This window comes from Periplaneta americana, chromosome 3 (assembly GCF_040183065.1).
Source record: "Periplaneta americana isolate PAMFEO1 chromosome 3, P.americana_PAMFEO1_priV1, whole genome shotgun sequence".
Classification (NCBI taxonomy): Eukaryota; Metazoa; Arthropoda; class Insecta; order Blattodea; family Blattidae; genus Periplaneta; species Periplaneta americana.
In genome coordinates, this window is record NC_091119.1 from 109,859,219 (window position 1) to 109,931,307 (window position 72,089).

At 35.9% G+C, this 72,089-nt stretch overlaps 1 protein-coding gene across 1 annotated transcript; it reads left to right on the forward strand.

Moving 5' to 3' along the window:
* The first annotated feature begins 29,707 nt into the window (after positions 1–29,707).
* Positions 29,708–44,334, forward strand: LOC138696376 (uncharacterized). Its single transcript, XM_069821262.1, has 2 exons — positions 29,708–30,885; positions 44,104–44,334. Exons 1-2 carry the CDS (start codon positions 29,737–29,739, stop codon positions 44,191–44,193), a joined length of 1,239 nt encoding a protein of 412 aa, XP_069677363.1. The 5' UTR covers positions 29,708–29,736; the 3' UTR covers positions 44,194–44,334.
* Positions 44,335–72,089: the final 27,755 nt, after the last annotated feature.

Sequence of the window (72,089 nt, forward strand, 5' to 3'; positions counted from 1 at the left end):
ACACACAATCTTCATATACAAACTCAGTACAGAAGCTGCATCTGCAACTGCAGAAGTACAGCGGTCGAAACAGAAGACTGGCCTCTATCAGATTTTAGAAAGAGAAGAAGGTAGTTTCGCTCTCACTTGCACACAGTGTAGACATGGCTATTTTAATGGATGAGGGGGACGAATCTCAGAAAAGTATGTATTTCATATGCTAGGAAGATAAGCTGACAACAAGGTGGAAGTTTTCTTGGAAAACTATAAAACTTAATAAGGGTTTCGCATTGTGTTTCAACTCTCAATAGAGTTAGACTAGGTCACTGTCCTCATATCTCCATCTCTTTCTGAAGTGTTTGTGCAAAGATTTTCCCTACGCTACCTGGTTTACAGTTAGAAAATAACAGTACTATTGTGCTTTTAAGTAAGCTATTTTCCAGAGAGAAATATTGTCGGAATTTTTAGTATGAGTTTTTATTAACGAAATAATAATTAATATCAACTACAAACGATTAATTTTAATCGACTCGATTATTCGATTAAATATTTTTGATCGATTAATCTTACAACAGAAATTGATCGATTAATCGATTAAATACCACAACACTAATTATTTTACTTTTTATTTTCTAATCCTCATTGTTATTTACTTGTATTTCACTTGCTTACATTATATTTATTCTATCACTCTTTCGTATGCCTTATCCTATCCCTTCTATTTCTCCTCTCCTTCCTAAGTTTCTTTCATTCATTCTTCACTTCCGTCCTCGCCTTCTCCCCCCCCAGGTGCGGTTACGTCTTGCTGGTGCAACTTCCCAAGTTCCCGCTCTGTGGTGGTCTCCGCCCGCTGTTTGCCTCCGAGTTTCTGTGACGTTTCCCTAGGGCTCCCGCACTTTTGTCTTCATATCAAGTCAATATTTGCAGCAACACAAATGCAGTCAATCAAACGGCAAGCTGAGCAAATTCCTTCTGCGCATAGAATTTGTTTCGAACGCTCCATCACCAAGATTACATCACAACGCAATCACCTACGTCACTCAGCTCACAGTAAGACAGCATGTTCATAGTTGTCAGCACTTCACTTTTATGCAATTTGATAATTACAATTAAACCAAGAGCTGCTTCTCTTTTGTCGCTCTAGTGCTGAAGTGTGTTTCTCGCTCTCCTAGGATACTATTGAGAAATGTAAGTGGGCTGTGTCTCATTCAGTAACACGGCGGATAATACACTTAGTCTATTTTTCCCAGCAATTTAATCGTCTGTTACAAATCACTGTTATGCGACTTTATTATTTCATTAAGCCCAAGAGTCCAATTTCTTGTTTAGTTTTCTACGAATGTATAGCCTAGGCTTTATGCCTTTGGTTGCTATGATACTGGGGAAAAAAAAAAAAAAAAAAAAAAGTTGGGATTACTTAAATTACTTGAGGCATGCAGTTCCAGAACCTTCTAAATCGATTCGAGCAAATTTTTCAGGAAGCGAAAAAAACTTGTGCTTTTGTTTTTATTTTGAAATGACTATTTTTTTCTGATGAACTTGACTTGAAAGTAGAAAACATCAATATAATTTTTCATATGAATATTATAAACCATATTGCCAAAAATTAATGTTGTTTTTTGTATTTAGTGGGTTTTGGAACTCCATTTTTACTTAGAGAATACTGGAAAGGAGCAAAATGTATCTAGCGGATATTGGAAAGGAACTTTAAATATGTCAGGTTTTAGACACGAGATGAAGCCTATGAAAACAAAGATTTCAACTAACATATTTAATTATAGAAGAGTTACAGGGATAATATTGATTATTATATTGTTCACGTAAATAAGAATGCAGACTGAAGATGAAGAATTACTCAAGAAACAATCCATTATCATGCTAAATATATGGAAATGGTGGGCTACGGGCTCAAATACATACGAAAGTAATCATTAATTAATTGTTAATGGAACACTGTTGAGGTGAATTCCAAGAGAAAAAATCTTCAAATGTACCGGTATACAACAATCACAAATACCACAATGGAATCCCAGCAATAAAGAACATAGAATTCAGTTCAGGGTTTACTTTGAACAATCTATATATATGTTCGCGTAGGCTTCCGCGGTTGGTGAACATGGTGTGTGGATAAGCTTCAGGGCTTCTACCGCGTTGTCTTGGTGTTATTGGCTGACGTTTCGACCGCTGAAGATGGCCACAACACAGCGGTCGAAACGTCAGCCAATAACACCAACACAACGCGGTAGAAGCCCTGAAGCTTATCCACACACCAATCTATATATATAATTTGAACTGGTAATGAAAATTACGGGAAAACGGCTGAACAAATTTTAATAAATGACCCCTCATTTTGAAGCTTGGAACCCAAAGTTTTTCAGAAAATTAGTAGATTTCAGTGAAATGTCAATTTTCCTACATCATTTTCCTATTTTCCAAAATCCATCTGTCGTCAGTTTTGAGAAATAATGGCTTTTCAGAATAAAACAAAACACAAACACACTGCAATAAACAATATCACACGAAGGCTACGACCTGCAGGATTGCTGACATATTTAGAGTTCAGATGGCTCAGATTCTCTGACATCGTAATGCCAATATGTCGGTCAGAACGTTTCTGTAATATTGGTTATTAAAAACTTCAAGACTTACTAAAAAGAATTTACAGGTGTTACGGTGTTAATTACGCCAGTGATTTTTATAAATTTAGATATTTTGTTTGACATATCTTCATCAGTGATGTAAGAGAGATTATAATCTAAATAGTTAAATGAATTAACACGTTCAATTAAAGTATTATTTATCATGATCTTACTTGGAATTGGATTCTCTCCCGAAAATGCCATGACTTTCGTTTTCTCTTTTGAGATTTCCACATTGAAATCTGAGGCGATTATTTGCAAATTATAAATGGCTCTCTGTAAAGCATCCTCTGTTTGAGCGATAATAACCTGATCGTCGGCAAACATTAGTGTATCGAGAACTGTGTTTCGATTAATTTGAATTCCAGCATGATGACTTTGCCTCCAAATGTATAAAATATGGTTCATATATATAATAAACAACAGAGGGGAAAGACCGCACCCTTGTCTAACACTTTGGTTGATGGAAGTCCAGCTAGTAGTTCCGCGTTCAGTTCTTATGGCAATTTCATTTTGTTGATATAAATTATAAATGGAGAGAATGATTTGGTTTGGTTTTCTATCAACTCTATCAAAAGCTTTTATGAAATCAATAAAAGCTAAGTGGGTTTGAATATTCTCTGTGCTTTTCAATTAAAATCTTCATGGTGAAATAGCTGTCACAACATGATCTTCCTTTTCGGAATCCATTCTGTTCTTCAGTGATTTTGTCTTCGTAAAGATGTGATAGTTTATTTTTGATTATGGCTGTATAGATCTTATATCCAGAATTGAGTAGACTTATACTCCTGTAATTTTCACTACTACTACAATGGCTTTTTGCCAACTTTCTGGGGGTTTTGATCCTGCCCATATATTGTTTAAGAAATATAAAAATCTATAGGTAAATTCTTCTCTAGCGTATTTAAAAAGTTCGAAATTTAAATTATCTTCGCCTGGGGCTTTCCCGTTTTTTAAACGTATATATACTACAATGAGTTCATCATAAATAATAATATCTGTTGTGTTGTTGTTGGAAGTCTTTAATGTAAGAGAGATGTTTTTGTGAAACCATATATTTTTTTTGAGTAATCAAGTAGATATTCGTTAGGAATAGGGTTTATAACAACATTTTCTTTTATCTCCGAATTTATTTTCTTTAATATTTTGAAAGTTTTGGGTCTTGGTAATGTTAAATCTCTTTCTAATCTTGAGACGAAATCATTCCATTTCTCTCTGTGTCGCTTTCTTGTTTCCCGTTTTGCAATTGCTCTCTTTCTTTTATAATCAATTTCATCTTCAAGTTTTTTGTTTGTAAAAATCGGAGATATGCTTCTCGCTTATCATTTATCACCTTCTTAATACCCTCATCCCATTTCAGTATGCCTCTTTTTCTCTTCTGCTTAATATTTGTTTTAAGCCAACACTTTCAAATGCAGCCTTTTTTAAAATATCTGTTAAGTTGTTCCATTCTTCCTCTATATTATCCGAGACTTTGATTTTTTGAAGATATTCCTTTATGCGACATTCATAAACCCATTTAATACTATCATCTCTCAATAAGTCTACTTTAAAATTAAGCCTATTACTTTCTTGCTTGGAATTTTTTATATTTCTTTTATGCCATGGTGCTGGTATTCTAATAGGGGATACAATTAAATAATGATCTGTCTCTAATTCAGGACCTCTACAAGCTTTGGCATCTAAAACGAAGCTAAACACTTTTCGATTACAAATGACATAGTCAATAATAGATTGTGATCCTCTTGCTTGCCATGTATATGTGTGTACATTTTTGTGTTTAAAGAAAGAATTCATTACTTTTAGATCATTGTAAATCACAAAATCTCGTAGTTTTTGGCCATTATTATTACAAGGTGCTTCGCCGTGTTTTCCAATGTGCCCTCTAACTTCATTATTACCAATTCTTGCATTGAAATCCCCTAATAAAAGCAACATGTCTGAAGATATATAGGTTCTATAAAAAGTATTTAGCATAAAGAAAACCATTCAGAGGAGTGTGTTTCATTATTATGGAAGCAAATAACTTCCAAAATGTCTGGTATTCTTCATCTATAGTAATAATAAATCTGTAGCCGAAATTTTTCTGGTAATTTTCGATTTTCCAAAAATAACTGGTCCTAACATATATAATTAACCACCCTGAAACCGAAAATCGCTTTTTTAAATGTTTGTTTGTATGTCTGTCTGTCTGTCTGTCTGTATGTATGTATGAATAATTTCGAGGGAAAAATTGTTCCGGAGCCGGGTATCGAACCCGGGACCTTTTGGTTTAACGTACCAACGCTCTACCACTGAGCTACCCGGGAACTCTAACCGACACCGATCCAATTTTTCCCTCTATATCCACAGACCTCAAAGTGGGCTGACAACCGTCAAGCAACCAACTTCGAGTGCACACTAACTCCGTGTGACTTAAATTGTGGTTTTCTGTTAACGAACAGTGACGTGTATTATGCAAATCAAGATTTCAGGTATAACTCCCTGTAAAGTTGATTTGAATAATTTCGAGGGAAAAATTGTTCCGGAGCCGGGAATCGAACCCGGGACCTTTTGGTTTAACGTACCAACGCTCTACCACTGAGCTACCCGGGAACTCTAACCGACACCGATCCAATTTTTCCCTCTATATCCACAGACCTCAAAGTGGGCTGACAACCGTCAAGCAACCAACTTCGAGTGCACACTAACTCCGTGTGACTTAAATTGTGGTTTTCTGTTAACGAACAGTGACGTGTATTATGCAAATCAAGATTTCAGGTATAACTCCCTGTAAAGTTGATTTGAATAATTTCGAGGGAAAAATTGTTCCGGAGCCGGGTATCGAACCCGGGACCTTTTGGTTTAACGTACCAACGCTCTACCACTGAGCTACCCGGGAACTCTAACCGACACCGATCCAATTTTTCCCTCTATATCCACAGACCTCAAAGTGGGCTGACAACCGTCAAGCAACCAACTTCGAGTGCACACTAACTCCGTGTGACTTAAATTGTGGTTTTCTGTTAACGAACAGTGACGTGTATTATGCAAATCAAGATTTCAGGTATAACTCCCTGTAAAGTTGATTTGAATAATTTCGAGGGAAAAATTGTTCCGGAGCCGGGTATCGAACCCGGGACCTTTTGGTTTAACGTACCAACGCTCTACCACTGAGCTACCCGGGAACTCTAACCGACACCGATCCAATTTTTCCCTCTATATCCACAGACCTCAAAGTGGGCTGACAACCGTCAAGCAACCAACTTCGAGTGCACACTAACTCCGTGTGACTTAAATTGTGGTTTTCTGTTAACGAACAGTGACGTGTATTATGCAAATCAAGATTTCAGGTATAACTCCCTGTAAAGTTGATTTGAATAATTTCGAGGGAAAAATTGTTCCGGAGCCGGGTATCGAACCCGGGACCTTTTGGTTTAACGTACCAACGCTCTACCACTGAGCTACCCGGGAACTCTAACCGACACCGATCCAATTTTTCCCTCTATATCCACAGACCTCAAAGTGGGCTGACAACCGTCAAGCAACCAACTTCGAGTGCACACTAACTCCGTGTGACTTAAATTGTGGTTTTCTGTTAACGAACAGTGACGTGTATTATGCAAATCAAGATTTCAGGTATAACTCCCTGTAAAGTTGATTTGAATAATTTCGAGGGAAAAATTGTTCCGGAGCCGGGTATCGAACCCGGGACCTTTTGGTTTAACGTACCAACGCTCTACCACTGAGCTACCCGGGAACTCTAACCGACACCGATCCAATTTTTCCCTCTATATCCACAGACCTCAAAGTGGGCTGACAACCGTCAAGCAACCAACTTCGAGTGCACACTAACTCCGTGTGACTTAAATTGTGGTTTTCTGTTAACGAACAGTGACGTGTATTATGCAAATCAAGATTTCAGGTATAACTCCCTGTAAAGTTGATTTGAATAATTTCGAGGGAAAAATTGTTCCGGAGCCGGGTATCGAACCAGGGACCTTTGGTTTAACGTACCAACGCTCTACCACTGAGCTACTCGGGAACTCTAACCGACACCGATCCAATTTTTCCCTCTATATCCACAGACCTCAAAGTGGGCTGACAACCGTCAAGCAACCAATTTGGAGTGCACACTAACCCCGTGTGACTTAAATTATGGTTTTCTGTTAACGAACAGTGACGTGTATTATGCAAATCAAGATTTCAGGTATAACTCCCTGTAAAGTTGATTTGAATAATTTCGAGGGAAAAATTGTTCCGGAGCCGGGTATCGAACCAGTGACCGATACCCGGCTCCGGAACACTTTGAGGTCTGTGGATATAGAGGGAAAAATTGGATCGGTGTCGGTTAGAGTTCCCGGGTAGCTCAGTGGTAGAGCGTTGGTACGTTAAACCAAAAGGTCCCGGGTTCGATTCCCGGCTCCGGAACAATTTTTCCCTCGAAATTATTCAAATCAACTTTACAGGGAGTTATACCTGAAATCTTGATTTGCATAATACACGTCACTGTTCGTTAACAGAAAACCACAATTTAAGTCACACGGAGTTAGTGTGCACTCGAAGTTGGTTGCTTGACGGTTGTCAGCCCACTTTGAGGTCTGTGGATATAGAGGGAAAAATTGGATCGGTGTCGGTTAGAGTTCCCGGGTAGCTCAGTGGTAGAGCGTTGGTACGTTAAACCAAAAGGTCCCGGGTTCGATACCCGGCTCCGGAACAATTTTTCCCTCGAAATTATTCAAATCAACTTTACAGGGAGTTATACCTGAAATCTTGATTTGCATAATACACGTCACTGTTCGTTAACAGAAAACCACAATTTAAGTCACACGGAGTTAGTGTGCACTCGAAGTTGGTTGCCTGACGGTTGTCAGCCCACTTTGAGGTCTGTGGATATAGAGGGAAAAATTGGATCGGTGTCGGTTAGAGTTCTCGGGTAGCTCAGTGGTAGAGCGTTAGTACGTTAAATCAAAAGGTCCCGGGTTCGATACCCGGCTCCGGAACAATTTTTCCCTCGAAATTATTCAAATCAACTTTACAGGGAGTTATACCTGAAATCTTGATTTGTATGTATGTATGTTTGCTACCTTTTCACGCGATAATGGATGAACGGATTTCGATGAAAATTGGAATATAAATTAAGTTCGTTGTAACTTAGATTTTAGGCTATATGGCATTCAAAATACATTATTTAAAAGGGGGGTTATAAGGAGGCCTGAATTAAATAAATCGAAATATCTCGCTTATTATTGGTTTTTGTGAAAAATGTTACATAACAAAAGTTTCTTTAAAAATAATTTGCGATAAGTTGTATTCCTTGAAAATTTTTGATAGGACTGATATTTAATGAGATAAATGAGTTTTAAAATTAAAATAACTGCCATCTAAGGCCGTGTAATGAATTAAAAAACAAATGACTTCGTCTAGAAGGGGCCTTGAACAGCAACAATCGAAAGCTATGAAAGATAGCCTACAGAGAATGTTTCTGTTTTTGTATGAAGTAATATCGGAAGCTAAATTAACCGATTTGTATAATTAATTATTATTTCACCATTGGAAAGTGTAGTTTCTCTAGATGGACATAATGCTATAATGTTATTACAGTAACTTCTGATATAATATTATATTATATTATATTATATTATATTATATTATATTATATTATATTATATTATATTATATTATATTATATTATATTATATAATTTAAGTTATTTGAAGGGTTCAGAACCATAGTGGGCCAAGCTCCATTTACTGAATACGTAGAAAACAAGGGTTAAAATTAAGTTATTACCATAATTCAATGGAAACCTATAACAAGTAAAATAAAATATACACATTAAATCTAAATGATGTCAATCTTCATTAAACTATGGTTGCATGTAATAAAAATTAAGAAACATGTTAAAGGAATTGTCATTGCACCAAATGAGTGTCTCTGGACCAAAATGATCGTATTTTAATTATTTGGATGCAATTTAAATTAAGTAGCATATTAAACGATTTATCCTTCTATCGAACACGAATGTTCCCTGGATAAAATTCCTATTTTAATTATGTAATTACTTTATATTTATTTCTAACGGGTGCAGCAGAGCGCACGGGTCCGGCCAGTTGGAAATAAATTTGAAAAATTTTAATTTGAACTTTTAATGAACTTCTTTTGCAGCATTTGCTGCACAAGCTACTAGTAATATTCTTTGTATATCCGTTGATTGAGGAATGCACACTGTTTAAGACTGTGTGAAATCATTGTGTGTAGTGTTTCCTTGACAGTCCGGGACAAGTACTTAAATACCTGATAATGATAATGAACGGCCGGTACCAACTCCTCGAGGATCTATCTCAGGATAGATACTCGAGGAGCTGGTACCGGCGGCCGTTCACTGTCCTCAGTATACAGTACATGACGCCTCGTTTCAGTGTTGTCACTAACTGCCGCATCAGCGTGCTGTCAGGAAGCATGCCGAGATGTAGGGCTTACTCTGCTATTTTGCGAAGGATAGAACCGCCGGCTGCTGTAGGTTCTTTATTGCATCTATCATGATTTGGGCTAACTTCCTTGCCTTCATCTCCGTTGACTGTTGAATTTTCTTTTTTTTTTTTTTTTTTTTTTTTAGCAAAGATTTGTTCTGGACCGAAGCTAGATAGGACCTTAAATATGCAGAGTTAACTGACTGTAGACGACTGGAGCACGTGAATGATGCACATCTACATCACATGAGAAATCTAGAAGAGGAGAAGAAAACATCTCTCACGCGCCTGAAGATTGCTCCAAACAGCGTCACTCCTCAAACTACAGGTAAACATCTCAGAGAAGTTCTCAGAAAACAATCATTCCAGTCATGGTGCCACCTCCCACATAAAGGCAAAGGGGTTTGTACATTTGAAGAATGCTCCAAAGCCAACTCCTGGATCTCCTCTAAAAAGTGTCTTGTGTCCTCGGAATACATCAATGCCATCAAGATGTCCTGCAACGTCACCGCAGTGAAATCTGTCCCTGGCAGAACCTTCAGTATTACCCGTTGTCGCCATCCCGGCTACAGCGAGACTGAAACACTTGGCCACGTACTGGGGTTCTGTAAGAAGGGAGAGCTACTGCGTAACAGACACCATCGTGCCAGTACAGCAATTTCCAACCTGCCAAGAAACAGAGGATGGGAAGTACATGAGAAGATTCATTGTGTGTCTGAAAATGATTCTCATAGAAGAGTCGATATAATTGCCATCAAAAGAAGAACCCAGAAAGCGATGGTCTTAGACCCTACGATTTGCTTTGAACGAGACACGAATCAAGCACTGCAGATAAATGATGACAAGCGAGCTAAATATGTACCTTGTGTTCCATACCTCAGTGAAAAATATGGCATTTCGCTTTACAATTGGGATGTTACAGGCTTACTATTTGGAGCGAGGCGTTGTTTACCAAAAATTTACATGTAATATCCTTAAATCCTTCAAAATTCCCTTTTATGAGGTTCAGAACCCATTATACAGTTCATCAGCAAATATCAACTTCAGTGGAAGGGTCATCTCGAACGAATGAATCGATGCAGAATTCCAAAAGCACTGTTTCATTACCATCCATATGGCAAAAGATCTCTAGGCCGTCCAAAGAAGAGATGGACTGAAAATTCTAGTTTGAGACCGTAACAGGCCACTTGGCCTAATACTTGTTAGGAAGATGATGATGATGAGGTTCAGAAGATTGTAATGGAAATTCTGAAGGCCTCTCTTCAAATTCTACATTATCATCTATATGTTAACATGTAAATTTTTGTTTTAATGTACAAATCGAATCATTATTTTGTTCGTTTCATTTCCCTTTATCTTTTATGTTTGTTAATTCCGGATCCCAGTGGTCAACCTCACTTGAGGACGGATGATTTGAAATAAATCTTAGTAGCGTTCAAAAGTATGAAAAATAGTAATATACGTTACAAGAGCGGTATGTTGACGTTTTCATGTTCGAGGAAAAGATTGAAAAAGCGAAACGTAGTTGAGCTTTTTTAATTTCCGAGAACATGAAAACAAACATACCGCTCGTGTATCGTACATTATTTTGTGCGAAGATCGTTTATTACATACCTGAAAGACGAATTTCTAATTAGTTGCAATGAAATCTCCATCTTGGTTTCTGTTTAATGACGGCAACTTCGGAAAGCCAAAATATCTTTCTTCAACATTGTTGCTGTAAAATGTTTTCTGTGTTTACTATACTAGGCCGTGATATACGTCTGTCTTTTTTTCCCCCCAGTCTATAAATGCGAACTTAAAACAAACGGTAAGGTTATGTAATGATTTATTTTTCATTTTAATATTTTAACAATATTATTTATATAACATATTACAGTAATAACATCGGCATCTGGAATCTTGTTGATTTTTTCACGGCTTCCGTAATGTTACTTGTATCAGGAATGCAATAAGTTTCGTGGAGTAGTAGACTTTACTTAATTTTTGCAAATATTTAAAAACAATAATTAACATTGCAATTTAGATGAAATTGCAGTGGTAAGTTTCCAATTTATAATTATTACTATATTGAACGTCTCTAAAAATAACATGTTAAAAGCCTAAAGCAGTAAAATAAATGTCGCGCTTAAGCGGTAAGAAGAGGGAAATTGTAATGTGTGTTACGTTGGGAATACTGAATGTGGTATTTCACACTTACCGCGTATTGGTTCTGTGCGGAAAACAAGCAAATGCGCACGATCTCGCACAAAAGTATCATATTTAAGTACTTGCCCCGGGCTGTCAAGGAAACACTACATACAATGATTTTACATACGTATTTCGTATCGAGGACGATGGAGGGGTCGACCTGGTTGGCGAGTTGGTATAGTGCTGGCCTTCTATGCACAAAGTTGCGGGTTCGATCTCGGGCCAGGTCGATGGCATTTAAGTGTGCTTAAATGCGACAGGCTCAAGTCAATAGATTTACTGGCATGTAAAAGAACTGCGGGACAAAATTCAGGCACATCCGCCGATGCTGATATAACCTCTGCAGTTGCGAGCGTCGTTAAATAAAACAAAACATTAACGATGGAGGGATGAATGTGCTGAGCAAGGATTGAACAATGGTGGCGGTGGGTCATACGTGACAAGGCTCACGAATAACTTCGTTATATAAAGAATCTCAATAAATAAACAAATTGAGTCCCATATGATTTATTTGCAGTATCGTAGTAGTAGAAATAAACCTGTCTGTACGTGTACAAGAAATTTATTCGTAGGAATTTATATTTTATTTCGAAAAATATAGAGTACCTATTACTTAAGGAAAATTAATTGAAACTTTATGCCAAACGAAATTAAGAAAGTACAAGAACTTACAGTTTTTTACCAATAGAATATAACAAGACCAATAATTCTTATTCGATCACATTAAATAGATATTTAATATGGTTTGCACACTGCTTAAGTCGAAATATACTAAAATATAGGATTAAAAATAACATATTTGTTTAATTAAAACAATTTGTGAAAATTTTTTCTATTCGTTTTGATTTTGGCAGGTGTCATACTGACTTCTAATTTCGTGAACACTTCAAACTTAAGTACTCTATTACAAAACTTTTTTGTCTCTTCGAACAGTGTAACAAAAAATGTACACATTAAAACAATAAATCTATATACAGTATATAATTTGAACTGGTAATGGAAATTACGGGAAAACGGCTGAACGGATTTTAATAAATGACCCCTCATTTTGAAGCTTGGCATCCAAGGATTTTCAGAAAAATAGTAACTTTCAGTGAAGCGTTAATTTTCGTATATAATTTTCCTATTTTCCAAAATCCATTTTTCGTCAGTTTTGAGAACTAATTGCATTTCAGAATAAAACAAAACACATACTACAATAACAATAGGCTATTACACGAAGGCTATGACCTGCAGAATTGCTGACATATTTATAGCTCAAATTCAGTTGGTTATTAAAAACTTCAAAGCTTACTAAAAATAATAAAATTTACAGGTCTGATTCTGCGGTGTGTAATTTTCTGACTAGGCCGACAGCTGTGTATTGGATATTAAAATCTACGAAACTTGAGGTAGTTTGATGACATTATTACCATTAGAAATTAAATATTATTATATTTAATGCCATGATATGACTATTTTTCATTAATTATACATATTAATGCTATATTGATGATATGAAAGTGAAACGTTTTGGGGTTATTTAAGTAGATGTAGAGAATATCTGAAATTAGATCTTCATTTCTATAATTTATTGAGTGGCGGCTATGTAATATATAAAAACTAAAAACTTACGTAAGATAATAATATTGTTATTAAAAATGAAATATTTTTATAGTTATTAATGAAGTGGAGTTAGGTCTTTTTCATATATTTATTGGCGGTGTGGCGTAGATATTTATATGCGTCATTCTCTTCAGTAAGAGAGCGCAAAAATTACAGTTCCTAAGGAAAGACCAAAAGGTATTACTTACTGATAAAATAAGAAGCCTAGAAAATGTTGTAGGCTTCTGATCATTTCAACAAGATCTCTTAGCAGGATAAAATGATTTCACCCTCTATATTTCAAGCTCGCCATGCAGCAGCTATACCAAGATGCTATGTCTATTGTTCGAAAGCATAGCAAACCTGACATTTTTTTAACTTTCACCTACAATCCACAATGACCTGAAATAGCTATTCCTTTACTCCCCATATGAAAAACCACTGATCGTCCTGACATTGTTACTTGCGTTTTCGCGTTGAAACTCACCTGAAGGTGGATAGGTGGATAGGTTCAAGAAAAAGTATTTGGCATAAAAAACATTCAGAGGGAGTATGTTTCATTATTATGGAAGCAAATAACTTTCCAAATGTCTGGTATTGTTCAATGAAAATAAATCTGCAAAATTTTTATTTGAGCGTCTAATGGACTTAGTTTCCAGCATTTGCTGCACAAGCCACTAGTCTCTTTATAAATTGACATTTGCTCGTACAGCTTCAGGTCGTTACTTTATTCGACCGAAAATATCTCTAGTTGCTATGCAACAATCACAAATATCATAATGGAATTCCAGCAATAAAAAAATAGAACTCAGTCCAGGATTTACTTGAACAACCATTTTATAAATTGACATTTACTCCTACAGCTTCAGGTCGTCACTTTCATTGGCCAAAAGTTTCCTTCGTCTTCTTCTGCTTCCTCTGCTTGCTCTCCATTTTCATTGATGAGACGGGCATACAATTCCAGATCGTTGTTTGTTTTCACAAAGGACCGAAATGTTTTGAAAGAAGTTTAACAATATCTTAAATTTTCTCCTTTTTTTTTACTGCCACACCCAACTGTTTTCTTTGCCACTGCATGTCCTGGATTCCCTTTCCTCGTTTCAAAAGACTTCAGTAAAGTCCAAATTATTACGATAGTGGCATTCTCCCCTCACTAAAACATCTGACTTCCTTTTTTTGAAGAAAATTCTCTTAGGAGAGGTTAAGTTGAAATGCTTTCAGCACCTATGTCACTCCTTTCCTTTCAGATGTCGACAGGAACATCATATCCTAGCTTCTTGACAATTCCTTCTTCTCCATAAATTCTGATGTATTCAGAAGAATCAGTTGTCGTATTTACTTTCCTTATTTTTTGTGGCGGGAAAATATAATAAGGTATACCAACTGCCAGATCTCAGTACATTACTAGAATATGCAAAAAATAAATAGGCCTATTGGTTATAGAGGATATTGGAAAAGTCGCTAGGTATTTAGAGGATATTGGAAAAGTAGAGAGTATATTTAGAGGATATTGGAAAAATAACTGTTTTTCAGATGAACTTTTTCACTATATGTAGAGCTCTTTGGAACATTATTGATATATTGGGTTAATAGAGAGCATTAATCCCTACTACGAAGAGATGAAAAATAATTTTGATGAAAAGTGGATTTAGAGGTTTTTGAAACTGTACGCCTCACTTGTTAGAATCACTTTCATGCAATTTTATAGTAATAAATATTACTGAATCGGTAGTTGCATAAACATCAGTTCAAAAAAAGTAAATTTTACAGGATAGATATAAAACAATTTTCTCCTAAACTGTGAATGGATGGGTGTCTTTAATTGGTGCAATATTAGCCTTCCATATTGGGGCACTTTAAGTATAAAATTCAGTATGATACTTTTATTGCCATTTTTCTCCATTTTTTTGGACTCCTGTTGTTATTGCAAGATAGGATTGATAAAAATGCATATTATCAATAGGGTGACAGACGACCGGATTTAACTCTGACAGGCTACTTTTTATTAGAACAATATGAAATTTACAAACACACAAAAAACACACCCACAACACATTCTGAATACTCAACTGAATTTCAAAACACACATTCTTTTCGATACAATCATGAACACACCCCACTACAACAGGAAACCAGAAGATCACGCTGAAACTCACTAGGATTCAGAGGATGACGCAAACCACGTCGAAACCAGTCAACCAAGTACTTTACCACCAAAATGTATAATATTAGCACAGTGATGTAGTTATTACTTGTTCAACAGCTTTGTCCAGGTGTCCGGACTGTTGTGTTGTGTTGATGATTGTCTGTGTTTTTTGTTTTGGTCCTGTGTTGTTGTGTGGTATGTTATGTTTTAATCCTTTTTCCAGTAGAATTACTGGATTAAAACATAACATACTACACAACAACACAGGACCAAAACAAAAAACACAGACAATCATCAACACAGAAACAGCAATACAAAACACAAAAACAGAACACCAAGAATACATCAGACAAGACATCATAAGACACATAAACAAAATACACGAACCCAACACAAACAAAAGAGAACAGATAACAATAAAATCACTAAAAGCAAAACAACAACATAACCTCATTTTCACCAAAGCAGACAAAGGCAATTGCACAGTGATACTACACAAGCAAGACCTACACAACAAAATAGAAACATACTTTAAACAAAACAACATCACAGAACTCGAAAAAGATCCCACCACACAATACCACAACACAGTAAAAAACACAATCAACAAAAGCAAACACTTAATACCGCACAACATGAAACACCAACTCAAATCAATCAAACCAGCAGCACCTAAACTCAATGCACTACCCAAAATACACAAAGAAAACATACCTATCAGACCCCTAATCAACTACAAACAGGCACCAGCACACAAACTAGCCACACACATGGACAAAATCATCAGAAACAACATAAAATTCAGAGAACAGACAACAATAAAGAACACTATAGACCTCGTCAACAAAACAAAACAACAACACATACCACACAGTGCAACACTAGCATCTTTCGATATCACCAACTTATACACTAATATACCAATACAGGACACATTACAGATACTAAAACAAATGCTCATAGATAACAACACACCAGAAGAATACATCGAAGAAATCATCGAAATCACAGACATCATAACAAAGCAAAACTATTTCACACACAACAGCAAATACTACACCCAAACAGAAGGATTGCCAATGGGATCACCCATATCCAGCATACTAGCAGAGATATTTTTACACAACATAGAACAAACATACAAACTCAACAATGAACACAACAAATATGCAGACAACATAATATACTGGCACAGATACATAGACGACATACTCATACTATACGAAGGAAACAAAAGACAAATACACAAACTACACCAATACATAAACAAATTACACCCAAAACTTCAATACACACTAGAACTTGAAAAAAACAACTCCATAAATTTCCTAGACATCACCATAACAAAAATCTAAAACAAACACACCTACAAAATATACAGAAAACCAACCACCACCACCACACACATACACAACACATCTAACCACCCCATACAACACAAACATGCTGCATTCAGGGCAATGGTACATAGATTACTCAACATGCACATGAGCCAACAACACTACAATGAAGAAGTGAACACAATCAAATACATAGCACAAGAAAACGGATACAAGTCTAACATAATAGAGAACATCATAAGAAAGACAAAAGAAAAACTTAACAAACACAAAAACACGCAAAACACAACACAAACACAAGAACACAAGAAATACATCACACTAATATATTAAAACAAAAGCACACATAAGATCGCATCTTCATTCAGAAAACAGAAATACAACATAACATACAGAACAGAAAACACACTACAAAGACATCTCAACACACAAAAGACACAAACAAATAAATACGACCACACAGGTGTATACAAACTCACATGTAATAGTTGCGATAATTTCTACATAGGACAGACAGGCAGATCATTCCAAACACGCTACAAAGAACACATTAAAGCAATAACCAGAGGACACAATACATCCACATACGCCGATCACATAACCAATGCTAACCATACATACAATAACATAAATACGGACATGGAAATCCTACACATACAACCCAAGAACAAAACATTCAACACACTAGAACAATACGAAATATACAAACACACTAAAACACACCTCGATCAAATTCTCAACATACAGATCAATTTCAGTACACACACACTATTTGACTCCACTCTTCAACACCTTTTAAATAATCAAACACACCCACATAACAGGCAGAGAAGTTCGAGATGACGCCGTGATCTAGTAGGCTCTGAAGATGGTGCGTGAAGCACTGAAACAGCTGTAAGCCGGACAAATCTTACATAATTAATACGAGTAAGTCCACTAGTTAATCAATTAATTTTACTCTGTTAAATTCGTCTAGTCTGCAGTGTTGCCTACCATGTCGGAATTACACTCCGCATAGCCATAAGTTGAGCGGAGTCATGCTCTCAGTTATATTTCTTCCTCATAGTTGACAGCAAGTTATTAGAATAAATGTTAACTAACGTTAATCCAGTTCCACCGTTCAAAGAATGCTCTCATGACGTTATTGTCACGTTCTTTACGGTTTACGTTTTTCTCGTTTTTACTGTGTTTTATATTACTTTCGTGAAATTGCAGCAATTTTTCTAATTCAGCATAAAAATGCCAAGAAGAAAGTGTAAATAAGTCCAAGACGAATGTTTTGAGAAGATGAAATTTCTTAAAGAAAACAACAACAAAAACCACAGGTAACTGCTATCATTTCCCATCTTTTGCACAAACAGCATGAGTCCAGAATTTATGTTGTTTATGCAAACAACATGAAAATGAATTACAAGCTTACCCATTTGAAATACAAGGACTCATGTTATTTACGCAATAAGACAGGCATCTATTACATACGAATACTGTATAGCACTTAACTCATTTTCGATAAGAATTGGACTCATGTTGCTTATGCAACTATCGATTCAATTATTGAATCAATTTACTTTTATTACTTTTGTATGAAGTCATGTACCTCATGCTAGAATATATAATAGGTACTATTGAAAATAGCCGCCTTAGTAGTTCCGCTGGTAGAACACTGACTTCAAAGAGTTGCAATGACCCAGTTGTATTTATGGTTGACAAAGCCAAGTTTGTAAGGATTTTTATCGGGGTTCCCCTACTTCTTCCTCTTAATTTCACCAACACTCTCCATAATTCGCCTTTCATTATAATCTCCGTTTCGAAAAACCTGCCATCTACCTGTGTTTCACCGCTGTTACATCGACTTTCCTCCGTGACAGATGTCGGTAAATGACAAAATGGTAGTGGATTCTAGACGATTTAGAGATTAATAGAAGTCCCGAATTCAGAGCAAGGAACTAGACGACTCAAGTAGATCTCGGAGATGCCGTAAACCATTACCAGATGCATAGTTCTCCGACTTGGCTGAGAGGAATGTGTGGTGCGAAGAAGATGAAGCCGGCTTTTCCAGCGCCACAATCGGCAAGCATGACATTACATGATCTTTGCACAAAAAGCCTACTTGGACTGCAGTGCTTAGGAATAATCCTGTGCCACTCTGCAATAGCCTACGCCCTACTACTAAGAATAATACTTTCCGTAATATTGCAATACCGAGCTGTTTGTGTTTGACCAGATCGACGGATGAAAGAAGCTTTTTTGGTTCACAACTATGTCAGGTCCCCCGCCAGTCAGCGCACTAAGGACGAAGTTTCAAAATTTGGGTGGAGACTTATTTTCCACATACCTACTTTTGTGGAATATATAAGAGAAATGCTTGATGATTAGTTAAATTTCATCCAGAATTTTGGAAATTGTTTACTGTTGTTCAGAATCAATTATTTTAAAATATTAAGAATCCATGATAAATAAGTATGAATATATTGCAAATATGCCAAATTTTATTTTACTAGGACAGAAAGGTACTGAGATATGAAAAGTTAAATTATATTTAATTTGTAAATTACAATTGGAAAACTATACCTCCCCCTTTAAACACATATTTAAATGACAACGTTACCGAGCGAGTTGGCTCAGACGGTAGTATTTGAGACTCGCATTCGAGAGTTCCCGGATTCAAACCTTATGGCGAGCAAATTTGATTGAGGTTTTTCATGGTTTCTCTCAGTCACAAAGACAAATGCCGGATTGGAAATTTACATAGTACCATGATTCATCACCGCCTCAATCACCAATATATTTTATCATAAACATTAATCAGAATCTAAAATAAGTTAGCCTACATGAACACAAGTCGTCTACAACACAATATAAACAGGAACTCAACAATAGTAACAACGGCCTACTGGTATACTGAGAGATGTTAAACACGCGATATGACCACAGATGTTAAAGCGGTTATAAATAAAAACTTTGAAATAATTGACAACGTATATTATTTTTTACATACTGTATTTGCGATCTAATTTAACTGTTATGTACGAAAAAGAAAACTTTTCCAACTTGTGTCTTTTAAACTAGAAAGGTTTCGATTTTATACATAGGATGTATATTAAATAATTTACTTGACAATCACTAATAAAACTGCAACACAAATTAGAAGAGGGAAAATACTTCACAATATTTACGAAAGATTCTCGAATGACAATCATTCATGGTCAAGCATTATCCTAGTCAATCTTGATAGCTGTCCACTTCTTTGTCACAGTCAAATATTGATCTGATCATTTCTAATTATTTCCTTCAGATCTTCAAAAATGTTTCGTTTATTCAAATACACCCAGGATTACAAGTATACCCAAAGAAATAAATCCAAATTAGACTATTTCACGAATATAATACTGCACTGCACTTTCATTTCAAAAGTATCTAGCCCCAACAGCTGTCTATTTGAAGTAAATTTAATTTAAACTAACACTCTCCGATTTAGATATTGAGGGGAAAGTTCAAAGCCAATATTGATTACATATTAGGATTCACCCCCTCACCTCCAGCCAACTACATTTTTAATTTAAAAAGGCACCCTCTATCTTGTAATATTTCATTTTAAAGATGGGATAGGTCCTCATCTACCGACGCTAAAAGAAAAAGCTGGACTCCGTCGATTCGTTTACGAGTAAGTTAAGAAATTGTAATAAAAAACCCAGTCAAAATTATAATATAAAGCCACAATTAAATTATTGTAACCAGGATGTGATCTGTTCAGTAACATTGTGGATAGCATACCTATAACTAAAGACATTGTTTTAGTCCAACAACATTTGAGTGAGTATAAGCGTGCACGGGATATACATTACGTCACGTGTCCTTCAGTAGATACTCTGCTCACAAACACAAGTAACGCGCACTACAGTGTCACTCTAAAACAGGTTCCTTACCCCTAAACAAGTACAGTATACTTCAGTTTATAAATGTTTATGAAGTTAAATTTTACAGCAAAGGTTATTGTACAGTAAAATGAGTTTAAACATTTCATTCAGAGCAGTACCTGTGTTACAGTTGTACCGGTGTTTCAATTTAAAATTTTACAACAAAGATTATCGTAATATAGGTTTTAACATTGCATTAAGAGAGGTACCTAAGAAACAGTAACATTTTAAGTTAAATGTACCTCAAAGATTATTGTAATATACGAGTAAGCTTAAACATGTTAAGAGTAGTGCCTCTGATACAGTAACATTTCAAGTTAAAATTTGACATCAAAGATTGTTATAATATAGGTTTAAACATGTTAAGAGTAGTGCCTCTGATACAGTAACATTTCAAGTTAAAATTTGACATCAAAGATTGTTATAATATAGGTTTAAACATGTTAAGTGTAGTGCCTCTGATACAGTAAACATTTCAAGTTAAAATTTGACATCAAAGATTGTTATAATATAGGTTTAAACATGTTAAGAGTAGTGCCTCTGATACAGTAACATTTTAAGTTAAAATTTCACATCAAAGACTGTTGTAATATAGGTTTAAACATGTTAAGAGTAGCGCCTCTGATATAGTAACATTTCAAGTTAAAATTTTACATCAAAGACTGTTGTAATATAGGTTTAAACATGTTAAGAGCAGTGCCTCTGATATAATAACATTTGAAGTTAAAATTTGACATCAAAGACTATTGTAATATAGGTTTAAACATGTTAAGAGCAGTGCCTCTGATATAATAACATTTGAAGTTAAAATTTGACATCAAAGATTGTTGTAATATAGGTTTAAACATGTTAAGAGCAGTGCCTCTGATATAATAACATTTGAAGTTAAAATTTGACATCAAAGACTATTGTAATATAGGTTTAAACATGTTAAGAGCAGTGCCTCTGATATAATAACATTTGAAGTTAAAATTTGACATCAAAGACTATTGTAATATAGGTTTAAAAATGTTAAGAGTAGTGCCTCTGATACAGTAACATTTCAAGTTGAAATTTTACATCAAAGGCTGTTGTAATATAGGTTTAAACATTTCATTAAGAGTAGTACCGTAACAGTGACATTTCAAGTTAAAAGTTCACAGAAAAGGCTACATTTATTCTTTTGTAATACACAACACAACACCGTCCTTGATGCAGGAGTAGTCTTACATTGTATATTACCACGCGCCACTACCCTTAGTCAAGTCTTTTGGTTTATTGCATAAACTCCGTACTCACTTAACTTCAAAGAGTAGCGACTAAGATTCCGGTCCCTACTTATAATTCCCAGCACTTTATTTATTATGTGTTATAATTAGGCCACGTTTATGAAATTGTATAATTGATGACTAACTCAAGATTCCAACTTTTTATTTCGCTTTTATGCTAAGGTTGTGTGTCTCGCTGCTAAAAATGTTACTGAGAATTATTATGAGTTTGATAGTATTTAAATTGTCTGCCAAAAACCATTTTTATACTATTCATAATTTTCATCATGTTGGACTCTTCGATCAACTCCAATCATGCAGAGAAATCATCTTTCCATCTTCTCTTAGTATATCTCACATCTCTATGGGAGAAATGTCTGCATAGTAAAGCCTGCTTAGTTAATGGCAGCTGTCCTGTGTGAATTCCGAGTAGTATAATTTTTCTGTGGGAATTTACCAGCCCACCGCAAAATATCCTTCGAACTTGAAGGATCAGGGTTTTTCCGTTAGATTTCTCCTTCCCTTTGTTTTGGTCCTCCTCGAATATTTTATTTCTCCAGTATTTCTCCATATCTGGTGAACGTTCCCCAATCCGTCATCTGAAGAGGCGCCCTATGTGGCTTTAATACTATCTTATAATTAAATTAAACCATGAGTTAATTTCTTTTTATCGCCTGTGTACTAAGACATGTTTCTCGTGCTGAAATAGCTTACTGTTGAGAAATTTAAGTGAGCTAAGTCCTATTTAATAACATCGGATAGTACTTTGTAATTCTCAGCATTTCAATTTTGTTGTATATCTACCAGGATCACTTTTATGCCACCTAGAAATTATAATTAATACCGGGATTTGATTTTCTACATATTTCGCTTTTGTACTATTTTAAAATAAGTTACAATTCAAACCAAGAGAATAACTCGTCAGGCTAAGTAAATACATGTCACCTTAAGTAATGTAACGTCTCTTTTTTTTAACTTATACTTTAAATTTATTTTTAAATCTCCTTAAGGAACAGGTTAAATGTTGTTCCTTTCTCTGGTAAGTTTATCTGGTTAAATATGCCTATTGGGTTAGAACTTTATGATATATGATACGGCCTTTACATATTTGATACTCGTGCACGCATTATTGACATTTAGTACTTTATCATTTCGTCGAATAAAAATTGTTCTTTCTCCAGATTCTTCTTGCATTGCATAAGGCAATAAAAGTCGGCCTCGCGTTTCAGACTTTTTTAATGCTAGCAGGGAGGTCGCGGGTTTGATTCCTAATGGGGTACGGATTATCTCCACTGATTATAATAAGACAAAAGGGGAGATCCAAATTCTTTCGACACTGGAAGACAAGCAATGAGAAACCCGTGAGAAATCCAGAACAATTACAAGTTTTGCAGACACTGTTCCATATCGCATGCTTGGAGATAGAAATAGCAGATTGGTGTAGATGAAAATTCTCGTGCATGAACATGCAGAAACTTGTATGAATGTCGTAAGTTAAATGTGTGATTTATGTTAATGAAACAACTTTACAATAAATTTCTCCACTGATTTAATCCTTCCGTCCGAACTATGGCTCTGAGGTTCACTCGTCATCTAGCGAAAAGAGTACCAGAAGTATTTCCTTGTTTAAAAGCGGCAAGCACGTAGGAATGACTTCCCTACTGCTCTTAATGCTATCTGTGAAGGTGCGAGTCTTAACATTCCATTACCTTGTGCCCACCACGGCCTGTAATAGGGGCAACCTTACTTTACTTTTATAACTAGTTGCTAGGATACTACTACAGTAAGAATAAGTGAACACTGTCCTATTGAGTAATATGGTGAACAATACACTTATTTATTATTCTCCGCACTTTTTGCGTATTAGAATGACCTTCATGACAGTAACTTTATTTAGTCCATCGTATTGGTTTAGTAAGTGGCATATGTATGCACTTCCCACCCAAGAGGTCAGAGGTTCGATTCCCGATGTGAGCAATGGAAGAGTTTTGTCCTCCGTCCATACGACTGGGTGTTATTCTTTATTGTTTGTTGTCTTGTGTTGTCTCTGCGGCGTGTTGTACCGTGCCAGGCGGGTCTGTGAACTGTACTTGCCTAATTCGTGACTGTGAAAACGTAAAAAGAGGAAGAGACAAAGAAAGAAGTGATAATTTTATTTAAACTCGGGATTCAGTTTTCTCATATCGCTTTTACTAGCTTTAACAGCCGCATACCAATGGGTGGGGAGGGTCAGCTACTGACCCCAAAGGATATTTTTAATAATATCTCTTTTGTTACAGGGAAATTTGTTTTATGCTTTTATTACTTTTATTGTTATTATATTATACATGTTGTAACAAAAAAATAAAGTTTGGACAGCAGTTAATTGTCGAGTAAAATTAATTTTTGTCCGTACATGTGCACGTTGGATTTCTTATTTTCATATTTATTATATTAGACTCATAACTAGGCCTGAGAAATATATGCCGTTATACTACCAGTGCTCTTCGTGCGCCTCTGACTTTGAGTACGTCTCAGAGTTGAGGTGAGTTAACGCAGTGTCTTTCGTTCGTTTGAACTCATGCTTATCATCACGGTAAGTTAGTCCTCAGCATTTGGGTGGTTGAAAGTCACTCGTTTGACTTCGAAACACAACTATCTGCTAAAGAAAAATTTAAAGACTTTTTTTTTTGGTTAAAGAGAAATTGCACTATTTTAAAGACATTTTATTTTATGTCTGTAGAAAATACACCTAAAATAACATGACAAGTACCAGCCTTATTATTTCACTATGTTAATATGATAGTGTATTATGGTTTTTTTATATGATTTTTCATTTCATGTATTGTTGCAGTGAATAACAAATCACATTTTCAAATTTTCAAAGGAGAATGATTGCTTGTTGCTAGAAAACACAGCCTTACATCTAGAGAAACTTCGTCCCACTTCTGCAGAAACAATGGGGGAATATTTGAAATATTTTATACAAGCATTATTTATCTCAAAACTGTATCATTATTACAAATTTCCTCATTTGAAATTAAGTTATAAATTTCGTCATCAGCATCTTGCTATTATTCTTCTTTACAAGACGTTGAATGTTGCTTGTTACGAATAGCAGTATTCGGTCGTAATGTAGCCGATCAACTAAAGTTCACTGCTGAACGAAACGCACTGAAATCCCCCACCCCAACGCAATTACGTACTGGTACCTAAAGTCAGAGGCGCATGAAGCGCAATGTAACGGCATACAATTCTTAGCCCTACTCATAACAATTGCAATTAGAAGGTTGTATTTATTTCTTTCACTGTAAATATGTCTAAGAGGAAGTACTTGACAGACGCAGATATTGAAATGGGGTTTCAGAAACATGCTTTATTTGATAGTTCTAGTAGTGGAAATGAAGATGTTATTCAGGAGCTTACAGAGCAAGATGTAATAGAAAAAAAGTAAGTCAGAAGAAGAACAAGGCAATTTCTGCTTTACCTCTTTGAATTATTACATCGCTTTTTATTCTTTTTATAAATATTTATTCTTTTATAAATTATAGAGTACTATTTTGAGCTGTAATAGCATATGAGAAAATAACAGGCTTCTGGTTACCTATTGCATGTAAATACTTATTGTTACTTATTGTTTTAGAAGTTCAGCCCTTACGAAGGCATCCACGTTCAGAGGCAAAAATCGAATGATTGTTTCTGTTTACATTATTATTTATGTATGGTACATAACTTTGCGTCCCGCGTCGTGGCGTCGTGGTCTAAGGCATCCTGCCTAGGACTCACGTTACGGAATGCGCGTTGGTTCGAGTCCTCGTAGGGGAAGACATTTTCTAATGAAATTTCGGTCAGTGTATGGGACCGGTGCCCACCCAGCATCGTGATGCACTTGGGGAGCTACGATAGGTAGCGAAATCCGGTTACGCAAACCAGCTATAACGGCTGGGGGGCTCATCGTACTAACCACACGATACCTCCATTCTGGTTGGATGATCGTCCACCTCTGCTTCGGCATGTGGCCGTGAGGCCAGCAGCCGGTTGGTCGGTCTTGGCCCTTCATGGGCTGTAGCGCCACGGATTATTATTATTATTATTATTATTATTATTATTATGTAACTATGCATTATCATATTATTACATGAATGTAGTAAATACAATTGTATATTTCTTAGGAGACATTTCTTTTTTGTCTGTTGAAAAATAGCTGTGTAAAATGGAAATGTAATAAAGTTTATATAAAAGATCCTTAAGTCATAACGATACAAATATATATATAATATACCCAGTTTTACTGCAGAAACAGTGTAAACTCATTGAGTTAGTCACTGATCCCACGCCATTGGTATTAGTTGGGTGTAACAATGGGCATTGGTATGCGACTGTTAAAATATTCAAATGTGTGAAATAATAATATTATTGTTATGCAGCCAATAGAGGATTATGGTCTACCAGCCGACTGCTGAGCTCACGTTCACATGCCTCAGTAGAGGTGAACGATCATCCAACCAGAACGGAGAAATGTATGGTTAGCACGATGATTCTCCCCCCAGTCGTTACAGCTGGCTCGCGGATCCGGATTTCCTTATCCACTATAGCTGCGAAAAGGTAAACTATGAATTATAATATAGCGATTTTGCCTCATAAAAATAAAACGTATCTAATAGAACAATACTTAGCCTACTGTTTCCGTGCACACATGCTGTCTCTGTGGTACGTCATGTTGCTATTACTAAATGGCACGCACTCGTATTAGTGGTAAATAACTGTCACGTTTATATTTTTTACGGCTGATTTTGATAATTCTCACACAGTAACTTTTAAACTGAATGAACTCTTGGGTTCAGATGACCAGCATTTATGTTCAGATATGTAGGATTCATAAGGTACACTGCTTACGCCCATTTGAATGAGGTCATAAGGTTTATTTCCTTTTCCCAAAGTAGCAAGGTTAAGCGTCCTGTTGCGGCCTTTCCGCCAATTGACATGTGTTCGTAATCCGCCTGTAATGTCACATGTCGCGCTGGTCACAGCCTGTCTCTCAAACGGCGACTCTGTCGGCTGACGGCCACTCCCCAGAGGCCTGATCCTCGCTGTTTCTACGATTATTTTGGTTTTCCCTTTTGCTGTTCCCTTTGTTATAGGCCTGACTGTGCAGTAGTATGTAAAAGAGCCTTTATTAATTATATTCTACTGTATTAACAACGCTATATCAAGTACGCAATTACGGAATGTAGGTGGAATTGGTAATAGATATTATATTAGTTTCATGAGGCCGAAGATTCGTGAAAGATTTACCTGATATTCTCCTTACATTTGGGGAATACCTCGTAAAAACCAATCAGAAAATAATTAGCCGAAATAACCTGTGCCCTACCCCAATGGTCTACACCAGTGGTCGTCAGCACTTGCTGAAATGGGTAAAGTGCAAGGAGTGCAACGAAATATGCTCCGTCGTGCAGAAGGAATAGGGAGACAGCATACCCGCCAGCAGCCACGGATGCACGCTAGTGCAATGTCATATCCGCGGGTAAAAGACGCTAGCCCGAGGGTACACTGTGTTGATGACCGCTGGTCTACACTCTACATTATGCGGTGGCCTTTTAATAGTTTTATTTGGCGAATCGTTAGTGAAGGTATATATTCCTATACAGGAGACACGAGTTTTAATACCGGCGAGTACAAAATAAACGGACTGTATTGAGTCAAGAACCACATACAGCGATATGCGATGGAAATGCTAGAATTGGTTTTGCATGGATTCGGTTGGGAGATTGGAAACTAAACGATTTTACGGATAATATGGAAAATGGCAGATGTATATTATTTTTCGAAGCAGAAAATAAAAATCATGTTATATATTGCGAACATGTGTTAAGACAGATGGGAGTGAAAGCAGTTTCATTTTAGTAATGAAATTATATAAGCCAAAATATCAAGAATAATTTACAAATGAACAGCTAATAAAATACCTAGGAACATTTTCTTGGAGAGTACGAGAAAAACTAATGAGGAAAATAAATACGCTAGAAGAAATGTAAATAATTTTTTTAATGTGTGCATGTATGCATATAATGTAATAGGTCTACCTATGAATGTATAAAAACGGTACATTGATAAGTGAATGGCAACTATAGCCTATGATCGGAGTTCAATGCTGTTAGTCAGCATTGTAACGCACTGTAACCAAATAAATAAAAAAAATAATTAAATAAACGGTTAAAAATGCATTTAGCGTTCAGGAAAATTAAGAAAATTAACTGCAAACATATGTTACATGACGTATGGAATTCCCACCATAATACCACTTCACGAACAATACCTTTTCTTCTACACTATAATACTTCATTTCAGTTTCGTTATTAACCAGAAGCATTAGGTTTGTTCCAGCACGGTTCGGAATCGATTCTGAACTGCCTGCTCATGCGCAGTAGTTCAATGTGCGTTCCAACAAGACTAGAACTGATTCCGAACCGATAGTGAACTTCCAGTTTTCTGTTCAGAACTCGTTCGGAACGAGTGAAATTGGTTCTCCATTAAGAGTATAACTGGGAATTCTAAACTGCTGACGCATGCGCAGATGGTTTAATCTGAAATTATGGTTAAAATCCTTCGAGACTAGACAGATTAAAATAAAAAAAATAGTCGATCATGAGTGATATGGAAGATGATAGTGATATATTTTATGACGAATGAAGTTCGGAAGATGAATATAATTTTAATATGAGAAGAAACTCCGAAGGTGTGAAAGAACAGTTCAAGAAACGTTCCAACAACGTAAAATCCAGAACTCTTGACACCATATACAACTAGCGCAAGCGTCGAAAGAAGTTCGGTATTAGTTCGGAACGCGTTCTGAATTGCTTCCTGGAACGAACCTATTAATAGCACAAAACTCCCATAACCTTGTTTTATCTTATGGTCGTAATTGGTTATAAAATTTGTAACATTGTTGTGGACCATGGCCCAACCCCAATGAAACAGAATTACTGATATATCTACGTAAAGGTAAATAAAGCATTGTTACGTTTATATTATTTTAATGTACCGAAGTATATATGATATTTCCATGCAGATATTCTGCTTCATCATACGATGAAAGAGTAATGGGACGGAGAAAAACTCTCTCCGGCGCCGGGATTTGAACCTGGGTTTTCAGCTCTACGTGCTGATGCTTTATCCACTAAGCCACACCGGATACATCAGCACGTAGAGCTAAAAACCCGGGTTCAAATCCCGGCGCCGGAGAGAGTTTTTTTCCGTTCCATTACTCTTTCATCGAATGTTACGTTGCTCGTACTTTTCTCTGATAGTAAATAAAAGTAAATGCGTTATTGTTTAGGTATTCTGATTCACGTTTAAAGCTAAAAAATATACGTAAATATTTTTTTTAATGTAAACAGTACATCGCACTTGACGATGTGTCAGAGAAAGAACAATATTGTTTATATGCATCTGATGTCTGACTAGTGTAATATGTAGCTAGTCTGCGATGTATGCAATGGAGGGGGCAAGTAACTGGCTACTCTATCTCCTGGCGTAGTTGCCTCATAAGTGGTGCCTTCTTGGTATCACTTGTGAGTTTCAGATCTGTCTTCGGACAGTTGACGAAACAACAACAGCAATGTAAACAGAGGAGAGAGTATTTGGGAAAAACTGATTCGTATGTTAAATCGCTATGTTCAGTACTTCGATTTGCATAGTGTATTGTTGTTTAGTCAACTCTCCGAAGACAGGTTAGAACCTTATGACACCAATAAGGCATCGCTCATGAGGCAACTAAACCAATAGACAATGGAGTTGTTGTTTAGTCAGCTATTCGAAAACAGGCTTGAACCTCTTAAGTAACACCAATAAAAGATCACTCATGAGGCAACTAGGCCAGGAGATAATGGGGTTAGGGTGGCCAGTTTCTTTTCCCCTCCAATGCATAGTGTGGTATATAAATATCATTTGCCTCTGAAATACTGAATATGAACAAAATCCGCTTAAATAGTTTCATCGCTATGCACAGACGGACTACATTCTAAAACAGCTTTTTCGCCATCACGATTGCTAAAACCGTATGTTTCCATAAGAATCGCGTGATACATTTTTCGCAGCACCGCAATGGTTTTTATGTAAAAATCGTACAATGAGAACGTAAAAGGAGCTTAAACAGATAGTTGACTGTGTGATGGAGAACGTATTTTCAGCACAACCTGTACTCCACCGAGCGCAGATATCTGTCCTATGACTCCCTCATTATCTTCTCGTCTGCCACGCGATGAAGAGCTTGCTGGTCCTGCTGCTCGTCTTGCAAGTCAGTCACGGGGCCCTGGATGAACAACGGCTGAGGCAGTTCTTCCAGGACGTTTACCAGGGCCACGACGTCTCCCGTAGGAACAGCGACGTATTCCAGGAGCCATCTTCAAGGGACCTTGACGTCGGTTTTGCAGTGGGAGTCAAAGACGATGGCAACGACAGCGACGTGCTGCTCAACAAGCACTCGGCCAAGACGTATTCGCCACCTAGCATCTTTGCACAACCTATTCCTCCCTCCAACGTGGTGCAGGAGCCGTCTGCTAGCTCTAAGGAGCTCAATATTGGAGTTTACGTCGACCCTAAGAGTGGAGTACAATACTACACGCCAGGTTTGTCTCCTAGCAACTACTTGACTCCGAGAACAAATGCCTACACTACTCCATCCGGTCTTCCAGTTGCCTACAATTTAGTGACTCCTAGCAACTTCTTAATTCCGAAAACAAATGCCTATCCAAGTCTGGTCAATGCCCCATTTGTGAATACTTACGTTCCTCCTTATCAAAATCCACTCCCATATCAGCAACCTTCCTTTTGGAACCAGTTCCAACGACCTCTTTCACGAAATTCATTAGATTTTGGACCCCCTTTTTATCCTAATTATTTCGAAAATGTTCGGAACAGACCTCCCAATTTCATTGCCCTTCCTTATGCTAGTCAGAATGACATACAGCAAACATTTGAAACGGAGGACTATTCGGGGCCCTATTTCGAAAACAGATTCCACAAATTCGATCGATTCCAACAAGCAAACAACCCTTACTATCAACAATTCGATGAGAGAAATTTTTATGGAAGATATCCCTATGCTTTGAGAAGTGCGCGTGATACATCAGGCGTCATGTTCGACCCCATGGGGCGAGTTCCCAGGGGGCACGGTCGATACCACCAGTTACGTGGCGGCGATCTGAGGAGTATGTTCCAGATAGAGGAGCAGGTTCCCGCAGGGGGGCTCTACCGGCGGCCACCGCAACCCTTGGTTTTGAGGCAAGAGCCCCAAGTGCCGGAAGTGATCGTGGACCAGAGGGGAACCCCCGTCATGACATCCCAGCCGTTCGGAGACCGCCAGGTGGGCGCCTTCCGTCTGCGCAACGACCACGGTTACCAAGTAACGGTGAGCTACTTTCTTGTATCCATGACAACTCAAATTCTTGTGTAGATAATTATTTACATATGTAGAAACGTTGATGTGCACAATCTTTTCACGTATTTACAGTACATTCAATTGATAACTTGTGTTATAATCTACCTTTTTTTAAAATTAAATAATGGTGTAACCAACTCGCGTATAATTTCCCTTAAACGTATAGGTGGCAAGGCAGTTGATTTCTAGGAAATGACTATGGAGCGCACATTAATGTCATGCGGTCGTAAATTAAAATCCCGCGTAGAGTATGACTGTTTGTTAGTTACTAGTGGCATGTCCTTTGTTTTGTTAGGTGCATGCCGAGAAAAACTTCAATCCAGTCATCGATTAATCTAACCGTAAGAGCTAAATATTATTAGTTATAACTATTGTTGAAAGCTTACGAATAACATATTTTCTGAATAGTTATGACCCACAAACCGATAATCATATCATATGTCCTAGAGTAGGTCGAAAACAATAAAATTAAGAGTTTGAAAACACTAAACGGATATGTTTTAAAGAAATTTTCATTTTATGATTCTTTTTTGCACGGAGGAGAGACCCGAATGCTTGCACTGCAGCCTGAGGCTTATTGTGCTTATCACTCCTATTCTGTGAATGATTGGATAGCCGAACGACTGCGCTCTTGTACAAGTACAGCACGCCGTACTGTGAACTTAACCCGGGCTATTGTATGGATGATGATGATGATGATGATGATGATGATGATGATGATGATGATGATATGTGAATTAATGATGGTGAAATGAGTTCAAGGTCCAACGCCGAAAATTGCCCAGCAATTCTGCTTCAGTTGGTTGAGGGAAAACCCCGGGAAAAATCCCAAACAGGTAATTTGTCCCAATCAGGATTTGAACCCGGGCCCGCTCGTTTCATAGCCAGACGTGCTGACCATTACTCCACAACGGTGGACAATTTTATGATTAGTGCAAACATTTTAAAGGAAATTGTATTTTATGATTAACGCTAAGATTTTTATTATAGACTGTACCTGGATACTCGGTGAATTCAAGATGTACTGGAAAAATCATATCGAAGTCAGCAACGTTTTGCGTCACCTCTAAATTATTATTTCTTAAACGCATAACTTTGCATTTATTTTTACCCTAATTTTATATTTTTTGTGGTAGTGGTCTAGTGCGGACCCGGTTCGATCCCAGGTGTACCACGGATTTATACCTTGGTCCAGGTAACACAGCAGTTTTCTCCTGGAGCTCCGGTTCCTTGTGGCATCCTAACAAATTTCCATCGTCTCATTTTATCGCGGATGTAGCGTAGACCAGACTCCTATGGCGCAACCTGAGCAACGATTGTGTCGGTAAATTGGTCTACACAACTGGCTTCATATGGGTGAAAGACGAACAGACAAATACCCGCCATTAGTTATATATAAATTTATAATAAATTTACTCATGTTGATCTTATGTTTTTTTAATTGTATTGTACAAAAAATAGTTCCAAATAATAAAATTAAGAATTTATAGTCCTAGAAATGTCCAGTTGGTAGAATTAACATGACTTTAACTAAATGTATCAACGTCATGTTAATTCTACCAACTGGACATTTCTAGGACTATAAATTCTTAATTTTATTATTTGGAACTATTTTTGTACAATACAATTAAAAAAACATGAGATCGACATGAGTAAATTTAAATGTGTCCTATTTTTAGAAAGATTTCGAATGAACTACCATACTTTTACAGCAGACATTATGACATTTCATATGCAAATGTCTCTAAATAATAATAAAGATACAGTATAAGTATCCCCTTTAGACGTCATGAAAGCGCATAGGAGGCAGGATGGTAGAGACCTATGTTTTCATGATCTTCGCACTAGAATAAGGTAGTGTCGTTGACACCACACTCCGACCGCCTTTTATCCCCGTGAAAGACGCGGTACTCAATTTGACAGAAGGCTATTCTGATTGTATTGGCAACGAGAAAAATACCGTTATCATTCGGGATAGAACCCGAGACCTCCCAGACAGTAGCCAGTTGCTATACCAACTGAGCTACCCGGTCAAAAATAATTATCAATTATTATTATTATTATTATTATTATTATTATTATTATTATTATTATTATTATCACAGTCTCAAAAATGTAAAAATTTGTTAAAATGAACTAATAATTGTTATTATTATGGACTGTGTTTAATATTAAAACTTAAAAATATAGGTCTACTATACCTTTTGATATACAAAATATATTAAAAATATTGTGAATAAGGAATTAATACTCTAGGTTTGTTTGTATTCCCATTCATATTGTGTATGTATGTATTTATTTATTTTATTGGGTTATTTTACGACGCTGTATCAACATCTAGGTTATTTAGTGTCTGAATGAAATGAAGGTGATAATGCCGGTGAAATGAGTCCGGGGTCCAACACCGAAAGTTACCCAGCATTTGCTCATATTGGGTTGAGGGAAAACCCCGGAAAAAACCTCAACCAGGTAACTTGCCCCGACAGGGATTCGAACCCGGGCCATCTGGTTTCGCGGCCAGACGCGCTGACCGTTACTCCACATGTGTGGACTATATGTATGTATGTATGTATGTATGTATGTATGTATGTATGTATGTATGTATGTATGTATGTATGTATGTATTTGTTCAACGAATCTCTTTTCCTCTGCATCAATATGAACATTAATGAACATTAATATGAGCATACTTCGCGCAATAGTTAATGAGAAAAGACTACACACAGACGAAGAGCCAGACATAAAATAATAAGATCTGTAAATATCTAGCCGTGGAAACCTAATTTGACAAGGCTGCACGTTAAATAGTGGTTTTACTAGTTACTCAGAACAAATATAATATTACGAGAAAAGTATGTGCGATCCTGCATTGTTCTCTTTACTGTTGATAGATGCTGAAATCATTGGTCGGTATTACCGATTGAATTTCAGTAGTATTATTCTCTGCTTGAGTACAAAGTATCACAAACAATTGATTCGAATTGGATTAATTTTATGGGAACTTCACAACAGAAGGGATTACAAACTAGTTTTACGTTGGTAACACTGAAGCGATTACAACTATTTCCAATAGTGCTCAGAGCTGTATTTACACAATTATACCGATACCAATCCCATTTCAATTGCTCTGCATAAGGGGCGGGAGGGGAAATTAGTTTTTTTCGCGTTGGGATCACTGATAGGATTACAAACATTTTCAGCAAGGTGACAACAATGCCGGGCCGATTTTGTATTAAAGCGCTCCATTTCTGCGACGGAATTTTTCGTGTATGCACATCCAGAGATTAAAGGACCGGGAACTGTGGCCCTGTCCATAGTATATCTGTAATTAAGTGTTCGCCATGTTGTGTAGCTATCCAGATTTAATATTACTATTTTGGCCTACTGGTTTGAAAAGTTTCAGTTCCCCGTCCTATTTAATATTTTCTGATAACTTTGTCTTATTCAAGTTAACAAATCTTTAACAAATGGTTATTTATAGAGTCAAATCTTTCATCTGAAAACATTTCTAGAAAAATTTCTTCCGTTCATAATATAGAAATGTTTATTTGAAAGAAGTACTTGATAGGCTACATGTATAAGATTTTTATGTATACAGAGAGTTAATTTGTAAACGTTTCTATAAAATTTTCTTTCGTTTGTAATATGAAAATGTCTATTTAAAGGAGAAATTTCATACGTGGACTACATTGTATAAGCTTCATATACAGAGAATTGATTTCGAACTATTTGTATGAAATTTTCTTTCGTCCGTAATTTAGAGATGTCTGTCTGAAGAAAAGATCTGATACGTACAGTAGATATATAACCTTCATATGCAGAGAGTTCATTTCCAAACATTTCTAGAACAATTTCTTTCGTCCATAATATAGAGATGTCTATTTGGAGAAAAGATATGGCACGTGAATAAGCTTTATACAGAGTGTCCCAAATTGATGTATACGCATTTTGAAACACTATTTCTCAGTAACGAGATGAGACAGAAATACGATTTTTGCGGTTTTATATTCCTTAAGCTCGTACATGTTCAAAATGACCCCCTTCCGCCAGCACACTCCCAACAACGACGTACAACAGAGTGGCATACCAACTGGATTGTTGCTAATGGAATATCATTACAGGCATGTTCAATCTGAACTCTCAGCTCCTCCAGTGTTTGTGGTTTTGTGGCGTACATTGTGTCCTTTAGAGCTCCCCATAGGTAGAAGTCTGGAAGGGTTAAATCCGCAGCACTTCTTCTTCGTCCTATCCATCTCTGGCCCCCATCATTTAGTGCGTGGACAAGTCTCGGAATGTAAGGCTTCCATTTTTGAGCTCGCAAAATTCGATGAACACTGGATTTGCTGATACCAATCTCACGAGGACATTGCCTCATTGACTTCTTTGGGGATTGAGCAAAAGCCTGCATGACTGCATCTACACTCTCGTTATCGGTGGAACTTCTCTTTCTTCCGCACCGCCCTTTCAACACATATTGCACCGTTCCGTCGACTTCAAAATTGTTTCGGATTCTTATGATAGTTAACCTTGTTGGTGGTTGTGTTCCAAATTCAACCCTCCAACGTCGTTGAACCTCAACAACATTCTCCACTTTCCAATAACATTTCAGTATCCACTTATGTTTATCGAACGATAATTTCACCGTCATGTTTGTTTTAAAAACAGTTGAACATGTTTCCATGCTTTCCACTGCCTTTTGAATCATAAACCGCAAAGATAGTATTTCTATCTCATTTTTTTGTTGTGAAATAGTGTTTCGAAGATTGTATACAACAATTTGGGACAGTCTGTATATACAAGAGTTCATTTGAAAATATTTATAGGAAATTTTCTTTCGTCAGTAATATAAAGACGTGTGTTTGAAGAAAATATTTGATACGTGGGGAGCTTCATAAAGAGGGTGTTCATATTCAACAATTTCTAGAATTTCCTTTTTGGTCCCTAATATAGAGGTGTCTGTTTGAAGGGAAAATTTATTTCATGTATCAGTTTTATACATATATAAAGAGGTCGGCTGCAAATATTTCTAGTAAATTTTCTTTCATATGTGGTATAGAGTTATTTGTTTAAATGAAATATCTGATACGTCTGTAAGTTTCATATAGGCTACAGAGAGTTCATTTCCAAACACTTCTCGAAAATTTTCTATCGTCCATAGTATAGAGACGTCTGTTTCAAGTAAAGATTTGATACCTCCGTATAAAAATTGTATATACTGTACACAGAGATCATCTGTAAATATTTCTAGTGAATTTTTTTCATCCGTAGTTTGGTCTTAATGAGTTTAGGATAACCTTGGAAAAATCCCCCAACCAGGTAACTTGTCCCAACCGGGGTTTGAATTCGAGCCAGCTCGTTTCACACTCAGATAAGCTGACCATCACTCCATAGCGTACCTTATCACTGTTCTCAAATAATTTAACAGAGGTTTCCTCTTATACCAAATTTTTGAAAGGAAAAATACAAACTCAATAATATGTTCTCCTTTTAATTTGCAGTACATATTTAAATAAAATTGTATTGCACGTAATTTCAATATATCTACAAAAATGTTATGTTAAAATTAAGAGAAACACTGTTAGAACAACTGCAGGTTTCTTTCGCTTACTGAGGAAATGGGTAATGAAGTGAGGAAAATTTAACATTACAGGAATAGGGCGTGTCTAATCCCGGAGTTCACTAGTTCGGTACCATGATCAAAAATATATACTAGTTCGGTCCGGAGCCAAGAAGTAAACAATACTAGTTCGGTCCCGGGTTATTAAGTTAACAATACTAGTTCGGTCCCGGATCAATAAGTTAACAATACTAGTTCGGTCCCGGGTTATTAAGTTAACAATACTAGTTCGGTCCCGGGTTATTAAGTTAACAATACTAGTTCGGTCCCGGATCAATAAGTTAACAATACTAGTTCGGTCCCGGGTTATTAAGTTAACAATGCTAGTTCGGTCCCGGGTTATTAAGTTAACAATACTAGTTCGGTCCCGGATCAATAAGTTAACAATACTAGTTCTGTCCCGGGTCGAAAATGGAGCAGTACTGGTTGGAAATCAACATTTTCCTTCATATTCTATACAGGCAGGAACGGGTCAATTCGTGACTCGAGACAGCAAACTACAAAATTTCTTGCCCCTTCCTTCAGGCATTGTTAAAAATGTTGATTATCATGTACAATGTACAGTATAAACCTTAGTTAAAACTTATTAAACTTCATAGTAGTGAGTGATAAGGATCTATGTTTTTGAGAGAAATTTGTAGGACAGTGTTTTATATATTGGAGTCTGTTTATTAATTTAGATACAAATTCTGCCCTTTTGTCTCCAATATATTGTTCTTTCTTTAATTGGTCTGATCTTTTTGTTGCTAGACTTCTAATTTGCATGTAAGTGTCAATTTGAATTCAATTTAGAATGTTTATTAATTTAAAGACGTTAAATGATTCACAACTGTTTGTCGTACTTTCTGTTGTAGCTACGAATTCAAAGAATGTTTATCAGTGACTGAAATTACGGTTAGGTACGACCGCTCCTAATTATGAAAACAAGTTCGAATAAGTATCATTATCAACGTCAAAACACGCCAGTATCGATATCATACCAACATAAAAAATTGGGATTCGATACGATAGCCAGTTCATAATATATACTGTAATAGTCTCTTTAATTATATATAAGTTGTCTATACCTGCATAGTTCGGACCGAATTAGTACGCACCTTTCTGAACCCCGGACCGAATTAGTACTGTATATTTCAGATATATAGGCTATCTGATGGGACCGAACTAGTACTGTATGCACCCTCTAATCCCCTCAAATGTTTGACATTAAAAGTCGATGCACACTGTATACAGAAAAAGACGGGGCACTAAAAAAACACAATATTATAGCTTATCGTTTGGTCATATTACGACTTATTAGTAAGAGCACTCTGGTTCGACTACCGGAAAATCCTGTGGGATTGGGACTGGACAGATTTGTTATTATAACTGCTCTGGTTTCGCCAGCCTTTATGAGTTCAAGACCACTCAGCTATCACCAAAACATCAGCTTGCTACTTTGAATTAGGACTGTTGTTAAATTAAGAATTAAGAATTAGCCACGAAATCCCGTGAAGGGCAAGGGCCCCTGATTATGCAGGGTTAAATAAGGAGTTGTAATTAATTTGTCTAAAGTACTCATATAAACGAGATTTGAAATGTTTGAATTGCAATGGCCATAACCATGAATTAAATAATTTAGTATGTACCCAAATAAGATAAATTTTTATTTACTGAATTGCACACAAAAGCATTCTTCATACTCCAAAAAGTAAGACATCTGGGGCCGTATTCATAGACATTTTTAGCGCGGGTTTCCGGTGGATGATGAGCGTTTTTCGTATTCATAAACCAGTGTTAGCGATAGGATATGATTTGAATTCTGTACAAGTAACCAGTGGATAGCCGGGGCTAGTTTAGTACGGTCGTAGCGCGTGCTGCGAAAAGTCTATGAATACGGCCCCTGATTTCATCTGTATATTGTGTGGTTTAAGTAGACCGCCTATGTACCTAATTTGCATTATTGTGCGTAGAATATCTGTTAGGCCTACATAATATTGAAAACAGTTCTAATATTATTTACAAAAATGTATAATTTAAAGTTGTGTGTGAATTAAGATTATATTAGTGGTTTATTAATGAGTCTATAATTAGACTCTAAGAAAATTCCTCATTATCAGACAGCGCATTTTTGTTTCCAAACAAGTTAGGAAACTTATCACTCAGTATATCCTGGAGTTTCAAGCTTCAAACTCTAATCTTAAATGCTTATCTCAGGACGCTACGAAAAGTAAAGCCTAGTTCGGTACATAATAATAATAATAATAATAATAATAATAATAATAATAATAATAATAATAATAATAATAATAATAATAATAATGAAGCATGACAATTGTAAGTAGGACTGCTACTAAATTGAAATGGTCTGTGCAGCTGCTTTTTGACCACATAAATCAGTAACACTTCGAAACTAGCTCTATACAAAATATCAGTGCTACATATGACAGAAAATATAATAATTAGATCGATGATAATACTGAACTAGTATATATATAGGCCCTAATATATATTATAGAACATAATAGTAAATATGATACACATTAACCGTATATACTCTATAAATACAATACAGTAGAGCATCGATTATCCGAAACAATTGGGGACAGGGATGTTCGGATAACTGATTTTTAGGATAACCGATCATTTACGAAAACAAATTGTACCGGTGTCATAGGAGCAGTATGAAACAAAGAAACACTAATATTAAACAAAAAACTGTACATACAGTATATATTTTGTATCACACGTCTTACAAATAACACAGAGAACTGACTAGCCTAGATTGACTAGTTCAAAATGGCCTACAGTTTAGGAAAAGAAGTCCAAAATATTTTGTTTGCTTCAGAGCTGAGACTCGTTTTTCTGCCGCTAAATCTCACAAACAGCGCTAGCGGAACTTCTACATGGCGCGCGCGCAAATTTGAATTTACTGACTGGAACGCTTTCACTTAACCGATGTTTCGGTAGATCGGCATTCGGTTAATCGATGCTCTACCACAGTCTAATTCATACGTCGCGCAACTTCAACACTTTTTTTGCCAACATTCGCGACACTAGCGCCCAAGCGGCAGGCAAGGCACAGGTCATAGAGTTGATACAGTCAGCACGTGCTTTTAGGGGATGCGAGATGTTATAATAACGTTTTAATCATGTGTCGGAATAAAAACAATGTTTGCAGTGCTGTAAATTGCAGTAACAAGTTTAAATTTCCGAATTTCTCGTTCTTCAGATTCCCTAAAGACCAAGAGAGGTAAGTGTACCTATTTATATGTCAGGAAGGAAGTTTAAATAAAAACAAAGTAAATACCAGTTACAGCATATTATTTTGTTGCAGATATCATTTTATTTATATTTTTAAAAAGTTGAATGTTATATTGCATTCAAGTAGGGATCATGGTGTTAATTTTTCAAGAATTCATGGAGTATTGTAATCCTTTTGCAAAATATTCACTTCAGACTGTGTCGATAAATTTCTGATATTTTGGTGTAGATTCATGTGGCAGACGTATTAAGTTCTCAAGAAATAAAAGAGCGTTTTTAAATTTAAATATAAAATAGCAATTTTTCTGTAATAATTTGCATGACTGTTATTGGTGTTGATTTTACAGTTCCAGCGATTATTTATTGAAAATAAAAGTAAATTTTCTGAGTTAATTGAAGTTAAATTTTTTCAACAAAATTATGTGTTCATTTATTTGTTCTTACCTACGTCATATTAACAGTAAGGTATGTAAATTACGTACTATATAGGTAGGATAAGATAAAATTAAGCCTATGTGTGAAAACTGGAAATGTAATGTAAAATGCTGTAAACTTACCATAAAAAATTAAACCATAATATCAGCACTATTTGTGACTCAAAATAATAAAGGAAATACCGGTTCTTAAGAAATGTAAAAAATAATAAACCCTATTAAGGTTTAAATCCTCACTTTTTTTTTATTTTCAAGTTTACCTCAGCGGTCGAGTTTACCCCAATATGCGGTATGGAAAATAGTTAATTTCTCAGGAAATAAGGAGAGGAGTTCACCACCCGATGTACCCTACGAGATATGCTCTACAATTATGAAGCTATTAATTTTGACTCTTCTCACAGGAAATATACCGTAAAGTTCCAATGTTGCATAAATATATTTAGGAATTAATTGAATTAACGTCCAGGTACGAAAAATTATATTATTTCAAACCATGATACGTGATCAGGGCCATGATTCAGTTGTAAGGAGCAGAAAGAATTACGTTTATTCCCAGCTTCTCAAACTTGTAGATTAACTGCATGTGAAATTCTTCTAGGATTCTAAAGTAAATTAATAAGAACCATATACACTTACTGTATAGCATAAAACTATAAAATAAATTACGCAAAACCCGTTTTCTGATGTGTTATCATATATCTTGCCTGCCGCTAGAGAGCTACTGTAGCGCTAGCTGTCAAATGTTGGCATCTTTTATACGTATGACTTGCGCGACTGTATGTATTAGACTGTGGCTCTACTGTGTATACAATTAATTAATTTAACAAAATCAGCTCGGTTCCGGTAAACAAAAATATATATTCTGAGATTATGAAATTCTTATCTTTTACCATAACTGTCAGTAAATTTTTTTTAAGCTAAGAAAATGTTCTTTATACGTTACAAGACGTTACAGTGACACAATTATAATAACAAAAATCAATATACAAATTAGCAATATTTACATTTTATACAATATATACAAAATACAGATCAAAATTAAATACAATATAACATAGATTGATAAATTAAAATAATATTAACACAAAAGTCTGAATGAAAATGCAACTTACTCAGTATTAGAATCAGATCACAATGTAGTAGTAACTTGGTGTTTTACATATACAACATTGACGATGGAGCACCTGTATTGTATTATGATTCATAGTCTATGCGTACCTGCTTCTTACTCGACCGAGGCGAGTGGTGCCGCGGGAGTAATGTGAACTATCGCGATGTGGTATTACGAACGCAGGAACAGTAGCGCCACGGCTCCGGACTGCAGGACTCCACTGGCCTCGGTAGAGTAACACAATACTACCCTGCTTATGCATCCATGGCTAACAAGCCACGTTATGCATCGACGTGACGAAATAGATGTACCAGAAGAAACTACTCGATCCGCTGTACGTTTGGGAATAAAAATGCGCTGCCTGCCCTTTATTTATTCTAGAGCTTTTTATTCAGTGGTTCATTCGCTTAACCCAAACGATGTTATAACCAATCCGTAGGTTAATCCTCGTATAATAAGAAGTTCTGCTGTTCTCTTACCTAATACTATCTAATACTTATTAATGCATGTTAAAGCGATCGGATTTTCCATGATACGAGACAGACCGTTTTGATTCGCAGTTTATTCTGAAAGGTAGGTTTGAATTTAACATTGATGGGATCATTGGTTAAATGATAACAATTGACAAGAGATTAAACGAAATAAGACTACCAATGACCGCGTGAAAGGTCTATACTCGAAATAGAATAATAAAGTACAATATGTTTACCTTTAACACTGTATTGTATTTCATTTGATATTTGTGTGTATACATAACCCATATAGCCGTCCACCGCTGTGGAATAAAGGTTAGCGTATGTATTTGTCTATGGCTGGCGTATCTGAGTGTGAAAAGTTATGGGTATTTTTAGAAACGTTTCCTCAGTCAATTGAAGTAAAATTGCTGCCTAACTTTCGTCATTGGACCTCGAACTCATTTCGTCTTCATTAATTACAACTTCATCTATCATCTTACAATAGTTTCAGGTCGAGGAAGACGCAGCGGATGTAGTATCGTGACTTGCATACAGATGGCATCGATCTGAGATAGCTGCAGAAGTCCCAGGAGGACAGATGGGCTTCCATAGCGGACTTCGTCGGAATTAGGCGATGTGTAGCTGAATCGATAGATGGCACCAAACAGTAAATCACGATACTTACAAGAAAGGGTCATACGGACTTAAACAATGTCCCTATCAAAGGACAAAAGCAGAATAAGACAGGCTGCGGTGCAAGCCGTCGGGCAACTCCTCCGTAACAAAAAAGCATATAGGCCTATCCATAATTTCCATCATTTCACTCAAATAGAGGTGGCACCATAATGAGTGAATTTATGGCAGGCAGAGTATTTGCAACTTCATGCCTCCATGTTAAATGTAAAAACCAATCTACTCATTTAGTCAGGTACCCAGCTGTAATGTCGTTGGCCCCGTACTTTCAGTTTAATTAGTTCCCCTGTGTTGTTATTAATTTTTCGTACATAAATTTTAAGACTTTGCTATGGTTAGATCTAAATTGAAAGCAAGTAAGTGCATAATCTTCAGATAAAATACAGTAATTATTAAATAATTTACTGCAGTTTTTATAATTTTCAATAAAATTTATGTTCCTATTGTAAGCAAATTCAAAAGCCTAGAGAGAGTTGGTCGCTTTGCAGATAAAGAGATTGACTCTAGAGGTACGATAGTGAGTCAATGCCATATGAAGAGCTCATAGAAGAATGTGAATGTCGATAATTTAGAAAAATTGTTAAGAAAAGTGAAGGAGAAATTTTTTAAAGAAGGGATTTGGACCATGACCATTTATTTTAGGTCTCATTACGACTTTTGTCTTTGCGCCCGAGGGAAACTGCGAAAAACTGAGGGCAGGATGAGTTGTCGCACTGACGACTAAGCTAATTAGTTTGTATTGTGAGTTTATTAAAAGTCCGAATAAATCGTCAATTGACACTTATGAGGGATTTCCTTTATTTAAACAGGAGAATTCACAAATTTTATTATTGCTATTAAACCTTGAGACACATTAAATGAAGAATCTACGTAAAGATTAATTTTTGGTCCTACAGAATTTGTCTGTTATGGTAACAATGGTTATTACAGGAGAAAAATTCGATCCGGCGCCGGGGATCGAACCCGGGTCCTTGGTTGTACGTACCAAGTGCTCTAACCACTGAGAAGCGACGAAGTTCAATCTACAGCACCCGGATCGAATGTTTCTCCTCTAATAACCATTGTTACCATAACAGATAAATTCTGTAGGACCAAAAATTAATCTTTACGTAGATTCTTCGCACAACAATGCATAATACTGTGGAATCTCGGCCACCAAGTTACTCAATTGAGTGTAATCCTTGTACAATGGCAGTTGACTCAATATAATATGTCAACATGTACGTCGAACATGGAGTAAGGCAACAAATGGAAAAACAATAGAGGAGAGGGATTCGATCCGATGCTGTGAATTGAACTTCGGCGTAGCTCAGTGGTTAGAGCGCTTGGTACGTAGAACCAAAGACCCGTGTTCAACCCCGGCATCGGAATGAATTTTTCTCCCCTAATAACCATTGTTAAATGGAGAAATTAGGTGGACCTTGTAGAAAACCGTATACACTTCTGTTTCCATGGTACCACGAGTGACGTCAGAATAAACTTTTCATAACAAAACGTTACAATTTTTCTCTTTTGTACCTTGAAAATAGAAGTTTCACGTCTAAAAATCAAAGGAACTTGATTATTTTGCTTTATTCTGTACAAAAATGTTTATGTCATAAAACAATAAATGTTTTACATCCCGCATTGTTGCAGATGAGCGTACCTCCTGTCCCTGAAGACGGGCCGGCAGATGGCATCCTAGTCATGGAGATGAAAGCGAACCTGTATCGCCCCCTCAACTAGAAGGAAAGCAGAAACCGTCAGTTCTCTGGCTTGTTTATTGACATGTAGACGCACAAACGCAACATTGTTTAGATAGCATAGTTACCGACTCCTCTGCCCTGTATTTTCTGGTTTAATATAATGGCTGTCCCAATGTTTTCATATGTTGTTAATCTCTTCTTTTACTACCAGAGTTTCTCAATAAGTGAGGAGCATAGTATCAAAGTTAGACAGCTCCATTTTTTGCAATTTCGAGTTATTGATTGTTTTTCATAGAATTTTGTGTGCTGAATGCGATTCTGTAACTATTTAGACAGAAACGGACAGAACAGAACGAAAATAGCACTTAATTGTGCGCTTAATTGTGCGCTCCACTGTGGCTTGGTTTCAAATTAGGACAATTCCTTCAGTAGCCAATGAGAAGCCAACATTCATACCACCTTATCTCATAACGCATTATGAATCTAACATGGCTGATTGTTTATATAATCGGTTTGTGGATGAATAAGTACTGTTTTACGTAAATTTGCTTTGAAACCGAGCTAGTAGAGACTTAGATTCAAAAGTAGACAATTTCACTTTAAATATGGTTTCGTTTGGCTTCAGAAACGGACAGCCCCACTTTAAATAAGATTTTGTTTGGTTTCAAAAACAGATACCTCCATGACTTAGTTTCAGAGATGAACAACTCCACTTTTTGAACTTAAAATTTCGACCTGAATATTCATTTTAATCACATTTTGAGACTGAAAAATATTTCTGTGACCCATGAGAATGTTTAAAAAAATTTTACGTATAACGGTGACATTGGTTTCCAGGGATCTAGTTTCTCGCCTCTCCTGTAAAAAACACAAACGTGAAGTTGTCCAACTTTGATACCAAGCTCCTGAAATAACAAGACTTCTTAAACTTATTCGCACATATACATAGATGCCAACATTTCAACCTTGGTAAATATTAATTTTTCACAAAACTTATTTTTTAAAGATTTCGTTCTACGGACACAGTAAGAAATCGGTTCCAGCAAAGAATAAATCCATGTCAACTGCCTGCATTCGGGACAATGGGCGGTTAACTCCGCCGTCGCCACAGTGGGGCCAAACCCACTTATTCTTGGCATTTACATAGTAAGAAAAGTAGTTTTTGGTTTTTGTAAAGCTATTCTATCAACGAAAAGTGCGATTTCAAATCACAAAGCAGAAAATTAGGAAGTAATTACAAAAAGCTAACATCGGGACTCTTCAGCCTCGTTCGCACTGTCAGTGTCGTCGCTGCTGTCGTGTACTGCAGAACGAATATCCAGCATGTCCAGCACTCCTTGTCAAACTGCTTGGCTTTCTTCTTCGGCATCTTCCAGAGAGAAAAAAATAATCGGATCCGAGGATATCAACAGCACGTTGAGGACATCTTCATATGTTTTTGTTCGGGACACCTTCCGGATGAAACCTTCTCTGTACTTTTTAAATTCCTTGTTTCTAGCTTCTTGGGGTTCCTCACTTAGTTGACCAATGGGAACTATAGCGTGACGGATAATTTCTGGACCATGGATTAGAATTTTATGAATTGTTGGAGGCATGACGTACCATGAGTATTTCCGTACAAAGAGCATACTTGCGAAACTTTTCCACATCTATTTCGTGGCCACAAGAGATCACTTGCAAAATTATATTGAATCTTCTGATGATTTCAATGTCAACACCAGTGATGCTTGCAGATAATGCCGGATTCTCAAAAAAATCACCTTGATGTATTCCCATCATTTGTATTGCCGAAGCCTGGTTTTGGCTTGTCTACTAGCAATCCCTTATCTTTTTTAAATCTGTCTTGAATAGGTTTCTTTGTGTTCGAGAAAACATTCTTCTACTCGATGCCCCGAGCTTGCCATTTCTTAAGGGGAAGTTTATATGCAAGATGGAGCAAACATTCAAAGAACCTAATGCGTGCGTGAAGGACGGATAACCTCACTCACTGATGAGTCTAACCAGTCCTTGTTCTTCTCTAAAAATATTTCTTCTATCCTACGAGCTTGCTGCCATCTCTTCTTAAAATCGGACACGAAAAATGAAATTTGCTTGTAGAGAGCCATTTTGTCTTCATCTGGACGAAGTCTTTCATAATCGTAACTTGCTCCTGTAATTTTACACGTCCTGTATCATAAAGTTCTCTTATAGTTATAAAAACACCATCGTTGCAACCCGATCCTGCAAAGAAGAAAATGTATACGAATGCTTTGGGTGTTTAGGTCAAGCGTACTTGGCTATCTAAATTTTAGAAGCTGTCAGTTTTTTAACCGCTGCTGTTCCAAAATGAGCAAATATGAGCAGGGTTTGTTTCCATTTACGGCACGTATAATGTGTGAAATAAACATAAATGTCAAGATGCAGAACATGATATGCCCTGACATACACTAAAACCTTAAAAAAAAATTTACCCCTTTTTCACATTTTCGGTTCATTTCTTTATCGTCCCATAAACCACTACAAAATCCACAAAACCTATATGTAATTGCATTAAAATTTTCTTACCTGATGGTAAAGACATCATGTTAAGCCACACTTCGTAGTTCCACCAGCACACGACAATATGACGCATTTAACTACTTCCCGTGCACAAGCTTCTCTCTCACTGACTCAGCTAGGCTCAGATTCTGACATTCGCTGTGACGTCAGCTGCACCCCAGTGACCTTGTCACTATCAAAAACGTATAGTTCAGGGATTTATCTATCGTTAGAATATAAAATATTGCTACTTTTGCAAGATTCGTTTTTTGTTTTTTTGCTAAGAATAACGCTGTTTGGCCCCACTGTGGCGTCGATTGCAAATCTCCTTTCAACACGGAGCTTCTTCGAACACGAAGAGATAATACTAATAACTGGATTTCAAGTGAAGATTATGAGGCAGACATATTGTATGTCCAGCCTTTGTCGAAAACATTACACCATATCCAAACCTATTTCCGTGATATGAATAACGTCCATGTGCGTCTACTAATTGTCGTGTTGTGCCCTTCACACGCAGAAATATGATCACACAGAGTACCGCACCTCGACGCTTCACCATGTTTGCACGCGTCTAGTCGTTTTCAGACTGATGTTTGAAGTCTACGACTGATAGATTACATGGTCTGGTGGCCTTACTGGAGAGCATCATTTTACCTAATATACGATCCGACAGGATGGGTTTGTCAATTAAATAGGTAAACTTACTCAGATGCAAGGTTTTGTTATCTTACGCAGCATTACTCAACCAGTTAAACTGCAATAATCATTCTCATATGCCAGTGGTGTAGTCCAGGGGTAGCGAGTGGAACTAATGATCCGAGACTACGCTCCATCGTGGATTTGAGTCCAGCTTCGATCGAATAATTACCTAGTGGATGTTCTCTCTAACTATAAGACAAATGTCAAGCAATCACATGTCAATCTTAAGGCTCACCTAATTTTTTTAGTTGGTTATTTAACGACTCTGTATGAACTACTAGGTTATTTAGCGTCGATGGAATTTATGATAGAGATGGTACTTGAGGAGAGATGAGATTGAGGATTCGCGATAGATTACCGGATATTTACCTTGCGGTTGGGGAAAACTTGGGAAAAAAGCCAACCAGGTAATCAGCCCAAGCGGGAATCGAACCCACATCCGAGCGCAACTCCAGAATCGGCCGACTGAGCTACGAAGGTGGCCGAGTCGCCTAGTTAAAATACATTCTCGCTGCCATCATTTCCACAGAATTTACATAGATAACGACACGTTGATACAGAGTCCTTAAAGAACATACTGAACACTTTCATTTTCCTCGTTTTTATTCTACCCCGCCTCTTACTTTACCTCTTCCTCTCTCTGCTGCTGTTTTCTCTCCCCTTCGCTTGTCTTTTTCCTCTTTCTTCTTTCTGCTGTCATTTTCCTCTGCCTGCCTCCTCTCTCTTCATACATTCTCCTATAGCTACTTCCTTACCCTCTCTTCTCTCCTTCTCTTGTATCTAGTCCCTGTCTCTCCTCCCCTTCTTTTTTCATCTCATTCACCTCTCTCCTTCTCTAGTCTCCTCTTCTCCTTCTCTCTTTCCTCCGCTTCTCTTCCCGTATCCCTTTTTCTTCTCTTCTTTTTTCTTTCTCTCCCGTGTTCTCTTCTCTCAACATCTTCTCTCTCTCATTCCCTATTCATCTCTCTTCTTCTTTACCCGTTATCTTCTCTTCTTCTCCTCTCTCTATTCCCTTCTTTCTTTTCTCCCCTTCTCGTCTTTCTTTTTCCAATCTTCTATTTCCTTCCCTTTTATCCTCTCTTTCTTTCCTCCTCTCCAGTTCTCTTCTATCTTTGCCCCCTTTCTCTTCCCCTTTTCTTCAATTTCCACCCATTCGCTTACTTACCCGTAGTACCTATGTATTTCACTATATAACCATATGTGGTGATATCCTCGGACACAATACGGTGCAGTAGTTTACTATAGTAGTGATGCTACGGAAAATGATTGAAAGAAAGAAAGAAAGAAAGAAAGAAAGAAAGAAAGAAAGAAAGAAAGAAAGAAAGAAAGAAAGAAAGAAAGAAAGCTGACCAGCCCGTCATAAGTAGGCGCTGCGTGGCTTGCATCTGCAACCCTGTTGGCACCGATAACTCCCAATCACAACGGGTGCCACGCTATCGATTCCGAAGTTTTTAAAAGTGGTTTTGCATTGTTAATATATTTTATTCGCTGGGTCGCGCACGTAGCCGTGGCGAGCACGCAATTTACAAGCAATGCCATATTGTTGTTCTGTGTATCACTGTAAGCTTTGTTACTTGTGGTCCGATTCCGCTATATTCGGTACGGATGAACATTCTAATTCGATTCCTTGAATCTAAACGCTGGCAAAATTTCATGATGATCGGTGGTAGAGAATAACTTCAGTGGTTAAATGCATAACTGTGTATGTATATGTATGTATGTATGTATGTATGGATGGATGGATGGATGGATGGATGGATGGATGGATGGATGGATGAATGGACGGAAGGATGGATGGACGGATGGATGAATGAACGACAGAATGCACGGATGGATGGATGGATGGATGGATGGATGGATGGATGGATGGATGGATGGACGGGTGGATGGATGGACGGACGGAAGGATGAAAGGATGAATGGACGGATGGATGGATGGATGGATGGATGGATGGATGGATGGACTGAAGGATGAACGAATGGATGGAAGGATGGATGGATGGATGGACGGGAGGATGAACGGATGGATGGATGGACGGAAGGATGAACGAATGCATGGACGGATAGATGGATGGATGGATGGATGGACGGACGGATGGATGAAAAATGGACGGATGGATCGATGGATGGATGGATCAATGGATGGATGGATCAATGGGTGGTTGGATGGATGGATGGATGGACGGACGGACGGACGGATGGATGAAAAAATGGACGGATGGATCGATGGATCAATGGATGGATGGATGGATGGATGGATGGATAAGTTGATGGATGGAGGGATAGGTGTCAAGGTGTGTGCATGCATATTCGTACCTGCAGTATATTTACGTGGTTATGTATGTGTCAATAACAGATAAGTAACGAAATGCATGAGAAAATATATAATTATATACAAAGTGGAAGTGAAATAATCCTGCAGATTCAGAGCGAATAACCCATGTTGTGTGTAACAAAAAGTGTGATACCATATTGGTGGAAAATTCATAGTTTTCTCAGAAAAAAAATGTTTTTTTTTTTTTTTTTAATATTTAACACCCTCTTATTCGGTAACGACTTGAGTAGGATCGTGATTTTTGTCCATATCGATAGAACATCTAACAAAGAAGAATTAATTATTCCTCTGGCTTATTTCCATAGCGTGAACGGTATTCATGTAAATTTAATTTAAAAATCACTAATTTCAAGTCACTGAACGATGCGAATAGACTGCAACGTTGTAGTCACAGAGGGAGAGGTTCATCTAGACAGACCTGAGCTCGTTGATCTCTTACATCTTTACCACGAGAAGAGTGTGTTAGCGACGCTATAGCCAGACTGCTGAAACTTCCAACTTAATTTTCTAATTAACCGTGCATTTAATCATAAAACGTAATACATAGGCCTATATATCTGCAGAGTTATTTCGCTTCCACTCTGTATAAATATCTTAATAAATAAGTTTAATGAATAAATGCTACTGTCAGTGATTAAATAGATACAAAAATATATTGACAAAATATTAAATTCTTATATGAAAAGCGTAATAGGAATAAGCATTGCTGTAACTGCTGTAACTCATATACTAATTCGCATTGATTCCTTAATTACTCGTAGCTGTTGAAGTCGTTGTGACATGGAACCTTCCCACAGCAAACTGGTACGTAGTTAAACAGTCTGTGTATATATACTAAAATTTGTGGTAAAACATATATTAAGAATTTACATATCTGCTATAATATTGAAGACAGACAAACATAAATTTTACGAGTGAAACTTAAAATAATTCTGAATTAAACGATAGGCCTATATAGAAACTTAATTTGGCTTAGTAATTTAATATGTGATTTTTATTATTTTTTTTTTCAATTAAGCGAAAAAGAAAAAAAAACTTTGAAGCATAGAAATGCATAGGTACATTTTCCTGATAAACTACTATCACTAATCCTAAATTTTCAACAGACCTCACGCATACATGTAGCTATTGTATAAGAAACACAATTCATATTATATTTGAGAGATTGTTGTAGTAGATGTGATGTTTTAAAGTTTTTCGTTAAAAAAATTATTTTAGAGCAAATATAAGTTAATGAAAACGGCTTAACTCCAAAGTTACAAAATTGATATCTGACTTCCATTATTACAAATAAATCAGAAATGTGTATGCAAAATATCAGATCTGTAAGTTTAATAGTTTTCATGACATTGCAATTAAAGTTTTAAACATACTGAACCTCTCTCAGCGCCATACTCATTTAATTCAGCATTTATACAGATTTACTCTTTGTCTGTCATAAATATGGTGGTAGATGTTATTAAAACTATTAGCGCATGTTTTACCATAATTTTAGTATGCATTCGCAGACTGCCTCGCCTCCCTTAACAACAGCTGTAGGAAGAGAGCCACGACCACAAAAGAACTGCAGTTGCCATGGCGATGCAGCAGAGGATCACTAGCAGGTGCGAAGCTGCGATGACGTCTTGAGCACTGGATAATCCATCTTCATCTCCAGCAAGTGTCTTCTGTGTGGACATCACACAATTCGTGTCCGTCTGTCTGTCTTTCTCCGTCCTCAGTCTGATTCTCTCTGTCTGTTTCAGTTACTATTCCTATAGGAAACAGTACTACTGATGGAACTGACTACCCGGGATGTAAAGTGATCATTTTCTTAGCGCCTTTTGTCCACGGCCGTCGAACGGTTATCAGATTCGTCGATAGATACAAGATGAGCGATTTCAAACTCGACCAAAAATTTAAATTTAAATTATGGTTTATTTAGCGACGCTCGCAACTGCAGAGGCTATATAAGCGTCGCCGGTGTGCCGGAATTTTGTCCCGCAGAAGTTCTTTTACATGCCAGTAAATCTACTGACATGAGCCTGTCGCATTTAAACACACTTAAATGCCACCGACTTCAGCCGGAATCGAACCCGCAATCTCGAGCACAGAAGGCCAGCGCTATACCAACTATGCTACCGAGGGCAACCCAAACTCGACCAATGACGATGAATTTAACTGAGTGATTATACAGGGTGAAAGAAAACCTATTACATTAATTCACAAAGGTAATAGATCAAGTCAATGCGAACAAGTTTTGTCAAATAAGTTTTTTGGTACGTCCAGTAGTTTTGGGAATACGAAATGTAACGCGGTGCAACTCTCCTTGAGGTCATTACTCCGCAGTGAGGTTAAGTAACTGCAATCATCCACTCCGCAAGAGTTGCAAGAGGAGAATGTAAACAAAAACGTCTCATCAAATCATAGACGTTTCGATCAAATTACTGTACATTCGTAACATTTAACACATTACTTACAACTTACTTGCAAATGGCTTTTAAGGAACCCGCAGGTTCATTGCCGCCATCACATAAGCCCGCCATCGGTCCCTATTCTGTACAAGATTAATCCACTCTCTATCATCGTGTCCAGGGCTCCCTCAAATCCATTTTAATATTATCCTCCCATCTACGTCTCGGCCTCCCCAAAGGTCGTGCTATACGGGTCGCCCGTCTCCCTCCAAACCGTTTGATTCCTATGTGCCTAACTAATTTTGATGACCTGGTACTTTCGGCGGTTAGGATTTGAAAGCAAACAACTCACTGTGGCTTACCATCCTATGAAATAAACCCACATTTAAGAAAAATACCGTTGTACAATCACTTATTTTTATTTTCTGATTCACCATATTGAGGCTGCTCACTCTGGTTTGTTATAAATTGTTCAATTAAATAAAAATATTTCACGTATTATTTTTACTGAGCTCATACTAAAAACTGAAACCTCAATCAGCACTGAAACTACACTCCTGAAAAACTGAATATAAGCACCAGCCGCAGCCTCAAAAATGATTATTTGTCTCCCATACCTTTTCTTTCATAACAGGCACTGATAAACAGGACGTGTTCAGGTTTGAACTTGTCAAGACTTGTGCGGGCACACAACGGCGTGTACAAACATGTCGATTCAGACATGTCGCTATCAAGACAGCTACACAGTTTGAGCTAGTCACTCATAAGTTATTATTATTATTATTATTATTATTATTATTATTATTATTATTATTATTTGCTTACTTATTTACTTATGGGTTTTAAGGAACCCGCAGGTTAACTGCAGCCCTTACATAAGCCCGCCATCGGTCCCTATCCTGAGCAAGATTAATCAGTGTCTACCATCATATTATTCCACCTTCCTCAAATTCATTTTAATATTATCCTCTTATCTACGTCTCGGCCTCCCCAAAGGTTATTTTCCTTCAGGTCTCCCAAATAACACTGTATACGCATTTATGAATTCATCCATACGTGCTACATGTCCTGTCCATCTCAAAGTCTGAATTTAATGCTCCTAATTCTCTCTCTCTCTCTCTCTCTCTCTCTCTCTCTCTCTCGCTGTTATTTATACTCGCTTTAACATATCTGGTCATATCACGAGTTAATCTTCTGTGTGAAATCCGAAGGCCTGTGTACTATTGTTGAGACTGCTCCTATTATTGTGAACTAGATAGCGACTGTATATGTATTACTGATTTGTTATGAATATGACTTCTGTGATGAATGAGGCCTGTGATATTCTGGGATGTTGTGGCCCGAATTTCCTGGCATTTGCCTTATGGTTGAGAGAAAACCCTGAAAAACCTCAACTAGGAAATTTAACCCGACCGGGAATCGAATCCAGGTCCTCTGCGTAAGAGACCAGCATGCTGACCTCTTCACCACAGAGGTGGTCCACTACTAATTATGTTAGAAAAAAATTATGGTTTATTTAACGACGCTCGCAACTGTATAGGTTATATCAGCGTCGCCGGTGTGGCGGAACTTTGTCCCGCAGGAATTCTTTTATAAATCTACTGACATGAGCCTATCGCATTTAAGCAGACTTAAATGTCATCGACTTGGGCAGGGATCGAACCCGCAACTTTGAGCACAGAAGGCCAGCGCTATATTATGTTAGATGAAGAATACAATGCGTGCAGTTCTGCGTTTTGTAACCACAGTCTAGTATATATAGTCACGAATCTCAATACTTAATAAATATGCATCCATAAATAGTTGCTAACCACCAGGATCGCTACTATCGCCTCATCACAGACCCTTTCCCTAGCAGAAGATAAAATGTATTGTACTTTCGATATCGTGTTCTTTTGAAAAAATTAACACCTTCCTTCCACTATTGAAACATGGAATACATAAGGTTTATATATTATTTTCATAAAGTATATATTATATTTTATAAACTCACCTTCCTGGATCTTTCGGAAGAAGGATAACTCTGACCTCTTTTTTCTTACAATTTATAGCACTACAAACGTCTCCTTGTCCCATATTACTATGCAAATGATTGTATTTTTTAGCCATTTACAGTTATTACAAACCGATAACGAACATTTCACAGTTTACACAACTTTTCACAGCAATGTCTTTTCGACCTAGATCAGGCCTTAATGTATGTTCGGGTTTTCTATTTCAGTTTATGGAGCTCAGTGTAATATTATAGGCATATTATAACTTTATTGCGTATAATTGCTAAGTTTTATTTAGTGTAATGTGTCCATAAGTTCTGTTTACTTCTTGTTGCATAATATGTTGCATAAATAACTACAAAACTGTGTTATTTTAATGTGAAGAGAATTTTACATGTTAACATAGGCCTAATCTGCTCGCATCAACATTATGAGTTTAGAATTGAAGCTATTTTGAAGTTTAATAAAAAAGAATTTATATTGTGATTTTAATTTAGCACATCTACCTTCCTTAATTTTAGACAAAACATTTACCATACCACTCGTAGTGTACGTACGATTGTGTTACTTCGTCTCTTAGGTAGTAGATAAATACAATAATTCAGTACTCAATTGTAGTATTAAAATACAGACAAATTGAATATCCGGGGTGTCATACATGACATTATGCTTAATTATAATGTATAATTGCGAATTTAGGAATATAACTTAAGTTAAGTATAGTAAACATAACCTATAATTTCCATATGAATGGCAGGGCATTGGAGACCACTAAAATTAAATAGAAAGGGGCAACTGGTACTGAAAACATAATCTATAATTTCAACTATCTAAATATCCGTGCGGTGCAACTGAAAATATTGAAATGTGCATAAATGAATGTACAAGAATTTCGCAATATTTAATCGAAAGAAAGCCTGGTATTACACATACGAACAACATAATTTTCACACCAAAAATAATATTACACCTTAACTCGCAAGTGAATTATGTCTGAAGTGTCTCATAATCATTGTTTCAAATTATATTAATGCAATTACATTACATTTTAGAGAAATATATATTACTCTTTATGCATTCCAACTAATTTATATGGTTGAAACGCCGTCCTTCGTGATCGAGTTAAGCGAGTTACATGGTCTGCCTTACGACCTCTATTAGATCACGATGGCAGTGGCACAGTCTATTGTTCCTAGCAATGAGTTAGAGTTCTAACTCGTTGGTTCCTAATGCTCAGAGCGCTCCAAGCGGCTAGCAACTATTGCGAGAAATGCAAAAAATCATCTCAAGCTTCGAGAATGCATATACTAGACTGTGATGTAACTTTCTCCATTCTGCTTTAACTTCATCCCTCTAAGAACTTTATTCTCACATACCCTTAACCTCTGTTCTCTCAAAGTGAGAGTCCATGTTTCACAGCCATACAGAACAACCAATAATATAACTGATAATGATAATTATGATGATGATTATTATTATATTATTATTATTATTATTATTACTACTATTACTACTACTACTACTACTACTACTACTACTACTACTACTACTACTGTTTGCAAGGATAGCGAAGTATTAATTTTGTTTTATGTTTCGGGAGATAGCGCGAATAAAAAGTTTGAGAAACACCGGTGTAGAGCATTTGTTTCAAAAGTGGATAGAACGTTATAAGAAGTGTATCTTTTCCAAGGAATATAACGTCTGAAAAGAAAAGTCCAACAAGATCTTATTCAAAAGAATAAACTGAGGCCACGAGTCTTTCAACGGGATACTGAATTTGATAGCTTATGTGCCTCTAAAGATAGAACAGAGAATTTTAGAGCAAATTTTATTTTGAGTTAATCCTTTAGCTACAGTCAAAGTGATTAGCTATCTTGATCCTGGTGACCCGTGTACCTTCTTGTCGTTGCCATCAAGAGATCAAGAATTCTTGGCTGGATAAATGTATATCTATCAATATTTTCAAGAAAAAAATGAATATTTTTTAAGAACAAGTCATGGTAAAAATTAGTCAGAAAATATCTGTAACCGTGTACCTTCCTTTGTCATTATAATTTTAATTCAAGGGACAAGAATGACGGAGAAAATTTAATCATTATAAAAAATTGTTCCAAGTGAGAAGTCCTCAGTTGAATTACGTTTAAGACAAATCCCAAGCAAATGGCTGATCAATACCAGCTTGAGCTCCAGCGCCAATTATGTTTCTGACACAATATTCACTTTAAATTATATTAGGTGTATAGGTAATTCGTTATCTCGTGCAACCTACCTGCGCGGCAGAAGAAGAAAGTGGGCTGAGAAGTTTCCCTCCCTCGCTACGCTTCCATTTGTATTTACGGAGCTCTCTTAACTCATCATAAGATTCTTCCCATAGGCTAAGGCGCACGCAAGCATTTGGTTTCACGAGATAACGAATAGCCTATAACTTATTTTTAATTTTTATTACGATTTCATGTAAACTGCTCCTCACTATCTCACCAATGAAAGCATCTGATGTGTTTCATCGCTGGAGCTTATGCACTATTGTTGAGACGGAAGACAGGCTGTGTTTGTGTGATTAGGCAGTGTGAGGTGGCTGGAGTCTAGTGCAGACCAATCGCTCAACATAATATGCGCTAATTGTGTTGCCGTCAAGACTTGAAATATCTAAACAATGGACACACATTTGCCCTCTGGTGGCTGTTTAATAAGGCCGCTCCAGTTACGCCGTGTTTAAACACAATACAATATTGATTGCAATGCGATACTCAAATATTGTACAGGCTTCAAACTGGCCGCTTTTTGAACCCCCTCAGGTGAGATTTTAGTGACGATAGCTATAGGCAAGACTGACCATTACGGAACAATTAAAACGTGTCCACAGGTCATTGTTGTCACCTTGAAAGGGAATGACCCTCATTTGTTTTCTTTGCACATGTTTTATCTATAGCAGAAAACGAAATAAAATTAAGAAATCATGTTCAAAGAATGAATGACATTTAATGTTTAATTGATTAATTTCATCACATTCGCATATAATACTTCTAAACTAACTACTTTTTAATTAGAGACACACTGGCGTTGTACACTTTGCCATTTTAACAATTTTTCTACTCTTATGTCTGAAGATGATAAGACATATTTTCAGACATTTTGAAGAAAAGAAAAATAATATGAATAAAACGATCATTATAATGTATAAAATTGAATAAAATACGTTATATCTTTAATCTTGCCGCAAAATAAAAGAACTCTTTTCTTTTACTTCCTTATTAAGGTTACTGCCTAGGATAATTTTCTGGCTGATATATATATATATATATATATATATATATAATATCATCAGGCAGTACATCTTACTTGACGATATGTGTCAGAGGAAGAACAACTGTTTGTATACATCTGAAGTCTGATTAGTGTAATAATTATGTTACTAGTCAGCGATGTATGCAATGGAGGGGGAAAGGAACTGGTCACCCTACCCCATTATCTTCTGGCTTAGTTGCCTCATGAAAGATACTTTATCGGTGTCACTTATGAGGATCAAACCTGTCTTCGAACTTCGAAAGTTGATAAACAACAACCTAGGACAGTCATGTCAATTGATGCCCATAGGAGCAAGGGCGCGCTTTAGAGTTCAGGAGAGCCTGAGCGCTTTACAGAGGAAAGGAAAGAGACATCCGAAAGAGGTAGTATATGCCGCTTGGTCGAGCTATATTCAGGGATGGCCAGCACTGATTCAATAGATGAAGGGAAGAGAACTTATTATAACTGTATCCATGTTAATTTTTAGATTTGTCTGAGAAGTATACGTGCATTATAAGAATGTTAGTTTTAATTTTAATGTTCAGTTTTCACAAGTTTTATTTTTTTGTTCAAAAGAAATATTTTCTCAACTTTTTTTTTAGAAAAGTGAAATTTTCAGATATAGGCCTATTTATTTAGTAGCCTTACAGAATGTTTTCTTAAATCTAATATACCGTAAATACGTATTACTGAAGATAGTGTATTGAAAATTTTTAAAATATTTGCATAGAAATTGTTTGTAAGAAGATGAATTAACAAAGCAACTACTGTTACATTATATGCAAAAGATACGTCCCCATGTGTTGTAAAAATGTCAGCTTCAGTAGATTTCGAGAAAATTATTTTATATTCTGATGATAGGAAGTTGCTCACAAATATCACCTTAAAAGCATAATGCGATAAGAGTTTTCTTATGGAATATTAGTTACACTTAAAACATATATAGTATCTAGGTAACTTTGCTTTGTACTGCTACATTGTTTTGATTAGTTTATTGATTACTTTTATAAGACTAAAGGTACCATCAATATCAGTTCCAACTTATCATGTCATACTCAATCTCTTTTTTTGGAATATCACTTTCATTATGAATGATGTGTTTCATCCATTTAGTACAATATATTGTACTACTATGGAATTTATGTGAATCTTCCTTCTTAACTCTTTAGTGTGTTATTAACATTTATAACATAACTGCAATATTAAGAAATTGGTATTAGTACTTTTGTTTTACAGACAATATAGGTAATATCAAACAGAAAGAAGCCATATAAAAATAATGACATAAATTTTCACGTTCCGTCTGAAATTTCTGCACCACTGTTTTCTCAATCCAACAGACTGCTTATTCATATACATAACCCTTCCTCTTTCCATACTTAGCGCTTGATGCCCGCGCACGACGTCAAGGTCAGAAAAATGCGCTTGCTTTGACATCTTTGACCTAGGATATGCGAACTATATAAAGAAAATATTTTCGTAATATAACTGAAACTTACAATTTGTGAATGAAATGAAATGCTTTCATGTTTTGGAACGAAGTAAATGCTTCCGATTTCTTGTGTTTCTTAAGTTATTTTCAAGAAAATAAACTGATTATAAATAGTATTTTTTTTATTTTAGTAAAGAATATTATTTTGTCTCATAGTGCTGAAGTAACAATTCCGATATTGCATTTTCTTAAAGGTCTGAGATATACTGGGTGTTCAGTTCAAAATGTGTCTTGGCTCGCTGTATGCCGTCATGTGGAGAGCTGATGAGCCTAGAGAATTCAATCTTCCTACACTTCCGCAGCTCAGGTGTATAATCTAAGAGGCAGAGAAGTTGGCTAGCAAGTACGGCGTTCATTCTGAAGAGTACGTGCCGATACGTACGGTAACGCCGGTAGTGGCAGGAATGTGAACTGTTTGGAAATACGTACTGTCGGGATATGGGGAGAGGGTTAAGACGATTACTTACGTATTTGTTGACATTAACTTCGACGGTCAACATGGACACGGAGCATTTGATTTGTGTTGTGGAATGTTGCCGTACGCAACCGATGATAACAAATACCCTGCGTACGACTTGCCGGCGCAAATACAGTTCGAAAGAGGTTATGGTAGCACACAGACCGTACAGACCGCCATCTGTTGCTACGACGTTCAAGTTATACCGTACACGTTCTCAAGTTCAGAATGAAGAACGCCTTAAATAATAGGCAACTTCTCTAACATATAAACTGAAACTCGCTTCAAATCGGTGACCCAACAACAGTGACGTCATGACACACTTTGAAATGAACACCCAGTAGAGGTGCTTACCGGGTAGAACATGGAGAATCCCTAAGTATTTCAGACAAAATATGCTTTTTGTGCACCAGTGATGAATGCGTTACGCGCCGATTGTGACGCTCGTCATATCACACATTCTCTTCTAGCCATCAAAACCGTATACCATGCCTGTGGTGGTGGCCTACCTTACCTCACAGATCTACATGAGTCTTCATGTCTTCCTCAGACAAGCGAGAACCTAGGGATTCCGGTACTTTTTATGTAGATCTATGAGTTGTATTGAATTAATCACCACCAATCTTAGGACAAACACCCACCATGACGTCACGCAGACATAAATGGTGCCTTATTTTGGAGACAGAAATGAAAATAAAATGGGAATTACGAAGATATTTGTAGGATGCCAAGAAAAAATTTAAGAACCCCGAGAAAACCCTCAGAATCTTGGCTTTATCCATCACAACTCCATCAAATGCGCGATTTGAACTGGGATCCAATCTCGTCGTAAGCCAACGCTCTGCCAACTGAGCTACCAAGGCAGCTAAATCTCACGCTGTATTACCAGCAAATTGTTAATTATAATGGACTGTTTCATACACTCAGGTACTGCACTACATGAGAAAGTATGCGCAAATTTTTTGCATCAATTTATTTCACTAGGTGTTTTGGAAATGAAAGAAATCAACTTTTACAAATGTTGGGGAAATACGAAATAGCGATAATAATCATTTTTGTTGGCTAATTCTTGTTTTGAAGACATAAAAAATAAGTAAATTATTCAATTTCTCACTAGTTGAAGCTGTAAATCAGTCACTTCCAACTCATTGCTCCGTGACGTCATAGCGAGCTTCTCCTCGTTCTCCATAGCAGTCCAGATAGACTCTCGGGGCAGACAGCAACGCCAGACCCTATCGAAGCAGTGGTGTATGGCACACCAGTTTAACTTAGCGTTTACAGTACCTAATAATAATATATTAATACCTTAAGAACTAGATAGGTACACGCTACTATACTTAAATAATTTTGGTATCTGTCTGATATATTTAATGTATTCCAAGTTCATGTGGACTTATTTTTAGACTAAACTAATAGTTCTGGGCGGCTTGGCCTTTTATTGAAAACCCTTTGTGTCAACCCAAGCTAAATGCAGTTATTTAGTAGGTAGGCATATTTTAATTACGTAGAAAGTCACCTGATATAATCTAGATATCAGAACTACATGTCTTTAAATAATTTTATATCTTATTTTCTATTTTGAAGATATAAATGAAAATGCAAATAATTGCACCAACCCTGAAATTTCTGCAAAATGTTCCAAAATAACTATTTCTGTTGGACGTGAAGTTGATTTATCAGCTCACAATCCTAGGAAATTAAAAAACGGCATGTAGACCTACAAAGTAAAGTAGCTATCCTCATTTTCATATGTAGGAGAGAACGGTCGTGATTCTCAGCTTGCGGGTGGAAATAGCGACCAATTAAAAATGTATGTGATATGTTTTCAACTACCGTAACGATTTAGCACACATCGTGAAAATTCAAGTGGAGTTAAGGGATTGTAGCAAGAAAGGAATGTGATACCCAAAGGAACTGAAAACGGTGGCTCTGACGATGTTTATAAGTCCCAATGTTTATAAGTTTATGCAGTACTACAATTGTCTACAACGTGCTTAAGACAAATGACAGAAAAATAGCAGTACTCTCCTGCCCCAAATGAATTTATATTTTCCGGTGTAAAGTTGAAAGTGAGTAATTTAAGTGAGATAGAGAAATATTGCCTTAATTTCAGATGAAATGTCATTTTTTACTTCATATCAAATGATGAAATAGTAGGATTACGTAATACAAGTACTGTACAACGAAATGTGTAATCTATGTTTGGCATGAACTGGTAGGTCTACAATGTAGATTCTGCATATTTGTAGTTGTTTCATTAATGAATGGGAACTTTAGAAAAATTAGACAAAAGGCATTGCCAGTTTAAGTGTGGTATTCCTTGCAAACCGTATATAATATGTAAATATAACTAGTATCATTATTACGTTCTTGTTACTACTACTGCTACTACTGCTACTACTACTACTACTACTACTACTACTAATAGTACTACTACTACTACTACTACTACTACTACTACTACTACTACTACCACTACTGCTGTATTTTTCTATTATGTATAAGTCTAATTCTGTACCTAAAACTTTTTCATTTTTATATTTCTCTGTACGAGTATTACTGGTATGTATAGCAGGCCTATTTATTTATTTATTTATTTATTTATTTATTTATTTATTTATTTATTTATTTATTTATTTATTTATTTATTTATTTATTTATTTATTTATTTATTTATTTATTTATTTATTTATTTATTTATTTATTTATTTAATCAGAAAAGAACTTAATTCGGAATTAATGATCACGTGAACTACAAGATTTTGCATTTGTTTAATATTGGTTTTTATGCTCCTGGTGTAGTGATTTTCAGGTTGAAACTTAGCCGAGTACGATGTGTTTTAAGGTCGAAGAAACTCTTTAGAATGACTTACTTTAGACAGAAGGAAGCTAGGATGCCAGTGTCGTATATTTTCGCTACGTAGAAACCCCTGTTCTTGAATGGAAGAACTCCAGAAAAAATTTGCATGCTATTTGGTGGTAAAACAATGATCCAAATGCGCGTGGATGTGCTCTGCGTTTGTCCAGTGTTGTCTCGCCCAATCATATTTTGGTATTGTACTCAAGAGGCATATTTTATAATCCCCTCCAAACGATATCTGGCTTCATTCATAAATTTTACAGTGTAGAAACCTGTAGAACTATGTAAATTAATAATTTTGCTGTAATTCGCATAAAATAGTTATCCGTATATCCTGCTTCTAATATTATTCCTCTGTCTATAAAAATAAACATACTCATAGAAATGTTACATATGCTTTATAATGATATACTCATACGACCTATTGATCTCTTACACAATAGCAAAGGAAGTTATGACGTAACATTCAATTATGTACAGTCACCACTGAAACGTTCGGTTCGACATCATGGTTGGTGAAAATAAGTGTAAGTGTTGTCGCTCAGAAGTGATTAGTGGATCTAAATCTCGTGACTGCATGAATGTGTTTCATCCTAGTTGTGCAAAATTAAATAATGTTCAATTTTGGACGAAAATTTGATGAAGTGCTGTGATATTGATAATGAAGGTAACAGGATCGATATATTAGATCTAGAATTTTCGAATAGTGGTGAAGTAAGCTTATGTGATCCATTGAAGAAATTATCAGACTGTACTTAATAATAAAATTGACCTAAGAATATTTATTTCTAAATCAAAAGAATCCGATGATAAATGAATTAACGTGAAAATATTAACATTTTAACTGAACATATAGATCTATTACAAAGTTTGAAAGTAGAATGGTAAAGGAACTGATGGGAATCAAAATGACAACAAAAATAAGGTTAGGTATGCTTATAATTAAACCAAATGAAGTTCACAGTGAATTAAGTGAAGTTCGTAGTGGTGTTGAAAATGAACACAGTTCGGAAGAAAAACACAGTGAAACAAATAAACCTTTAACACATTGTGTAAAAAATCAAGAGAATAAACATTCGACACAAAGTCACGTGGTGAAGCAACAGAATAATTATAATTAGTTGACAAGAAGAAATGATATGGAGTTTATCCCGTGCACATTTGACTTTTTGTGATATGGAGAGGTCATTCTCAATGTACAAAATTCTGCGTTCTATTAGGCATAGGAGATTCGCCATGGAAAACTCACCGTTTCCTACAATTCTCAGCTTTAATGTAAGTAAAAGACAGAAACTTCACATTTAAGTAATGGGATTAGTGAAACTAAAGTTAGTTGTTTAATTTTATTGTAAACTATACTGAAATTAGGCTTCCTGAAACAGTAGCCTATCGGCTACACACCTTCAAGTGTTTAGAGCTCTTACTAACAAAACTTTAGTGACATTACGAAAGTTGCTAGTGTACAATCACGTTATGCCTTGCATATATGCATCTATGACAGGTTATATTGGATCAGTTTATGCTTTTATTATGCCTTGCATATACGAATTTGTGACAGGTTGGGTTAGGTTAGTTTAGGAATTTATTATCACTTGCATATACGCTGCATAAAGACTGGTGATTTTTTGTTTTGTTATGTCGTCATTAATGAGGTAGTGTAATGGTGGATTTTCACTTTAGAAATCACGAGAAGTAATTCACCGCTAGTTTCATCACAGTATTCCTTCATGTGGGATAGACTATATCAAATACTAAAGTGGAAGATGTACACAATTTTTTAAAACCTAGTATATTTCCAAAAGTGAAGGCTGATTCATTGACTCTAGGAACTTCATGCTTGTTTTAAAGTGAATATAAATATATATAATTTCGAGTTAGGTATGGATCCGAAACTTTGGCCGGAGAATATATGGGTACATCGGGTTTTTTTTAATTAATCAAAGGGTTCTCGTAAAAAAATAACACGAGGAACATCTTTTGTTAATTTTTACATTAATATTCAGTGCATTAAGAATAAAATCGAAGAATTGGAATATTATTTACTTACTTATTTACAAATGGTTTTTAAGGAGCCCGCAGGTTCATTGCTGCCCCCACATAAGCCCGCCATCGGTCCCTATCCTGTGCAAGATTAATAGACTCACTATCATCATATCCCACTTCCTTCAAATCCATTTTAATATATCCTCCCATTTACGTCTCGGCCTCTCCAAAAGTATTTTTCCCTCCGGTCTCCCAACTAATACTGGATTCGCCCATACGTGCTACATGCCCTGTCCATCTCAAACGTCTGGATTTAATGTTTCTAATTATGTCAGGTAAAGAATACAATGCGTGCAGTTCTGAGTTGTGTAACTTTCTACATTCTCCTGTAACTTCATCCCTCTTAGCTTTTCCTAAGAACCTTATTCTCAAACACCCTTAATCTCTGTTCCTCTCTCAAAGTGTTTACATAAAAAAAATTACAAAATACTTTACTTTGCAAAACACTGGTTGATCAAAGATGACACATTTTATAATGTGTGTGTAGTTATATTCAAGCATCTATTTACAATCGCATAGTTAGTAAGAACGGTAATGTTGGTATTTTAGTTGAACCAAACTTGCAGCATAATGTTTATAAATATGACTTCCTTTTCTGTTGAACAAGTGTGTGAACCAGTGGCTATAACAGTGTTGGCGAAATGAATTTATTTGTTACTATGCAGTGCTTTCAAAAGTCACGCATATTTTCTGCTACAACTAATGGAAATGTTTTTCGAAAAACGCTCGGACACATCAAACAGTATATTTTAAAAGACACTTTTTCACAAAAATAAACCATTCTTGATATCATTGTTGTGCAAGTTGTGACGTCATCGGAAACATTTTTAACTAACGCCCAATGTTTTTCTGTATATCATCTGAAATATTTTATTATTCTCCATGGTTACACAAGCTATCAATTGTTTTATAAAAGAAATGTTGCTATGGTAACAAAATAAATAATTAAAATAACTGCTTGCTGGATCACATCCTATAGTTTTGTAAGCTGCCTGCTCAATCAAAGTTATTTTCCCGCTAGGTGACAGGCAGTGCTCACCGCTATTAACATTATCAGTATATGCAAAGTCACTAATTGTCACCTAGCGGCTACTCGCGTAAGTATAAGCGCTGATTGGGCAGGCATTGTAAGCAGCCATAGGATGTGATCCAACAGGCAGTGGTTAAAATAAATGTGTTGCAGAAGCAAATGTTCAATTAATTAAATGTTCAAAATGTTGCCCATTTATGATCTGGCAATGTGAAAGACGCAGAACAAATTCCTGTTTAACATTTTCAATGACTGCTGGTAGTATTTCTCTATACTCCAATATCAGCAGGCTTCTTAGCAAAATACCTTACATTTCACAGAAAGTAATCAAGAGGGGAAAGATCCGGTGATCTTGCAGGCCACACTACAATACTATTCTTCCAACCCATCTATTAGAAAACACTTCATTCAGATGTTGCCGTACAGGAGCAGCATAATGAGGAGCCTATCTTGCCGATACCAGATGGAATCATCAGGTAAGTCTGCATCCTGGAGATTTGGGTGAAGAACGGCAAAAATTCTAAATACCGGTCCCCCATTAAGTGTATCATCAAAAAGTAGGGGTACACAACTCTGCGTTCTAGAATCCCTGCCCATACATGTACCTTCCGGGGAAATGGCGTGTGAGTTTCTACCATTCAGCGTGCGTTAGTTTCTGACCAGTACCTGCAATTTTGTTTATTCACTTTTCCATTCAGACAAAATGTAGATTCATCAGAGAAAAGCAAGCTTGATACGAAATTTGGGTCTCTATCGTAGAGGTTGGTCATTGCCTTACAGAATTGCAAGCTTCCATTAGCTCCTGCAAGGGCTGCACTTTATAAGTGTGATATTTATCAAGACGCAGCAGTCTCTAGATGGTTGTTCTCGATACATCAAATGTATATTGTAATTCAGTAAGTAAAGAATGTGGATTATCTTTCACTGTTATCAAAAAGTCTAGCTCCAATTTTTCAGTAGTTAATTATGCTCTATCAGATTTTTGGTCATCTCTCACATGTCCATTTTCATCGAATTTGTTTTGTATTCTACTCACAGTAGATTGATAAATAGGAGGACGATCTGGATGTGTTTCATTGAAAAGTGCACATACTTCATCTTGTGTACGTTTCCTGTCACTATATCCAATCATCATTAAAATCTCAATTCTCTCACTTTCACTTACGCTAATAACATCGTAATTTTCTGTTAATTTCTACGAATAAACTGCTTCCGTAACACCAGGAAATCCAACTATTTGTTTTGTTACCATAGCAATGTTTGTTGTATAAAACAATTGATATCTTGTGTAACCATGGAGAAAAATAAAACCTTTCAAGTGGTATACAGAAAAATACAGGGTGTCACTTAAAAATGCGTCCGATGACGTTACAATTCGCACAACAATGATATCAAGAATGGTTTGTTTTTGTGAAAAAGCGTCTTTTAAAATATACTGTTTAAAAAGTGTCCGAACGATTTTCGAAAATTATTTCCATTTAGCTGTAGCAGAAAATATGCGTGACATTTGAAACGCACTGTATATCGTTCTCCATCAGGCAATATATATATATATATATATATATATATATATATATAATGTATATTTTTAGATTCATCAGAACAAATTCTTTTACATTTTTATAATAAGAAACACTATGTAGTCATTTGTGGCGACTTTAATATTGGCATTTTAATTATAAACCAAGTAAGTAATAAGTTTTTAAATTTAATTAGATCTTTAGTGTTTGGTTGTCTTGATAATATTATCACAAATTTTAATTACTATTATTATTGTTATTATTATTATTATTATTATTATTATTATTATTATTATTATTATTATTATTATTATTATTATTATTATTATTATTACGGAACAGAAGTGGAGGATCCATTGTTATTTGATCACAGTGGCATTATAATGTATTTAAGATCGAAAAATTTTTAAATGTTTGATAAATCTAAAATAATATTTAGAAGGTCAATGTGAGTAACTGGAATGAATACTTTCATTAGTTATTGTAGTAGTTTTAATTGGACAAATATATATAAATACTCCTGATGCTGATAAGTTGTTCAATACTTTCTTTTTCTCATTTTGAATATATTTCATTGTTGTTTTCCAATTAAAAAATTTGTAGCTACTTATCAAAGTACCAGGTCAAAAATTTCTGAAAGGTACAATTAGCAGTTAAAGAATATGAAAAATAATGTTAATGCATTGTTGACTATTTTTAAATCAACGAATCGATTATTTTCCTTCATTGTATAAAAAATGTTATGTTTTATTTAACGACGCTCGCAACTGCCGAGGTTATTTATCAGCGTCGCCGGTGTGACGGAATTTTGTCCCGCAGGAGTTCTTTTACATGCCAGTAAATCTACTGACATGAGCCTGTCGCATTTAAGCACACTTAAATGTCATCGACCTGACCCGGGATCGAACCCGCAATCTCGGGCATAGAAGTCCAGCGCTATACCAACTGCGCCAACAGGCCGACTTTCATTGTATAAAAAAGTAGATTGGAATATAGAAAAAAATTCTAAAGGAAGCTAAAATGGAGTACAATAGCTCTACAATAAGTAGATGCTGGAAACAAGTGTCATGTTGCGTGGAGGTTAATAAGGTCAGAAACAGGAGAATCTCATAAACCAACTATCAATATATCGCCTAAAAATTAATGATTATTTTATTGATTCTGTTAATTAATTATACAGGGTGATTCACGAGGATTTACCGTCCTTTACGGAGCTTATTTCTGAAGACATTCTGAGCAAAAAATGTAATATAAACATGGGTCCTATTCTCATTATTTACAGAGTTACGTTTCGTTATTGGACCGCATTGCTGTGAACGCTTGATCTTGGTCAGCGTGCAGTCAGCAGACAGCGCGAGCGCTACGGAAATCAAAGATAGCCGTATGCAGTTACGTAGAGCGACGAGTGCCGTTCACAAGCGTGCGGCCAAGTGTACTCAAGCGGACGGCGACATTTTTTAAAATGTGTTGTAAACTCTCCAAGACTATAAATTAGGATGCAAAATTGAACTGCAAATAATTAAGTCAGTGGAAGTGGTTGATTTGTAATAATTGTTGTGATAAGTGCGTAAGAATAATTTAATTTTCTAGTTTAAATTTAAAAAGATGTCTGTACGAAGCCACTAAGGAATTCACAGCACATTTTTAGCTTCATAATACTTGCCAATTAAGGAAATGATACTTCTGAGTGGTTCATTCTCTATTTGTAATTATTTTACCTTCAAACTAAAGAAAAAACGTATTCAAAACAACTTTAAATTAGTGTAACTCTGAAAATAATGGGAATAGGAACTAACCGATGTTTATATGACTTTTTTTGCTCAAAAGTCTTCAGAAATAATCTCCGTACATGACGGTAAATCCTCGTCATAATATGGATCATAATTAACGTCCTGCTGAAGGATTTTTAAAGAGAAAAGTAACTCCTCATGGTACGTATTAATTTTAATTTTAGAGATGTTACTGATGAGATTGTAGTTACTTTAATAAGTTGAATAATTATAATTCTAGAGACATTTATAATTTATCGAGTAATATAATGAAAACTGCTGTACATTTTATAGCTTATCGAATGACTTATGGTACTTATTAATAGATGCTTACGTGTTGGTTATTTTCCCAGTTGTTTAAAAATAGCCAAGGTAACTTCTGTCTATAAAAGGGGTGATAGAAATTCTACGAAAAATTATCATCCTATTTCTGTAATTCCTATTTTCGTCAATATTTTTAAATGTGTTATTTTAAATCAACTTACAGATTATTTTGATGGAAATAATGTGATGAGCATTTCACACTATGGATTTTGTCCAGGTCCATCTACTCTGAATGCAATTGATAATTTTGTAGCCACTTATTAACTGAGACTATTCTGTTCGACCTAAGTGAAGCATTTGATTGTATTCATCACGATATACTATTAATGAAATTAAGATTTTATGGTATTTGTAATATTGAATACAGATTTTTTAAATCTTATTTAAGTGGTCGAAGCCAACATGTTGAAGTTAATGGTATTTTTTTTCTAATTTGGCTTTAGTAAATTACGGTATGCCTCAGGGTTCAATTTTGGATCTTTTTTTGTTTCTCATTATGATTAATGATGTATGTGATAATGTTGATGTTCAATCAATTTTTTATGCTGACGATTCAATTTTTTTGCCACAGAGATTTTAATGAATTGCAATTGCTTTCGAATGTAACTATTGATGCAGTCTTAACGTGGTTTAAAGCTAACAGCTTCTTTGTGAAAAATGACAAAACACAGGGATTAGGCCTAATATTTAGTTTAAACAATATTCATAACAATTCAGGCTGTGAATCTGTTGGGAATGTATATGGATTCCAAGTTAATAAGGAGTGATCATATTGCTTATTATAATTTTTTATTTTACTATCTGACCTTCCAAGGCTTGCCTATAGACACAGAATAATATACAATTTATAATAATGGTTGTACATGAATGAGCACATGAAAAAAATATATAGATAAAAGTACATATTTTCAATCGCAAATATATAATTTTAACATTTATGTGGAATGTTTACCATATAGATGATTATTTAACATGGCAACTGAGTATTTAATTATGTTTTGGACAATTTCGTTCTGAATAAAAATTATTAAATTATTGTTTATTTAACGGCGCTCGCAACTGCCGAGGTTATATCAGCGTCGCCGGTGTGCCGGAATTTTGTCCCGCAGGAGTTCTTTTACATGCCACTAAATCTAGTGATTAATTTAAGCACACTTAAATGCCATCGACCTGAGCCGGGATCGAACCCTCAATCTCGAGCACAGAAGGCCAGCGCTATATCTACTACGCTACCAAGGTCGACTCGTCCTGAATATCTTTGCCTAATTTATATTTCCCTACTAGCAAGGTAGGTAGGTAGGTAGGTAGGTAGGTAGTAGGTAGTAGGCTCTGAGGATGGTGTGAAGAAGCACCGAAACAGCTGTAAGCCGCACATGCTAGAGTAAGATCGCCATTTAATCAATTATATATATATTCAAGTGTTAAAAGTAGCGTACGAAAGATTCAACATGGATTATATTTCCCTTTTCACGTCACAAAAAAATTTAGGGACTGTTCCTCGAGATCCCAACAGCAGACCTCTCACTGTGATACTCTGAACGTTGTATTTGTTATGGAAGTAAGGTATTGTTAGCGAAATGTTATCGAGAGTGTTATTTTTAATGAGAAATATGACGGATAAAATTAAATTCCTCTGTATTTTATGCGAAATATTTATTTTGCTTTTGAAAGTACGGTACTTTCGTGATGGCCTTTCTGTTTATGGTAATAGTTCTTTCATAAGTGAAATTCTTTTATTGCAGAGGAAAGCTTTAAGAACATTAACAAAGTCTTTCTACAGAGTCTCGTGTAAACCTTCTTTATTCAAGAAAAAATTATGACGGTTTTCAGCTTACATTTATGAGGGTTTTAATATATATTAAGAGCACTGAGGAATGTTATTCACTTACATATGATGTACATAATTATGAAACAAGAAATGCCTTTACTTGTAATGTACCGTTGCATAGACTGACTACGACTCTGAATAGTTATGTATGGCCTCTATACTGGTTCAAATATGTTTAATATGCTGCCTGTAAATATCAGACATTCGATAATTCCAGCATTCAAGCAGAAAATAAAACAATGGTTACTAGCAAGACCATTTTATTTTCTAAATTAATGTTTTAAATCTTAGTTTGATTTTTAATCTACTCTTGTTTTGACGAAACATATTGTATTGTTTAATAATTAAGAGTTTATTATTATTATTATTATTATTATTATTATTATTATTATTATTATTATTATTATTATTATTATTATTATTATTATTATTATTGTTACTACTACTACTACTACTACTACTACTACTACTACTACTACTACTACTACTACTACTACTACAATATTCTATTTACAAAGTTGCAAACGATATACAATATTAGCTTGGCCTGACTTTCCCAAGGCATCTTTGGTACGGATCCATGCAATTAGACTTGCTTTGGCCCATTCTGCGCCCTTTTTATGCGATGATTGTCGAAGTCCGACAGACAGTCTGAGTGGTATTCGTGAATCCGATGCTGACAGATGGGCATTCTGCCTCAGCCCTGACAGAGCCAGGTCCCATGCTCAGATGAGTACGTAATGTAGATCATTTATAATAATTATCTTATATTGGGAAGTGTGATAACAAAAGATAGGCCTACAGTGATAAATATTTTCAATTGATTTTTTGAAGTACTGTTACAGAGTATAATAATAATAATAATAATAATAATAATAATAATAATAATAATAATAATAATAATAATAACATGATGGTGATGATGATAGGATCTCTTCTGAACAACAAGAAAACAGAAATATAAACTATTGCCAAATGGGCTCATACAAAATTAATTTTGTACAAAGTTCATGATAAATCTATTACCGTAAGTAAAAATTGCATATTTTATCATTTCGTCCATGTTTTGTATGAGTGCAACCGTCTCACCACTTATTACAGTGAAAGTTATAATTACCGGTACAATATAATGAGAGTAACTTTGAATAAAGAGTTAATTAGTTTAATTTTGCCTATAAGTATTGGTAAAAATCTATGTAGAAAAGTAAGTAACACTATCTCTCTGTGTATCTTACTCTCTCCCTCTTTCAGATGAAATAATTGTCTTCACAATAAATATTGGAGAGCAAATTTGTTATTAATTATGATAAATATATCTAAATTGAAGAATAACGTTTAAAATGTGATTATGAAAATTATGTACCAAATTTCCTTTTGGGTTACATTCA

Coding starts and splice junctions, on each gene's coding strand:
- LOC138696376 (XM_069821262.1), top strand. CDS start 29,737: ATGAAGAGCTTGCTGGTCCTGCTGCTCGTCTTGCAAGTCAGTCACGGG. Junction 30,886..44,103: donor ACCACGGTTACCAAGTAACG/GTGAGCTACTTT, acceptor GCATTGTTGCAG/ATGAGCGTACCTCCTGTCCC.